The sequence below is a fragment of the Diadema antillarum genome, unplaced genomic scaffold (genome assembly GCF_040938485.1).
Source record: "Diadema antillarum isolate AM-2024a unplaced genomic scaffold, OU_Dant_1.0 seq00001921_RagTag, whole genome shotgun sequence".
In the NCBI taxonomy this organism is placed as follows: Eukaryota; Metazoa; Echinodermata; class Echinoidea; order Diadematoida; family Diadematidae; genus Diadema; species Diadema antillarum.
This window is the reverse complement of record NW_027272584.1, coordinates 175,279-247,367: the sequence shown is the minus strand read 5'-3', so window position 1 is coordinate 247,367 and position 72,089 is coordinate 175,279. Positions and strand designations below refer to the sequence as shown.

At 37.6% G+C, this 72,089-nt stretch overlaps 4 protein-coding genes across 4 annotated transcripts; 1 reads left to right on the top strand and 3 right to left on the bottom strand.

Moving 5' to 3' along the window:
* Positions 1–26,511: 26,511 nt before the first annotated feature.
* Positions 26,512–27,564, bottom strand: LOC139713186 (uncharacterized). The gene has a single exon (XM_071624933.1). It carries the CDS (start codon positions 27,562–27,564, stop codon positions 26,512–26,514), a length of 1,053 nt encoding a protein of 350 aa, XP_071481034.1.
* Positions 27,565–34,672: 7,108 nt separating this feature from the next.
* LOC139713185 (proton-coupled folate transporter-like) lies at positions 34,673–39,480 on the top strand. Its single transcript, XM_071624932.1, has 5 exons — positions 34,673–35,741; positions 36,130–36,261; positions 36,986–37,069; positions 38,432–38,588; positions 39,373–39,480. The coding sequence occupies exons 1-5, from the start codon at positions 34,673–34,675 to the stop codon at positions 39,443–39,445; spliced, it is 1,515 nt and encodes a 504-aa protein (XP_071481033.1). The 3' UTR covers positions 39,446–39,480.
* Positions 39,481–49,710: 10,230 nt separating this feature from the next.
* Positions 49,711–50,499, bottom strand: LOC139713184 (uncharacterized). The gene has a single exon (XM_071624931.1). It carries the CDS (start codon positions 50,497–50,499, stop codon positions 49,711–49,713), a length of 789 nt encoding a protein of 262 aa, XP_071481032.1.
* A 169-nt stretch (positions 50,500–50,668) lies between these two features.
* Positions 50,669–61,252, bottom strand: LOC139713183 (histone-lysine N-methyltransferase PRDM9-like). Its single transcript, XM_071624930.1, has 9 exons — positions 61,117–61,252; positions 58,458–58,589; positions 56,816–56,889; positions 56,054–56,327; positions 55,038–55,151; positions 53,954–54,219; positions 52,893–53,145; positions 50,875–51,092; positions 50,669–50,704 (listed from the first exon to the last, which is right to left on the bottom strand). The coding sequence occupies exons 1-9, from the start codon at positions 61,250–61,252 to the stop codon at positions 50,669–50,671; spliced, it is 1,503 nt and encodes a 500-aa protein (XP_071481031.1).
* Positions 61,253–72,089: the final 10,837 nt, after the last annotated feature.

Below are 72,089 nucleotides of genomic sequence, written 5' to 3'. Positions count from 1 at the left end.
GTCAGTGACGACTGATGTGGGATAGTTTGAACAGTGCCATCGACACACGACTATGGCCGTCTTACAGCATTGATTCCTGTAAACAACATCCAACAGATATTCAAATGAGATGACGTCGTTCCCTTGCCAGTTATAAAATTGACAAGGAAAAAAATGAAAGAAATGATTATGAACAATACTATTTGCACTAGTTGAATAAACGCAACATATAGGCCCTTTCCTGGAACAAATTATTGAGGAATTCGTTATAAACATGACAGATGTCAGATCTTCCGGCAGACCTCCCAACCATTTTGAATTTCGAGAAAAGAATCTGAATTTTGACCATTTCCCGCTCTTGTTTCAACAGGACTTACCTTATTTTTTTTTTCTTGAGAATATTCTATTACACACTTATATGGGAAGTTTACACATTTATATGGGAAGTGCTCTTTCTTTCCTATTTCCTAGCCAAAACGTCGACTGATTTTTTTTCACTCAGGAAGGTTTGCAGGTCTGTTACTGCATTACATTGTAAGTAATTCATTCAAAATGCAATAAGGAATCCGGTTTAAGAGCTGTCATAATAAAGGCACTGTACAGTACTCTGTTGAGGTGGGGATTCATGTTCCTAAGTGAGATAATGAGAAACCTCTTATGAAATTAAAGATCATGTAATTTTCAGAAGGATTCAACGTTTATCTGATGGAAATTGGTTTTCAAATGCCTGAGATATCCAAAAAAAGTGATAATAATAAAAGGCGACAGGCCATGCCTTTTATTAGGATCTCTTTTTTTCACCTTGTTTTTTGGATATCTCAGCCATTTCAAAACCGATTTTCATCAAATAAACTTTTGATACCCCTTAGAATTGCATGCTCTTTGACATCTCATAGAGTGGTTTCTGAATATCTTGCAAAACGTTAAAAGCTAAATCCTCACCTCAACCTGAACTGTACACACCCTGCATTTATAGCAGCAACTGCCCCCCCCCCCCCACACACACACACACACTATAGACGAAACTCTAGGAGAGTGATGTTTTTTTTTTCTTTGTCTTTTTAGTTTCTTCTGAAGAGTCAAGAGTGAGTGTGTTGGAGGCTACCCTGGGCCATTCCCCGATTTCGTGGTCTTAGTTCTGCCTCTTTTTTTTCTAGGTGCTATAATTTGCCAATTGCGATGGATCAAGAGAGGGCGCAAATTTTCTGACTGCCATAATCTTGAGACGGCACGCCGAACGAAAAGTAAGTTTTCCCCCGTATCGCAGTCCTCGGAGTATCGCAATTCTTTGGTGTCGCGCCCTCCTACGGCTTGTCGTGTACCATGAATCACCGCTATACGAGTAAAAAGATTCCAGAAGCTTGTTCGAGCGGAACTGTGTTCATTGATAAAGTTGTTTATCAACTGAAAAACGCAGTTTATCAAAGGAAGAACAACTAAGTTTATAGCGATAAACAAATAAATAATCAACAGTGTTTTGGTGATAAACTCAGATAACCGCAATAAACTACAATGAACTAAGTTTTTCGTTCGATAGACTTAGTTTATCGCCTGATAAACTGAGTTTTTCGGCGATAAATTCAGATTATCGCGATAAACTAGGTTTTCCGCTCGATAAAGACTGTTTCTCTCCAAAAACTTGGTTTTCCACTCGATAAGCTCCGTTTCTCTCGAAAAACTACGTTTTCCGCTCTAAGAACAGTTTCTCTAGAAAAACTAGGTTTTGCGCTCGATACGCAAGTTTCTCTCGAAAAACTACGTTTTCCGCTTTATACGCACAGTTTCTCCTAAAAAACAAACTGGGCTTTGCGGCTCGATAAGCATTAAAAAAATCTGTTTATCGAGCGAAAAACCTAGGGTTTTTACGGCGTTAAATTCAGATTATCGGAATTATGGGCAAAATGGGGGGGCATATCCACGGCCCTTGCATAGAGCGACTTGTGAGAAAATGACGTCATCACTACTGCCAAAGGCCTACTTGGTTATTAATAGTCCTCCGGTTAAGTGCATGGTCGTTAGTAATACAAAGGGGGAGTCCTACTTACCAACCCTTTGTGGTTAATCCTTGATGAGTAAATGGTACAGTAAGCAGTTGATGCCAACCATATGTCATTTCGCAAGGCGTGTTCGTGTGATTTGTCGTCATTACCCTTAAAGGACAAGTCCACCTTCATGTACATGTGGATTTCAAAAGTTATGAATTATTAAAGTTTCTGTGAAGTCACTGCTGGACAAGAAGAGTACTGCAGTTTGTTGTCACTTGCGTAGAGTGATATGAGAATTCCACAAAATTTCTTCGTTAAAAAGAAAATACACGTGGCCTCAACTGTCACCGAAATGTGTTAAAGGTAATATTACTCTCCCTGCCTTCTGAAAGAGGCAAGTCATGTACTTTTTTGTGTATGTGTGCTGGAAAAGTAGAATTATGTTGAATTTTCTCTATAGGCCTAATTTTCTTTATATTGTTCTACACATATGACATCACAAGCTTTACATCCAGCGATCGCGGAATTGAAATTTCGAAAATTCATAACTCTTGAAAGGATTGTCTAATTTTACTCAAACACTCATTAATGTGTTCTACTAATATTGCTACATTCTCGCAGTCCACATGCTTATGAAGGTGGACTTGTACTTTAAGTCGTATATAATTGCCTTTACCTTCGTAGTTTTCACACAATACGTCAGGCAAACATTTTCTACATAATCTATTGACGCACGTTTCATATAAATTTTTGTGTATGTTGTACAAAGTACACCAAAGATTCAGAGTTTGTAGTAAAATTTCATATCTATTAGTAGACTTATTTTACTCTAATTCTGAAATTTGCAAAGATCTGGTTCTGTTCAACTGCGCTCAGATTTCCTTTAAAAAAGATCTGCAGGTTTTTTTCTTTTCTTTTCCCTGCTCAAACATTTTCAAACGTCTCTAAATCTACGCTAACATACAGTAAAACAAAACATTAGTTCTCTAAATGTAAAAGACATCGTGTTTAACCTCCGAATGAAATGGGTTTTGTAGAGGAATTCATTCTCATCATCCACACCAAATTAGTTTTTAACAAGTTTGTTTGCCAAAAAAGGGGAAGAGAAAAATGTGTAAATCCCCATTTATTTTTTTCATCTAACGTTGAGGAAAAAGTGGTAAATATCGGACTGGTCCACTGTAGATAAAGGTGTGAGACCTTGACGTGAATTTGTTGTCTGTTTTTTCCCTCCGTCTCTGTCATACAGTATGTCCCCCCCCAAAAAAAAAAAAAAAATACAATCGGATTTTTGCATTGATAACACCCAATTTTATTACACCCTCTACATGCTCTAAATGCTACTTCAGGGTCTTAAAATATAACATCTTAGCTTTATTTTGCAGAAAACCCCATTCAATTTGGTTAAGCGGTCACATAGAAATGTGGAGTTTTGAAGATGAATGTCTAACAAAATACGAAACACAATGATCCATTAGTATTTTGAATTGTTTTGTCCCACCACCATAGCGTACGCTACATTGTTTACCTACCAATTTTGACATCAGTAATTCAGATAAGCGATGAAACGAAATAACATTTATTTTCAGCTTCTATACTTTCACTGCAAAAAGTCCGGTGTTAAATAGTGAACACCGAGCTGGTGCTAAATTTTCGGTGCTAATTTATGGTGTTAAATTAACACCTCCGAGTGTCATTTCCAAATTTTAAACTGTTTTTTGAAGAGAGTTTCTTAGTAACTGCACTTGGGATGATTCATCCCAACACAATGCACACCGCACTGCACCGCACGTCCTTCGCACAATTACTTCCCACTCAGTGAGTGGCAAGATTTTCTTTATGTATCTCTTTACCTGGGGCCATCTTCCTCGTCAAGCTTAGCTTATGATGATGGTCCCCTGCATTTCATTTTTATCATTTCCTATTGCTTCCTTTCATATAAGATATTCGTTCTTGAAAAAAAGAAAATGTATGTAAGATCCAAACGTTACGAATATTAGCTGTGTAAATGACTATGTAAGTATTTTGTTGATTTGTTGATTTGTATTGATTCTGAAATGCAGAAATGAAAACTGAACTGAACTGAACTGAACTGAACTGAACTTCTTTTTTATTTTTAATTTAAACAAGACGATCAAGAATTTTACATTAGAATACTAGATTTTTGAAAAAATGTGAAAATAGATTTACACCACAGTAACACCAGCTGGTGTGGTCTCTTATTGAAGCTGGACGGGTGTTAAACCATTGATATTAACACCAACAAATATCAAATCAACACCATGTGGTGTCATTTTTGAATTAACACTAGTACAGTGTCAAAATAACACCACGAAGTGTCAGGTGAACACTTTTCAATACCATCACAGTGCATTTTTAACACCTGTGGCTGTGGTCCTTTATTGAAGTTTGATCGGTGTTAGATTTAACACCCGTGGTGTTAAATCTAACACCGATGTTTTTACAGTGTACTTTGTTTTCTTGTTTACACAGTCTTTCATGAGAGACGCCGATTCGCATGTCACTCATTTATCTATTTTCCCCTTTCATGTGAGATTAAACGATGACTGAATGCCATATAATTTCATTGTGAAGTGCAGCTTGATTGTGTCATTTCTGTTCATGGATTCATGCATTTCACTCTTTTTTATACATTATTGGACCTGCTTTCCTAAGTTTATTATCAATTACCTCTTCTGCTTTATAGTCCTATCAGAATACGGATTGTTGTATTCGTAGGCGTTCTGATTGTAAACTGTCCTTCATTTTAGCCTCGCCCTTGACACATGTTTGAAGTGAAAAAAAAATGATCCAATTAAACACAAGTTATTCCATTGAAAGTGAAGACAATATTAAAGCACACAATTTTGGCTAAGGCGTTCTACAATGTGCGTGGTAATGATTTCTTGGCACTGCGACAAATGATAATATGATGGCGACACATGAATTGAGACTTTGGTGTCTTTAAAGGACAAGTCCACCTTCGTAGACATGTGGGTTTAGTTAATGCAGCAAAATTACTAGAACACATCAGTGAAAGTTTGGGGAAAATCGGACTATCCGTTAAAAAGTTATGATTTTTAAAGTACCTGTGCAGTCATTGCTGGTTGAGGAGACTAGTACAGTGCATGCATGATGTCACGTGCGTTTAACGATACAAGTTAAATATAAAGAGAATTTCACATTTTTACCCACGCCGATGAAAATCGGCAGGGGGTTATGTGAAGGGTTCCGTATGTTTGTTTGTTTGTTTGTTTGTTTGTTTGTAAGTTTGTTTGTTTGTTTGTTTGTTTGTTTGTTTGTTTGTGTACAAGATAACAAGAGAACGGGTAAACGGATTTGCACGAAATGTTATGGGGATGTTTGGATAATGGCAGGAAAGAATCGATTAGATTTTGGTGATAATCGGTTGACCCTTGCAAATTCTGTGTGACCTTGAAGTTTTGACCCCATGGTATAGTGACCACTCCGAAAATTTCCCGTTTCTCACTTTGCGATTTTCCGCTACCATACGAAAACATAAACTCCCAAACGATCCGACTTCGCTGCTGAAATGTTCGTAAGAATTCCGAAATTTACGTTTAGGCCTATTTGAGGGACTATGTCCTTCTAGATTTATGAAAGTTCGTTCTCCGTCATCACAAACTGGCCCGTATTTTGATGATTTTTCAAATTAACATTGATTGTTTTTTTCGTTGGAGGAGCATTTGCTCGGACGCAGTCACACTGCACGATATGCGCGCTCAATGTCAATGCGTGTGCAAGGCCGCTGAAAATGCATCGCGCTCTACACTGTTGGTGCAAAATTGCATCGGGGACGTTGCGGCGCTCGTAGGTGGCCGAATACTGGTGCAGTAGACATTTGCATTCAACCCTTGCATTGAATAATTCCCGTAGACACTAATCATAGGGGTAATTGCCTAGGGGGTACTGGTGTACGTAAATTTTGTTTTTCTCTTGCGCTTTTGTGGATACCATCAAAGATCGTACACTCATACGGCCTTTGATATCATCACACTCTCGGCTTGCTATAATCAAAATATCCCGCAAGAAAACGGCGTATTTCTCGATTTTTAGCGCTTTTTCGGCGACCCGTCGCGTAGACAATACTCTTAAAACTGGACTTAATTCGCGCGCGCTTGGAAAAGTTCCGATTCTGCACTTTTGACGGTGGAATTTGGGATTTTCGATGGATTTTTGGAGGAGACTTAAGGACTTTCCTGTACGTGAATGAGTGTTAATACCGTATGCGTAATGATGTGATTTGCGTGTGATGTGACTGTAGAACCAAAGATCGTACACTTCAGTGTACGATCTTTGGTAGAACTCACTGGCTGGTGATAAAGCACACTGGCAATTAAGTGGCCGAATTCTGGTAGATGACCGAATGCACATTATGTTTACCCCGACTTTGTACTTATAGGCGTGGGTCTGCCGCCTTTGACGGCCCCTCTCTAGTTTCTTAAAGTGCACATTTCCTCAACTTGTCACTGACGTTTGTTAAGGATAATATTATTCCCCCTGCCTTCTAAAAGTGGCAAGTCAAGCGTTCTTTTATTATGCGAGAAAAGTACAAAAAAAAAATTGAATTTTCGTTATAACCTTCTTTACATCGTTCTGCACAATGTGTCATCATACACTGTAGTGGTCTTCTCACACAACCATGGCAACGCAGCAACTGAGCAGAAACCTCAAAAATTCATAACTTTTGAACGGATTGTCCGATTTTCCTCAAAATCTCAATGATGTATTCTATAATTATTGCTGCATTCACTCAATCCACATGTCTATGAGGGCGGACTTGTTCTTTTTAACTACTTCGTAGTTAAAGGGGTGACGTAGTTAAAGGGTGGTATAGTTTTGGTCGAGATATGGAGATTCAGGTTAAACTTTTTTCAAGGTATATAGAAACCACTTATAGAGAGCGTACAATACTGTATTACAATCTTAAAAGGAATTAAAAGTTTATTTGCTAGGTTACAAAATCGGTTATGAAATGGATGGGATATCCAAGAGCAAGCAAAAAAAAAATAATGAAAATAAAGAGTGGTCCTATTAAACATTAAACTCTAAAAGTCAGGGGGTGCCACTTTGTTTATATCCTGCCGCCCTCTGCTTTCGTCAATCGCAATTTCAATTTCGCTCTTTTCAATTTTAATGTCGTTGGTGCTTAAAAAGAAACTTAAATAAATGAAAGATTTTTTATTTATTATTGACTAACCTTGAAAAATACCCTTCATCTCACCCCCTCCCTTCCCCATTTCCCGCCCCGAAAAGATACGCAGATGAAATAACACGGACATTCACACGTACCGAGATTGCTTAATTTGAAACAATATTGTAATCAAGCAAACTCAAATCAAGTTTGTAATTAAGCAAATTTGCCGTGTGAACGGAAACTGGAATTGCAGAGGGTGATTCAAATCACGGTCCGTAGGTGTTTTTCCATCACGTTTCACCAGAATTAAGCAACGAAACCAGCGTGTGAACGTGATTGACCTCCACAATTAAATTTTTGGGGCGGAGCTTACCTGACTCTTCAATCACTTCCGGAGAAAACCCACGCTATTACACAGGCTACAAGAGTGCTTGACGGGTACTTGGATAGAAGCCACGCCTCCCCTCCTCACTCTAATATTCAAAACCGCATCAATCCGCAAAGCTTCTTCCTGCGTGTGAACTGACGGTGATTTGAAACTTAATTGCAAACAAGTTTGTAATTAAGCAACTTGGTACGTGTTGAAAGGCCCATAGTTTATTACATTGGATTACTCGGATTCCAGAAAGTGATGATATAATTGGAACAGTTCGTGAGCTGCTGACTCAGTGAACACCAGAAGTATGCTAACTGATCATTAGTCTGTAAAATCACAATAATGTCAATAATGATTAACCAGCCTTTCATATCCCCCACCCAAGCCCCCGCCTCCCACCCACCCCCCCCCCCCAAAAAAAAGGATATATAAATAGATAAATAATGACAGGCTGCAATGAGCGGAAAAACTCGGATTATTTAGAATCCCAAAGCGACAGTAACGGAACAACGACACGCTGCTGACTCATCGCTATGTCGATTCTTCTTTTTCTCCCCGAAAAATACCTCTGTTAAATCTGACCTCACAACATTCAAGCGAAGACGTAAGTTTTCTCAAAATGTCGTTGATCACAAGAATGATTATCTCTTTAAAGAATAATTAATCCACCTCAAAAATAAATAAAGAGAAAAAAATTCTACAGAACGATACGAAAATGACCAAAATCTAATAAGAGATATGACAAATAATGACATTTTGACATTTCACATTTGATAGGAAAGCATTTTTGACCAGTCCGTATGAATATTCAGATCAGCAAATTGACAATGTCATGTTCTCACAATATCCTATTCATTTCATATACAGAAATGACAACAATCTCATATTTCAGCTTTTTCTACCATCCCCCCCCAAAAAAAAAAACCCAAACAAACAAAATGTTACCTCTGATTTATCTTAGTATGAGAACAAACTTACTTGTATGAGGTTACAAATAACAATTTCCAGAATTTCATATAAAACAACAGTCATTCATTTGAATATTCATAAGGACTGGTCAAGAAATGCTTTAAAAAACCTATGAAATTTCAAAATGTCATAATTCTTTCTTATTTCTTATCCGATTTTGACATTTTTTTAATCATCTCGAAGGGAATATTTTTCTCTTTCTTTTGAAGTTTATCAATTTTGGGGGTGGGTTTCTTCTTAAAAAAAAAAAAAAATGATAACCAACTGCTTCGAAGACACAATACCTCCAACCTGTCAGAGTCAGTCTTACAGGTCCAACGTGCACTCTGATAATTAAAGAGTAAAATCAACCAAACAGAATTTCGAACGATTCATTTGGAAGTTTCACTGAAATTGAAGGGGGAAAAAGTTGTGAACGTTCACAATTGAGAAGGTTTTTAAACAAATGATATCTGCAAAAAGATACCCCATCGGTCAATGCACGAACTTCTAGTTATCGTGGTTATCTTGTGTCTATTTTCTGGAACAGATAAAAAGAATATCATTGTATAATTTCTTGAATACGAGGTTATCGCAGAGGGAAGACAAAAACCAAACCTGGCAGCCATTTTGTAGGCCATATTATCACTGATCATGGTGATGTATATGGCTTAAAAAAAAGTAAATGTTCATGGTTTTTTTTTTTGTCTAGACTAATAATTGGATGATGGGACTTTGTGGGTCTTAGAAGACATCCCCATTGTATTTGATTATACTGTTGTAAGTGATCAACATCACTGCTATTACAGAAGAAGTTAAAGTTAAAAATTAAATTACTTTAATTATAGCTTTTGTTCGTTTCTAATGAACTTGCCGACAGTCTTATCTATTTCACCTCACAGGCCTCACTCTGTTCATGAAACGTAACTCGAACACGGAGAGAAATCACCCTGAGTTAAATTAGTCCTCGCAACCAGCTACCCTCCGCCTTCCCGACCCTCCTCCACCCCCACCCCCCCCCCCCTCTTGCCCCATTAGAATCAAGTTAACCCATTGCTTATAACGGAACCCGGTGTGTGTCATGTTTTAATCCTACGGGAAGTTACACTATCTCGTAGCAGGGAGGTCCCTGCTCATTTAGGTAGATATACTTAAATCCACCCCTCTTGATGCGTGAATAAGTGGGGCACTAGCATAGCCAGCTTTCCTTTGACTTCCTGACAATAATGTGCATTAATTTGAGCTCTTCCTAGTCGTCCAACGTCTCTCGAATTCGATTAACTCACTCATGTCCAGCGACAAAAGCCGCCATTGACATTATGAGTACCCGGGTTGTCAGTAGTCTCAATAGAATTAACAGTGGCAGCTTCATTGTATGGTATCCGTTAGCTACTAATATACGGTCGATCCGATAAGGTCTAGAATCAGGTCAAGTAAATAGTCGGCCATATATAGGGAAAAACATACCTATGAACATTGCTTGAAATGTAATTAAGCTCTCGTTTCGGTTCAGGAATTTGGAGTAAAATCTGACTTCAAATATGAGACTTTGAGGGAATCCAGTTTTTCTTTGGGGAGTTTATTTCTCGTGAGCCGTATTGAAGGACAACTCCGGACCAGTTAAAAGTTAGTCAACTCTGAATATAAAGATATAAATTTTATGGGAGCGACAATTTCCTTTTAATCGGATGTAAAAATGTAGATGTTATGGGATTGTGAAATTTTGCTAATTTTCGCTATTTATTTTTTACATGATGACGTCATGGTATTAATCGTCCCCTGGAAGTGTATACACTCCCAAGTTACCACAAGACCTCCTTGCCTGACATGAGAGGATATGGAAAAGGACAAAAAACAAAATGTTTATGCATATCAACCTAGATGACAGCAAAGACTCTGGTTTATAGTTGCACTATTACCACTGGATAATGATTTATATGATGCTCTTGTGTATAGGCCTATGAACACTAACACAGGGCTCGACAAAAGCGTGTTGTTTTTTTTTTTTTTTTTTTTTTTTTTACCTGGTGGCTGGTCGCCCGTTCGAGCCACCAAAAATACTTAAATCTCAAACATTGATGGTCCGAAAAAAAGCAAAAGCAACAATACATTTTGAATCTTTGTTGTCAGATCGGGCCACCAAAATATTAATGTGGTCACCCGACACCAATTTTTAATGGCCCCGGGGCATCAGGCCATCGCGTGTATCGAACCCTGACTACTGGCAGAATAAATGTTGATATACATATGACCGTATAGCTAATTGGAAAATATTTATTCATTTATCAACACTATAATATATAGGTGAAAACATATAGAATTTCATGAAATTTATCTTTCCTCTTTGAAATCTGTTCTTATGAACATCTATACTACTTTATTTTGCCCGATGTCTTATATTGCAAAGTTAGTATTTCCGATTTTGTGTGTGGGTATGTTTGAAATTGGAAGAACATTAAGAAAAGAAAAAAAGTATATAATCACACATATTTTCCCCATATTTATAGAGCAAAGATAACATGACCGAAAAATAGTACTTTAATTCTTCTTTCTGCAAAAAAAAAAAAACCCAACAAAACAAAACAACCCAACCAAACAAATCAGTTCAATCCATCAGTTGCCACGTGCTTGAATAGTTTCTATGGATTATAAAGGTTCCATGTTGTTTCATTCTCAGGTCTTGTTTATTGGAAGATGACTTCTAGCAAGTGATACGGTTGCCATGACAGCGGCTCTCGTATTGGTACGACATGACTCCTCCTTTTGATAGGAGCACAACTTTGAAGCATCATTTGCTTCAGAAGTGCCTGTACAAGAAAGGGAATAACATGACCATGTACGGAACCATGGATTCTTAGGTAACGGATTAGGCAGATGAATTTTGAATATATTTTTACCGGTCAATAGCATAAACTCTAAATGCGTTTACCGAATTTTACCTCACCACATCCAGCACACTGGTTTGTGCAAGGAAAAATAATGTCATCAGTATTACGTACATGTACTCAGCCAAGGTCAAAGGTTAAAGTCAAGTGAAAATATCTAATCAGGAGAAAAATGATTACGACCGTGGTGGAATATACGGTTTAGGCAAAACATAGACCCACGTTTTTGTACGTTGACATACATACACACACGCACACACACACGTATGTAACCTTGAAGATTTTTATACAATCATTTATTTAGACATAAAGATGCATTCATTTATATTGTTTAGAACTCTCATATAATCTGATACAATAATGACCGGTATAATGTAATATGCACACCGCATCTAACACAACGTTGACTCATAAAGATTAATATCTCTTTGATGTTTTTGTACTTTTGACAATGACATTAATTGATCTTGTGTTGTTGTATATATTTTGTGTGTCTATCATGTCTATGTATCTATGTTATACGTGTGATTTGTATGTATCGATGTAACTTGCACGCGTGCAAACAAAACAAATTTCCAGAAACGGACAATAAAAACGAATTGAATTGAATTGAATTGAATAATATCTAATTGACACAATATTTTTCCATTAAAAAACAAACAAGCAAACACTAGTGAGTTATTAAAGTTGATTTGATTAATCGATGTTATGTCAAGAAACAAAAGGAAGCGGATATTTAAGTGCAGGTCCATGGGAACAACGCGAGATGATCACACCATCGGCCCCTCCCCCCCCCCCCCTTTAATGGGTATGCCGTTTGACGTAATATCATTATCTCGCAAAATACGAGATTCTTCTCCCACACTGTTTGTCTATGAACATTGGAATGCTCTCTTATATAGAGCTATACCATCCACACATATGATAAACCAATAGACAATGCTCAAGCGTATCCGGGCAATTACTGCCAGAGGGCAATTACCCCCCCCCCCCCCCCCCCCGGTTAAATACTGGTTATAGATAGTGGTAAGGTTAGAGCATTGGACCTACAGGTCCATGGTTAGAGTAAAGATAAGGGTTAGGGTAAGGTTTAGGGTTAGGTTTAGGTTTAGGTTTAGGGTTAGGAGTTCGGGTTAGGGTTAGTATTAGGTTCAGGATTAGGATTAGGATTAGCGCCAGTGGAAAGGGTCCGCATTTATTGCCCAGGGGGTAATTGCGTTAGACCCAATGCTCAAGATATTAATGCACTGCACAAGGCAGCTGCACGAATATAATGCTCAGACAGGAACGGTCAAGATTGTAGGTGCGTGCTGTTGTCCGCAGGGCCACCATTATTAAACCAGTATTCTCAGATCAATTAAAATGCACGTGAAAATCTTTGCAAGGCGCGTAACTTTGAAGGGATGGTACAGTTTTGTTTGAGTGCTTAAGATTTCCAACGTTTTTCTTTTTATGATTAGTATATTGAGATAATGAGAAACCTCCTATTACTTATGAAAGAGCATATTATTATAATTCTAAGAGGAATTCAAAGTTTTTTGATAAAAATTGATTTTAACCTGGCTGAGATATCAAAAACCAAGGGATCCTATAAAAGGGGGACCCAGCTTTTATAAGTAGCACTTCGTTTACTTTGTTTTTGGATATCTCAGCCATTTCAAAACCGGATTTTGATCAAAAACTTGGAATTGCTCATAGAATTGCAGGCGTTTTAACATTGCATACAGTGTTCTCTAAGTATCTCACAAAAAGTTAAAAGCTGAATTCACACCTCAACCAAAACTATACAATAATTCTTTTAAAATTACGAAGAGAATGTGAAAAAAGTGAAAATCCCTGGGGGCAGGATGGTAATCTTTCTATTGACTCATGAAAAAGATTCGGTCAAGTTCGAATCGTACCGTATAATAAATCCTTGAAAAAGACTTTTTTAACCACTATTGGTATGCCTATATCCCTCTCAAACCAGGGAGCTGCCTCGGCCCACCCCGGGCTCAAACTAGGAGCGACTGTTGTCATGCTTGTTCACAATGTGCTTGTTTCGAGCAATGCATTGAGAGGTAACGAAAGCGATAATAGAGTGACTGGAAACAGAACACTTGGGTCGGGTAAGAATTTGTGATTACATAATGAAGTACAGCCAACATCGGCTATAAGTTGATCTCGCCTATTTAAAGTTGGGGAAAACTCCCCCAAAACATGCATCTATATACCTCCGTCGAAAGCCGAAAGTTGGAGTTCACATGTCATGTAAGTCAAAAGTTGGATTTTCTGATGAACTTTTGGATCAGACGTATATGTAATCAGAGGTTAATTGTTTTCAAACACTATTTTTCCTACCGTTATTGATGTTTATAGTATTAATATGATTATCTATATAATCAGCAGATAAATCTATCTCAAAGATAATGTTTTATGTTATTTTGGTCTGGAGGTGTGGAGCAGCTATACGCCTATCATACCCATTCTCATTCCCTCCCTAATTGGTGTAGACAAAAGTGATATTCAGACACATCCACTTACCCCGAAGCACCGGTACCCTCAAAAGCAGAACAGACAAGTTACCACTGCAAACGGTTCTCACCGATAATTGTCATTACGACTTTCGAACTTGTTGAGAGGCGGGGGAGGAAATGGGGAAATAGGCGGGGACAGGTGCAGTGAGAAACGTGACGAAAATGGCACGGTGTAATCCTCGATAGTACATCCATATGAGTACAACCCCGTCACCAAACGATTGGCTATAGGCATGGTTAATTTCGCGGTGAAGTTATGACTGAGGTGTACAATTACTGAACGCTACGCTATATGTCAGGATAGAAATCTTTAACACAATAATGGCCAAGCCATTTCCGGTATGAATAGATATTCGTGCCGAAGGTCAAAGCCGGGACAAATAAAAAGCAACAGCCAAGAATCTGATATACAACACGCGACATTATAATTGTTATCATTGCTGAACTTTACTTATCTGTACTTCCAGGGGGGGGGGGGGGTAGAGGGTGGGAAGGGGGAGGGGGAGGGGATGGATATAGTGGTTTGTTTTGCCCAAAATCTTACAAACAATTTGAAACAAAATTAACAATACTTTGCAGTAATAAGTGAGGCGAATAAGGGAAGGCATGTGCCTCGCCGGGAGAGATTATCTCTGTAATCAGCTATTTATGATTATTTTGGCTCCTTTCTGCTTTTACACTCAGCCTATCACACTCCACAATAACACTGAACGTTCGCCTGGGGAATAGCTCTTCACAGAACGCGTGCAACTGTTGGGCCCCTGAACATCATGAAGAGTAATACCATTTCAAGAGGGCTGTAATTGAAAGTATAAGTTTTAGCAAAGGAGGGAATGAAAGAAGATAAGCATCAAATTCTCCACACAGAAATGGGTTTTACACCATCAGAAAGAGCAGTTTGTCTATTTCTAGAAACCTTTTTCCGGATCGGGACTTATCGTATTGTGATAAAGTCTCAAATTTACCGTTAAAAAAAATGAAATTTTAGATCGATTCAAGTACATTGGCGCAAAACTTAATGCACAAGCCTAAGTTCGAGCGAAAACCAACGCCAAAATAACTATAGCGTTGTTGCAAAACTGCTGAAAAGGTTGATATTTGGCAATATCATCACTTTTCAATTCAGGAGCAGCCCAAAAACGTCCAGATGTATACATCCCATTAATTTCTATCTCCCAAAATGCAGCTAATGGGTTTGTTTGTGTTTTTTACGTGAATTTCATGTTTTATCACTATTGTACACGCGCGTACGTCAACCCTCGCTGCAGATGTCTCACCCTTTTTACTATGATGTCATAATACAATGTGAAGGATAGGTTTGCATGTATAATAGATACCAAATTTGTTCCGATTGTATACAGGGCATTGGGTCCCAAATTTAATCGTCATTGCTACTAAGCCAGGACATAATAGTTTCATCACAGGCACCTCACTGATAATGGTCATCGTAAAACGCGAGTTAATTGAATAATTGAGTGTGAATGTGAGACCGTAACGAAAACATTACGAGGATTGCTGTATAGGAGACACAATCGCTTCCCATGACGGCGTCTGTTGCGAAAAGCTGTGACGTTCGACTGTCAGGTTTCCAACCGTAAAATTCGAGTGAAAATATTCACTCTTGAAGGAGTGAATACAAATAAGAGTGAATTTCGAGTGAAACTGGATTGAAATTCGAGTGAAAATGTTCATTTTCACTCATTTTGGAGTGACCTCAGGGATCACTCGAAGATTTTGGAGTGATGGCGTCACTCTAAAACGAGTCAGAATGAACATTTTCACTCAAAGTTCACTCCAATTTCACTCTAAATTCACTCTTTTTTGTATTCACTCCTTCGAGAGTGAAAATTTTCACTCGAATTTTTTTAGAGTACTTCTCCGAAGTTGTGACGTCAGTAAAGAAAAAACAACCTTGTCGATATGATTTTGCGTGTAGTAGCTTTCGATATATTGTATATTATACTTTGAAGTTCTAGGGCAATTACCCCTGGACAATTGCCTCACAACCTTCCCCTGATCCTAAACCGAACCCAAATCCTAATCCTAACCGTTACCCAAACTCTAACCTTAAACCGTACTAACCAGTATCTAGCCGGGGGTAATTGTCCTTGGGGGGTAGTTGCCCCGATAAGACACTTAAAGAGGAAATCCAGTCCAAATATGAATTAGTCTGTTAAAAAAAGAGTAAAGTCTTGCGAGTTCGACAGTAAAAATTTGACTGAAATCGGACTGAAATCGGAATAGAAATAAGGAAGCGATGACATTTTGAAGTTTTGGTAATTTCTGCAAAACTGTTGTCGTAAATTGGATATGAATATGAAAATGAGTTAGCTGACTGTGTCATCAGGGATGACACACCCTCACAATTTTCCATTAATCGTGTAAAAAAAAAAGGATGAAATTCAATGTTTCTGTCATTGAAGTCTGAAACATATATGTTATTCCTGGTTGAATATAAACTTCCGTATATAGTTATCAGTTAGATAATATGCGAGGATTTGAGAATCGGACATAATAGGTTGCGTTTGAATGAAAAACTAGAAATTTCAAAACGTTATGTAAAAAGTTATGTGGTAAGTTGTGAAGGAATGACATGCTCACTTTTCTATTTGCGTATTCATATTGACTGTTCAAGAACTGTTCCCCCCCCCAAAAAAAAAAAAAATAAAAAAAAAATAGCGAAACTTCAAAATGTCATCGGAACTTCCTTATTTTTCATCCGATTTCGATCAAAATCATATCTTTTAACTCGTAGTATTTTGCTTTATCTTAACAGACTAACTTATTTTGGACTGGATTTCCCCTTTGAATACTGCTTTTGTTATCATTGCATATCCTTGTAAAGGTCGAATATAATGGGATATTGGTCTTTCATATGAGAGCCGTTCAATATACAACCTAATTCGTGGTCACCTCCTCTCATAAATTATAGCGGAGAATATGGCTGATACCTACTATGAAATGTGTCTTAGAATTTGGCGATCAATTTGCGATCAATGTTGGCTGATTGCCACATCACAATATAGTATTCTCTATTTTTTCCCGAAACGAAATGATTGTCTGCCTTCGTCTGCACTGTATAGTGTTTGTCCTATCCAAGCTTGGAGATGCTTCAATGATAGTGTTGGCTGTGCAGACAATATTCTTAGCGAGTCGTATATGTTATTCTTTTAGTGTTTAGCAGACGTCACGAAATTTTGCATGGTTGAAGTATAATGTCTCCCAACCTCGTGTATGAAAACTTACGGTAATACATTGCAGAGTTTTTATAATAAAAATGGAAAAAAAACTAACCCCCTCTCACTCGAGAATACGCTCCACTTTTGAATCAAGAATAAGGGTTGGTTTTTTTTTTCGGGGACGAATCAATTTAGTGGAAATCGAGGATGTTTTCCTCTCTGTCACAAAGAAGTTTTCAGTTTTATCATTATGAGGAAAGAGCGGAATTATACCAATCTCAACAATATACCTGCTTATGAAAGGAATCTACTTTTCGGGGTTGCAAAAGGACACGCAACTGCATTTGTTATACCCAAGGAAGACGCCCACTGAAGGACACAAACAACCAAGGAATAATGCCGCTTATATTATCATACCAGAATGTAAGAGTAAATTTCGGGAATAAAGTGAAAACAGACAAAATCATCCACCTTCGATTTTTACGAAACATAAAAGAAGGCCCCATTTCGAATTCTACAAGGTGTTTCAAGATTGTTGTATATAATCGCGTCCACATAGTCAAATAACCAGACGACTGGTTTGTAAATAATGTAAAGATCCTCTAAAGAATTGCTTCTGTCCTCTCAAAAGTCGTCCTTTCAAGGTTCTTTCAATGCTTTGTTTGATACGAAAGACGTAGCTTACTGTTCAGGGGCGGATCCAGGAATTCCGTAAGGGGGGGGGGGGGGAGGGCAAACAATATTTCCGGTGCTACTTCCGGGTTTCATCTCATTTTTTTTTTCTTTTCATTTATTTTGTTTTACAACAAATAAAGAGGGGGGCACTTGTCCCGGTGCGCCCCTCCTGGATCCGCCACTGCTGTTCATAGGTTTGGGGACAGTATACATGTACGGCGTAATGGGAGACATACCAGATATTATAGTATTTCAACATTACTCTTTACTCTCACTCAATCATAATTCAAAATTTGCACTTTGTGCTTGCATCGAGTATCTCTGATCTGAGGAAACATCGGATACTTTAAATCCTTTTGCATGGTGTAGGCCTACACAGATACTTTACATTTCACTCGTCTTAATTTAACTCCGTTTAGGCAGACAATTTGAGAATGGAGTAAGCTGCTATCATTCTTCAAATCTAAGTCATATCTCCTTGACCTATAACAGATACTTGAGAAGCAGATGGTGCAAATCATTCTAAAGCTTTCAGCATGTAACCCAATGACACACAGACACCCAGATCTCTACCTTGTACGCGAGGTAATCTAGCACTATACACGCGATTTAATCGTTCTTTAGAGGAACACTTCGTTGATCTAATCCCATCTTCCTCCGCTTGTAACTGCTAGTCTTGCTTCGAGGCTTTAGTAGGCGTGGCTTCATCCGCCATGGGGTAACAATGGAAGTTGACGTACCTCTGAGTATGTCAAGCATTGATCCTTAACAATGCAGCAAAGACAAACATGTTGTTTCAATAATGTTCCCTACTCACTAGATTCTGTTCATGCCGTCGCTTTAACAGGGCAATCTTCCACGATTCCACGATTGTTTAAAAAAAGAAAAGAAAAGAAAAGAAAAAGCACAGTCACCGCCGATCAAGAAATGATTCACGGGTCTCGCACACTCCGCTCTGCAAGGTACAGCATGCCAGAACGTCGGCAGGCCCCGGTGCCGCTAATCTCCTTACTGTCATTTTCACGTGACTCACAACCAGAAAGCTTCTTTTTTTTTTCCCCGCACAACGCTTGCTCAACCACGTGAGATGATAACAGTTTTGATTAAATCTCAATTTCGTATAAGCCGGGAAGTAAATTGCAGAAGTTATTGCTTCCGCATAAACATTTCCCTGGGAAACAAGTCTAAAGTTAATAGGTGCATAATCGGTCTCTAGTATGCAGAGATGCAAATGTTGATATCATTTCTGTTCCTTTTATCTTGCATCTACTCCGTTTTACCCGTCACAATTAACAAATGACGTGACACTGCTGTTTAGGTAGTGTCATCCATTACCTTGCTATGAGCGACAAAGCATTTGCAACAAACCATATTGTGTGTGTGTGTGTGTGTGTGTGTGTCTTTTTTTATAAATTAAATTTACCCCTTTAGGTCTGTTCAATGTTGGTTATTAACACTATCTTTGCCAATGAGTTAAACATATAGATACCAAGAAAACACTTATGAAATAATACAGAGCATACCATTTTAAGAGGAATACAAAGTTTATTTAATGAAAATCGGGTTTGAAATAGCTGAAACATCAAAAAAAACAAAGTAAAACAAAATGATCGTAATAGAATGTGGGTCCCACACTTTATTAGGATCATTCTGTTTTGGATATCTCAGCCATTACAAAATCAATTTTCATCAAATAAACGTTGAAATCCTCATGGAATTACATGCTCTTTCATATTTCATAAGAGGTTTCTCACTATCTCACCAAAAAATGATAAAAACCTAAAGTTAAGTCTCAACCAAAAACTATACGATCCCTTTAAGGACTATAACGATGCACATTATTGAAGAACACTTCTTAATAACTGAATTTTAATGCAGAACGTACGGGTACACATGAACAGGGGAGAGAACAAAAGGGAAGGAAGAAATAATACAGGTGCATCCATTTTTACTCACATTTCGATGACCATGGCTATGTCCAGTACTGCGGAACCTTCCACACGAAATCACCACAGTGTGCACTTCCCGGTATCCTGAGGGTATTTGAATATAATCTCCGATTTAAATGCACCGCAGCCGTAAACTATGCATTATTCCGGTGCGATGAGATCCGCCAAACGATTCGACACTAAAAACGAAGACAATTAAAGAAGGATCGCAGTGCGCGCCCCCTCGCTGCTTCACGAAGTCGAGCGGTGTGACAGCCCGAAGTGATGCGCCGATGTTAGGTCGATGGGAGTTCATAGTGTACGGGGCTTTAGCGTTGCGGTAATCCGCACTGTGTATAGGTAAATCGGCAAGCAAATCATTTGATTCATATCTATAATGGCAGGCCTACATAAAGGCCCCGTCACACTACAACGAATGCCCAACGAATGCCAAGCGAAAGCCCGATTCGAAAATGTGAAGACAGTTTGCATGTCTGACGTTCTTTGAATTCATTAGCTATTCGCAGGGATTCGCAGAGATACGCTGGAGATTTTGGACATGTTTAAAAAAAAAAAAAAATCGGCTCCAGCGTATCTCTGCGAATCCCGACGAATAGCTAATGAATACAAAGAACGCCAAGCATGTTACGAACTATTCTAGTATTAGCAATGGATGTGAACATATCTTCAAATTTTCAAATTTATTGGACATTCGTTGGGCATTCGTTGGGCATTCGCTGTAGTGTGACGGGGCCTTAAACCGAACCTTGCGATTCCTTAATCCCCTTTGAAGGTTGTATTCTTTTCAAAAGTTGTTGACACGCAACTGTGATAATCTCGTCTATCATCTCTGATACTATGGGATAAGAGAAATAGCCTTCCTGATTATCATTTCAGATTCAGATTCGTTTATTGTCCATTTAGGAAGTTCTTTTTGTTGGCATATAGGTGTGCACATAGGAATATCTCTATACATACATACAAACATACACACATACATACATACATATTCATGTACTTATACACATATATGAATACAATTTTAATATACACACAATTATACAAACATTTAGTAAGCACATGCTTTATTACAAGCTTGTGATTTGTTGTAATTCATTATATTTATCGATCAACAACAAAACAAAAAAGTTAAGAAAACGTGGAGTCCGTCATTTCCGAGGAAGTGCACCCTTAACATAACCTTTACAACCCCCCCCCCCCCCCCCCACGCACACACACATAATGACAGCGGTGTATCCAGGATCTTTTCTGGGGGGGGGGGGTCGTAATCGCAATTTTTTGACCTTTACGTTTGCGAGGGAGCGGAGCGAGCAAACGGGGGGAGGGTGTGGGAGGGGGGTGTCCCCCCTTCCACGGTGGGGAGTTTTTTAATTGTATATCTTAAAGGGACTGTACAGTACTGGTTGAGGTAGGGATTTATGTTTTGAACATTCCTAAATGAGATAATGAAAAGCCTCTGATGAAATATGAAAGAGCATGTAATTTTAAGAAGGATTCAACATTTATTTGATGAAAATTGGTTTTCAAATGGCTGAGATATCCAAAAAAGTGCTAATAATAAAAGGCGACATGCCCCAACTTTATTAGGATATCTTTGTTTCACCTTGTTTTTGGATATCTCAGCCATTTCAAAACCGATTTTCATCGAATAAACTTTTGATACCCCTTAGAACTGCATGCTCTTTGACATCTCATAGAGTAGTTTCTGAATATCTCGCAAAACGTTAAAAGCTAAATCTTCACCTCGACCAGAACTGTACACACACTTTAAAATGGGGCCATTTGGTGCATACAAAAGTGACTTTTTCGGCATACTTAGAAAAGAACCCATTTATGTTAAAACTGGTGATAAAACCCGAGTTGGTCCAGGGGTGTATCCAGGATTTTTTTCTTGGGGGTCGTAATCACAATTTTTGGACCTTTGCCTTTGCGAGGGAGCGGAGCGACCGAGCGGGGGAGGGTGTGGGAGGGGGGTGTCCCCCCTCCCACGGTGGGGAGTTTTTGAATTTTATATCTTAAAATGGGGCCATTTGATGCATACAAAAGTGACTTTTTCGTCATACTTAGAAAACTCATTTATGTTAAAACTGGTGATAAAACCTGAGTTTGTCACTTACAAGTTCGTGAATCGGTAAAGTGAAAACTGCATTTACAAAAAGTTGCTGACTAGCTGCACCTTCCTATTAAATCCTAGAGTATATAGTAAAAAGTTTTGCGGACCATTTAATACAAGTATTCCAGAGTTGACGATACTCCCAGAGCTAGTCAATCCTGCCTAACTTTGCCTCCGAATGTAGTAAGAAAGTAGAAATAGAATTTTATGCACTTCAATCTCAATCCAAAAGGACTGGAGTTGAAAACATGAGTATGAATTATAACATTCTCCTTACAGGACAATATAGGTTAGACCACAATTCAAAAGGCCACGGTTGTCATAGGGTAAGGCGCGAGTAATAAGGCCGGCTGTAAGTGTGTAGTCTAGGCAACCAGTTCGATGAGTTGCTGACGGGAGACAGGAAAATCAATAAACATGGCAGTGCAGCCTAAGCCTAAGAAATAAGGTATGGCAGATTAAAACTAAGTTACGAAATTTACGAGGTTTATGACAATTTGCTAGAACACCACCTGGTCACTCCCCCCCCCCCCCCCCCTGTTGTATACAGGGTAAAAAGCCCTCGAAAAAAAAAAATGTCTGTTACAAAAAGTGGACCTTTTGAAAATTGGGGGGGGGGGGGGTGGGGGTCGTACGACCCTCCCGACCCCCCCCCCCCCCCCCCCCCCCCCTTGCATACACATGATCATGACCATGACATCAAAGCAGTTATGGCAAAAACTCCTTTTTTTTTTTTTAAATTTTGTTTTGTGTTTATGCGCCTTGAGCACTCTACAGAGTGAATTTGGTGCAGCATTATCATTATTATTATTATTATTGTTATTATTATTATTATTATCATCATCATTATTATTTTTATTATCATTATTATTATTATCATCATTATTATTATCATTATCATTACAATTATTATCATTATTATTATTATTACTATTATTATTATCATCATCATCATCATACATTGATAACTTTTGCAATTCCTCCGAAAGTATTGCCATTTTCCCTCTTCGCTGATTATTCCAGTAAACATTGGTTCCTGCCAAGTTCTTATCTACATCCTTTGATAAGGTGCTTTACCTATGATTGTCCCACTCTATCTAGGTGTTTAAAATAAAATGGGTACCTGGCAACGCTGGGGCGAATAAAAATGGTAGAGACCTGTGGTAGAGTGTAGCTCAAAACACTGAAGAGGCTTACATGGGTTGAGAAGACCATAATAAACACTGCCACTATTACTACTTTCTTTTGTCCTCATCAAAATCACGAATACGAATTTCTTGTAGACACTTTGAATGCTGAGCCGATTACTGTGGCTGACTGGATTAAAGACAACTAATAAATTGTCATTGAATCCTGTCAAAACAAATTTTATAATGCCCTTTAGTCATGCATGATAGTAATGCTGTTGAAACTTTCCCAGTTAAATTACATTCGATAATGTACCACTTAGATAGTAAATTAAAGCAATTTTCTTGGTTTAATGATTACAGACTATTTTACTTTGAAACCATGATAATTGGCTTATATGCGTTGTCCCCAGGAATAATGAAGTTTCAAAGAATCTTTTTTTTTTTTTTTGGAAAACCGTTTGTATAACTCATGTGATGTGTTTGTCACTCCCATTTGAATTAAAGTGTTCAAACTAATGACGATATGAACAAGTAGGCCTATATTAGACAGAATAATATTACTGTTTAGATCTTTAAAAAAATCAAAATAACTATTTTTTGAGCTCACACAAATGGTTCTTTTCCCTGAAAGAACAAAAATTCGTAATATTTTCTTTAACTGTTTCGAGATAGGATCCCCATGTTTACATTAAATAATCATGAATTACTTTAACTTTGATTCGATACATAAAGAAAAAACACTATCACAATTGCCAAACAATAACCTCATTATTGATATACATATCTATATATATATACATATATATATATATATATATACAGTATATATATATATATATAAATGTATATATAAAACATATTTATATACACATATATACAGTATATATATGTATAGATATACAATGTATATATCTTTATAAATATATAAATATTTACATATACTATACATATATAAGGGTTAAGACAACGCTACAAACACTTGACAAATGTCAAGATGAGTGCACGTCTTTTTGTTTGTTTATGTCATTTTTTTTTTCAATTTTTGCTAGAAAAACAGAGGGGGTTGCAAGCGAGGAAAGTTTCATCTGATAACCCCTTTCCGTGCAAGGGACTTTGTTCCGTGCATATAGTAAACAGTGGATGGGGCTTGCTGTTCCAGTCGGCATTCCAGCGCACAAAGGGTTAATATTGTGGGCCATAGTGGCAAATGTCTTTCCTTTTTAAAGATCTGAAGCATGGAGATTATAATTATCAAGTCTCCAGGGTTACAAATTTTTCATTTCATTTCATTTCATTTCAATTTATTTTCATATTTCTCACATATATCACAATATAAAATAAATTGATACGAAATCTATACAGAACATAATTCAAAATAGAAATGTTCAAAAGTTTGTCTTGGTATACACAAGGTCTGTATACATGCGAGTTAAACTGAGATCATAATGCGAAAAAAATATGATGGGGCCTGCGTAAAAGCAAGCTTGTATAGAGCCGCAGGTCCCGTGGTAAAATCAGATTAGGGGAAGCATAAGTACAGATATTTTTAGACCATACTATAATTGGGGGATCCGATTAAAACGAACAAGATCAAATCAAATGTTGCTATATGAAATACAGAATAAAACACTGAAAGGTCACATGTTGCAACTATAACCTACTACATATTTTGTGTTTATTCATAAAAATTAGCAGTCACACCAGCTCGATCGAGTTTCAAGCAAGGAACGATAGGTGTATGTGTATGTGTATGTGTATGTGTATGTGTATGTGTGTGTGTGTGTATGTGTATGTGTATATGTATGTGTGTGTTTGTGTTTGTGTTTGCTTTTGTGCTTGTTTTTTGTTTCGATTGATTTGGTATTGATTTTTTTTCTTTATGAATCCAATTTATGGACGGGCTAACATCCCTGCAAGTTTGTCATTTACGGAGCCTCCCTTTTCCAATACATTTAAGTATAGCAATTATTTTGAAGAGAGTTAATAGTTTCATTTGAATTATGTACTTTCTCATTTTTGTTTTTCACTTTTAAAAGTATCCTTACTAATTACATTGATTTGTTGAATTGAATCTTATTGATCCCGCTACTGCTTTATTTGATTGTCTCTTTGGAGAGTATGGTTAGTTACACAGGATTATATACAAACATGCAAGGCGCGACACCAACTATACTGATGGATACTATATAATAATATTGGAGAATGAAGCGTGGCCAGAGAAGACTCGTACTTTTTCAAGAACAGTTGTGCAAACTCTGACGGTAGGTGGCGTACTACCGATTGTTTGTATCCCGAGTAATGACGTAAATATTTTTATCTTTACGTAATTCAAGGAAAAAGGTGAACAGTTTCATTCCGTGAACACGGAACGTTTCCTTAACCCTTTCATACCCGAGGAACAAGATTATCACGTATCTTAACCAGGGGACGTTAGATCAATTGTCCTGAAACTGTTAATTTTGGTGGTCGTGGTGGTGGTGAGCTCTAACTAGCTCAACAGGATCCAGGGGGCCCGTTTTAAACTGCTCCTTAATTATATGCATGTGTTTGGGGGATCTGTCCGAGGAAGATACCTTCCATGGAGAGTATTTTTTGTTCATCTACTTTTCACGAGTTTTACAAACACGCTTTATATTATATCCTTTGTCATTTAGTCGTTGTGTATACCCAGAGCTGTGGATTATACATGAATACTACGTAGTTCTTCGTTATTTCATGGTGTTTAAATTTCCTCCATGACCGATGAATGGCGGTAACATACTGGTCCATCTCTAAGTTTTTGTCAGGACCAATTTGTTTTTGGATATCTCAGCCATTTCAAGACCGATTATGATCAAATAAACTTTGAATTCCTCTTACGATTGTATGCTCTCTCATATTTCATAAGCAGTTTTTCTATATCTCAGAAAAAAAAGTAGACAGCCCCATCTCAATCAAAACTATACCATCCCTTTAATCCAGAGTGTTACAGTTCTTCAAGGGTATGAATATCGCAGTGCTGTAATGCATGAAACTAATTTTGGGTTTAGTCGTTGCTTTCTCATACATACTGGTACGATGTTTTGTACAGAACTACTGTGTTGAAATGCTAAATCCATCCAAGGCTATCACTCAATCTTTTCAAAACGTAAAGGCTGATTCCTAAATATCGATTACTCCTTGTTCCTAGAATTCTATACAATGTTTATGATTAATCGTTTTACTGAAATAAACGTACAAAAAATGAAAAGAATCTCAAAAGTTAAATACACAATCGCAAGAATATGGCAGATAAAGTATACATGTAATGTAAAACTATTAACAATTGAAAAATAGCAAAGTCGGTGAAGTGCTATTCGGTGATTTAATGACACTTTCCACATAACAAAATATTATCTATGTATTCATTTATTTACTTATACATTCATTCACTGATATTATTCATTTGTTTATTAGAGACACACTTAGCAAATTTACTACAAAGCTATGAATTACAAAATTTTGACTTCCGACTAACACCGTCAGCCCCGTCACGTATCATATTAACCAAACATGCCTCCGCTTTTTTCTTATAAAATGTGGAATTGAAAAAAGAGTCACCATTGTCATTTTTAGTTTCTTCCTTGAGAACCACAAGATTCAGTCGAAGAAACCAACACGTGGACCAGGAGAAAATGTTAAATCTAGTGTAGATTTTGTCGACAGTCTCGACATATTTGACTGCCGAGGGCCCTCGAGCGTATCGTCGTCATCACTGTCCGATTCATCGTCCGTATCGCGATTTTCAAGTTCGATATCGTTGTTGGCAAGTGTAGCTATTCTCTCTTCGGATCGAAGTTTCGGTGCGTTGCGCGCCTGCGCGTGTTTATCGTTGACCGCGCGCACGGTATCAATTTCATCCTTCGCGTCACGTACTAGACTCTTCTCAAGTCGCAGAAAGCGATCGTCGTGGTCGATTTTCATTTCGCGCATCTTTTGCTGAAGGTTTCTCACATACCGCTTTTCCCTCTCCTCTCTGGCAGCTTCCGCCTCAGGTCCGTACAGTGGCAAGTTATTCCCGCAAAGCCTACCGCTTCCTGAGACAGATTCTCTCCTGTTTGAGCCGAGAGAAAGACTGGGTCCAGTTTTGCTTTTTCGCGTCTTGCGCAAGTCAATTCCATGTAAGTGTGTGAAGCTTTCCTTTTCCTCGTTTCCTGAGTCTTTATGAAAATGAGTATCTTTTGAATTTCCTGGGTCAGGTTGTGAAAATGTTCCTTTCCGTTGACCGCGAGATGACACTGATACGGAAAATTCGGGCAAGGTTAGACTCCTTCGGGCCGTTATGACAGGAAGTGAATACCGCTTCTCGAAGAATGTCAATTCCTCGATCATATGGGACGCGGAGCGTCGAACTTTGCCGAACGGTCGCCTGGCACGCACGGCTGGTTCGGTCACCTTCATCGTCACCTCAGGTAAGAATGAGGTGTGATTCACGCCCATCTCACGCAATTCTGTCTCTTTGATCGCCTGGTTTAAAACAAACGACTGGTGTTGCCAGTCTAGGAGATTTTTCGCTCGTCTCCGATCAACGCCGACTTGCTTGAGCCGGTCCTCCAGGAGGATGTCAGCGAAACGGTTATCCTTCAGGAGTACGTTTTGAATGGCACTAACAGGAACGGGTCCCTTCCAGCGTTTCTTTTTCACACCACTCATATTGAATCACAAGACAGCTTCGCTGCTGGTTTTTCTCGTTGGGGAACTGAATTCTCGGAGTTAGAACCAAACGTGTAGACTTTTCAACGATGATCCTGCGCAGCAAAAATAAACAAGTGACGACACAGTAGGGTTAGATGGATCAAACACCATTATCGATAAACACCATATTGCACGACGGCATTCTGTGGCGGAAAAGGGTGAAAAAAAAAAAATCTGTCGTGAAGATAAGGTATTTAAAAAGATGTTTCTCTTTGAGTCGTGGTTAACATTAGGTCAATTCAATATGATTATATTCAGTGGAATGCTCAGAATTATCGCATGTAAAAGAAGCCCATTTTATGGGGCGTTTGGGAACTGAAGTCAACACATTCTCATTTTTCTTGTATAATGAATTAAAGAGCAGTTGGTTATGATTCTTCTTTCAGAAAGCAGGGGGAATGTTACAAAATAGCCACGTGAGTAACAAGTAAAATTAATGTGCACATCTCGTGAAAGTGTTTTTGTATTTTCTTTAATTATCGTCCTGCAGCGACGTCAAGAACCGTTGTATAGTCTTCTCATGCAGCTATGGTTGCTCTGAAACTTAAAATATTCAAAACAGTTGAACATATCGTCTGATTATCCCAAAACTTCACTAATACGTTCTACTAATTCTAATACATTCACTCAATTTCCATGAATAATAGTTGGAATTAATTCATTCCCCTTAAACAACAACAAAAAAGGATGAAAACAAAACCGTTGAACCTCCCTCGTCATGATTCATACACACTTGACGCACACCAAAGAACGCACACGCGCATGCACACTGAACTCCCAAAGTAGATTTTCCAATCACGTTGATAGGGCGCCACCAGCAGACCGAGCAGCCTACTTAGCCGTACAATTGACAATCCAAATATTGACAGTGCATTTACGTCCTACTTGACAAGACCCCATGTCAAACCTGGACAATGGCACTTTTAAATACCGTCTCTTTCACGCTGAAACCTAAATTTAGACTTCATGAAAACTTCTTCCTTCTTTTCCTATTTATAGTTCTCTCGACAGAGGGTACAAAAGAAGACTGCATTATTTTAGAGATACCTACATGTGATTTTGATGTGTCGCCTGAATTCAATGCGTAGTTTAATAACATTCATTTTTTTATCAAGTTTATTTGAACATTAATCAGAGGGAAAGTTATGTTCCCACCCCACCCCCAAGAAAAAATATCAAAATATTAAAAATCTGCCCATCCTGTGCAAAATTATAATGAAAAGTTTTCGTGTCTCAAAAGGTATAGTACCACGAACAACATTTATATCTAATCCTCGGGCTTCTGGTTCGAAACCCTTGGCAGCAAAGGCCATTTGCGTCCATAGTGGGCAAGACACTCTATCATCAGCATGATCAGTGCGTAATTCTTCGGGTAGAACTCAAAGCAGTACACACTTATAGTGGTAATTCATTTTTTATGAAATTAATTCAGCACAATGTAAATATACTCACAATGAAGTCTAAAGGGTATATGCCGCGATGTCCATGAAGTTTAACTGACTGAACTCCAGGCTTCGATGGGAGCAAATACATCTCATGGATTCTATACACTGCAAGAACACAATCCGTCTGCCCCCTTATAGTTGTTGGCTGGTCATGGATGAAATATCCTCAACAGATATACAGAGCGAGATGCTGCTGGAAAGTGATAAAAGATGGAGATGATATCGGTACCAGACGACTGGCTGGGGGAGCCTATAGTGGTCTATATACGATCGCAAATAATTGAAATTCACTTCAATTGCTGAGTATAAAGCATGCACCTGCCAGCAAAGATTGGCGCGCTGACAGAAAGGGAAAAGACGAAAGATGAGAATACTTTAAATAGATTGAACGTTTTGATATGTATCAAAGCAAAGCTCCGTTTGCTTCGAATAGTCTAAATTTTCCGAATATATTTCTGAAATGAGAGTCTCTCCTCTCGGTATTTCATATATTGCCTAAAAGCTCTGCATCATTACGATCTCTCTTTCTCAACTGTTTAACAGTCCAGAGAGGTTTTTTTTCTTTTTTTTCTTTCTTTTTCTTTTTTAATGTGATAAAACTGGCATTTATTTGGTTAGATCTAAACGCTTTTGATAGCTATCCAAAAGTTCAATACAGTGGACAGCCTTCGGGTAGCTTCAGAAGGACCTTGGGGTAAATTACTGTACCCTAGACCGTCCAGGGTCGATGTAACGTCTGGACTTTCTGGAGGACACCTAGGTGAGACGTTATAGTTATTTGGACACATATATATATATATATATATATATATATATATATATATATCTTTGTTATCTCTCTCCCTCTCTCCCTCGTTATATCACTCTCTTATGTATATCTCTCTTTCATTTTGTTCTCTGTTTATATCTCTCATTAATTACATATTTTCCTCTTTATTATATACCTCTCTTTTTAATTATCTGTCTCTCTTTATCATATCTCTTTTTCATTATATCAATCTCTTTTCATTATATATTTCTCTCATCATATCTTATATAATATCATATTATGTCTCTTTTTCTTTCTATTTCGCTTTCTCCATTCCTTCTCCTTCTGAATCTGTTGGTTTGTTGTATCAGGTGATTAAATTTGTAGTATTAGGAAACAGAATCCTACCACCGGGGCGATGAAAAGACGAATCTTTTCCCAATACTTATGCTTCTGCAAATTTTCATTTTCGCCATTATTTTATATTGCTTGGAACACACACACAGACACACACACACAGACACACACACACACGTACACACATGACCACATGCACGTTTAGTATAATTATAACAGACCATCTCGCCTATCGAAGTTAAATCCAAAGAGATCGGAGAATTTACTTAATTTTGGCACGATAGAATAACACCTGTAACCTATCTCCAATTCAATTCAAATCAATTCAAATTAGGTTACAGAGGTTACAAATTCATCCAAACGTAGAACTTTCTTTCGATTTAGCAAAATTTTTCGGCTCTTGCGGGATCAACTCAGGAGATCGGTTAACTTTGTGTTCATATAAGTAAATCATTTTTTCCTTGTCTTTTGACATGTCTTCATATAATATTTTTTCGATGCGCCTTACTTATTCTCTCTCTCTCTCGCTCTCTCTCTTGCTTGTTTCGATACACACAGTTTAAGTTAAAAAAGCGTAAGAGACTACCAGCACCTCCAACGTTTCTCTATATGTAGTTATTGTTTATATTTTTTTCTACCCAATGAGAATATCTATCGACTTCGGCTGACGAGCTTGGCACGTGGAGGTGACTGTGTATTGAACGCCTTGTGCGGTAGGCATGTCTTTCCGCCACCTCACCGCTCACTGTTCCACAGTGGGTTTATGCAGTATAGACCAACCAAGTCGGATGCAGCCAAGGCCGGTATTTTGAATGATTCATTCAGCGGTCGCAGAGTATTTCTCCTCCCATTACTGGCCGGGGGCTGATGACGGCAGATGGAGCCTTTAGTCTTGCGACTGAATAGTGACAATTAATCTAGCCGGTATTGGCAGGTGGACAGGGAGTTTCGCAAAGTGATTATAGAAGCCCTTCTTTTTTTCGGGAAAATAAAAAGAGATTTTTCCCATGGGAAGTCATTAGAAAAGATCTTTCTTCATCTTCTCCCTCTTTTTATGTTTGCATCTTATACACACAGACACACACACATACGCAATCACACATACCTATCCTCTTCTTCGTACTCACTCGAAATGTTTATTTGTACTCGTACCAAAAGATAAATGGAATTGTCCGTTAGTTTCTGTATAGTCAGCCAAGTGTATAGCGGAAATGTTAACGGAAACCAAACCTAAAGAGAAATGTGGATTGAGTGAAAGCAGCAACATTGGTAGAACACATCAGCGAAAGTTTGAGGAAAATCAGACAATCAATGGAAAAGTTATGAGTTGTTAAAGTTTTGGTGTTGGAACCTCTCAGAGGAGACTATTAGGGGTTATGAGGTCATTGTGTGGACAATAATATAAAGATAATGAAGGAATTAAAAAAAAATCCACTTGTATAGCATAATGAAAGAGCACTTGAATAACCGCTTTCAGAAAGAAGGGCAATGAAGGGGGAATTATTGCTACCCTTAACATACGTCAGTTTATATCAAGTTGATGGATGTGTAATTTTCTTGAAAAATGATTTCTTTTTTTCCGGAAAGAAGCAACTATTAAATGTTGCTGCGTTCACTGAATCCATATTTCTCTTTGGATTTTGTCTCCTTGAATGGGTGGAATAAAAATCAGAGGTCTTTGGCAATCATTCAGAGCATCTCTTCGACTTTCCTTCCAAAGTGTAAAATGCATACACGTAAGGGATGTACTGGAGTTCGTAGACCTCTCTCGGTCGCATTATACAGCAATTTGTAAAAAGTTGCAATTGCCGCATATCTTTAGTACTGCATGTTTCAATGTACATCATCATTTTCTTCTGTGCACAGCAAACGGAGTGAGAGAGAGAGAAAATCTCCCTTTTTTGTTTAGTTCATAAGTTGTGGTGTAAACTGTGCTAAGAAAATTTAGGTTTCATAAATTGAAATAGCATCTAAATTGTTATATTGCCTCATCTCTGATGTTATTTCAAAAGAGAGAGAGAGAATATTGTTTATTCATAATAAAATGCCAATACAATGAAGAGAAAGTGCGATTTAAAGAGAGGTTCGATTATTCTGCGTGAAAGGAGAAATACTAACAGATGTGTACAAATAAGAATCATAAAACAAAATGTACGCTCTCGAATACAGAGGCAAAAACACACTAACACTTAAAAATCAAGTTAAAACACCTTAAAAGCACACACACACACACACACACACACACATGAACAGATGAATAACACAATATTTCAGTTATCAAAATGACATTTTGCTAAATGTTTAATATCTACCCTTTTTTTCAGCAAAGGAGAATAGCAAAAATTCAATTATACTGAAACTGGAACATAATCCAACTTGACTAAGGAGGGATGGAGTTAAAAGCTTACCATGGCTGAACGAATCGATTGTAAGGTGGATCCAAGTCCAAGAAAACTGGATGGTACGATATACCAGCTACTTTTCAGCGGATTTGTCTCAAGAGATACGGCGACAATAGGCGATCAGGCATCAGTGACAATTCCTTTTGTATGTTTTAGGGAAAAATCCAGTGTCTTGTCTATCCCTTCAGGTGTTTGGCAGATGAATGGATGTATAACGATACTAGATATAGAGCAAGCACAAGATAACTCGTATCTGGTATTGTAACGGTCTCGCATTCACGACGCACCATTTGCCTGTAACCCCGGGTGATGCAGCTTTACACACCACGGGTGTCTGCAGCGCTTACACTCACCCCCCCCCCCCAAACTCCACATACACACACACACCTCCACATACACACACACACACACACACACACACACACACACACACACACACACACACACACACACAAACACATAGAGACACACACACACACTCATTCTTTCGATGACTGTTCATGCTCTAGAGATAGAAAGACAACATCGCTTAGGGAGATTTGCTTTTGCCAACTATTTTCTTTGTCCCTTAACATACCAACCGGGTGCTTTGGTAAATATTATCACAGGCCTACTTCTGTCTCTCGTTTGTGTTTCGGATCGTGCGGTCAATATTTGAGCATTAGTAAGAGAGTGGAAACATGATTCTTACAGGCTTGCGAAAAAAGAGCAAAAGAAAAAAAACAATAAAAAACATGAGTTCGTCCTGTCAGGGTTTCTACAATGAGGAATTGGTTCGGGGAACCTACTCCTATAAGCATCTGCTTCTATGTAGGTTCCCTCCACACACAATTTTATATATCCGTGATGAATGTACCCTTGAAAATAATTTCAATTGATTTGGCGCTATGTATAATGCTTTTTTTGTATTATAACTATGTGGCACTTTACATTGTCATTGATGGATGTTGTAAACACAACACTGTGTGATTTGTGTGGAAACCTAATTAAATGAAATGAAAAATGAAATGAAATAAAGAGACCATGAAGGAAAAAACACTCACGATTTATTTATGTCCAAGGTCGTACTAGTCCCATACATAAAGTGAAGTTAAAGCTAATCTTTTAGTTTTTGCAGTTTCTGATGCCTTTCTTCAATACAATATTTTTCAGTCAATTGTACCGAAAATGATGTATTACGGGGAGAAACACAATGTACTTTCCACGGTGACACAGCAGATTTTGCTCCGCTCTTATTTTCTCCAAGGAATTAGAGTTAGGGTTTCATGGGAGCAATTGCCACAGGAACAAAGTGTGTCATGGAACCACTTTCCATGGGTTTTACACAGCCTTATCTGTCACTGTTTCCTCCATTTCCTTGTTAGGCTTACGTCGAGTGCCGATAGAATTGAAAAAAAAAATGTACTGGTAGAACAGGCATCGGAGTATCATGAGTACCAGTAATCATTTTATTAGCAAAAATATACTGGTAGTATCTCGCGTTACATGAGGACAGTTTTAGTTTGATGCACCGCGTACACATGCTGTTGTACACAGGTCAAATTGCTACCCATTTACATCCTTACATCCCGCAATTCAGTCACTCACTATTGCTTTACTGGTCGGTTTTTTGATACAACAGAAATGGCAGAGGGGCGTGTAAGTCATGCTCCGGTTTGAAAGTTTCACCACAAACGCCAACACTTAAATCTTATGGAAGGCGACTTGTGCTCTTGATTGATTCCGATACTTCTATCTTTGCAGCGACACATTCACTAGATCTTTCGTTGTGCTGTTCGGACTGACAGGTTGGTGTCATTCCACCATGATTTGTGGATCTTGTTCTATGACGGAGCGCTCATGGGTGCTGGGTGTGTGCTGTCCTATCCTGGCCTGAGGCTTCGACGAAAAACACTCATGGATTATCTAGGGATTTTTCGTCAGTTGCATGATGGGTAAGCGACGGTACAGCCGGATTTTTCTGCGTAAGGGGTTCGTGTTGACGATTTAGAGGAGCTTCATATAATTTTTTAGATTCTTTACAAATACGAGGTAAGGAAAATAAGCGTCTCCCGTCATTCTTGTCATTTGAACTTGAAAGCTTTGCTGTTTTTTTTTTTTCAATCAAACCTACAATGGGAGGAAACAGGTTTAATTTCACCATGATCTCGGATGAGGACGATGTCTTCGATGACAACTATCCTCTGATCAGCGCCTCGGAGAGCGATGAGGAAGACGAAGACGTCAACGACGAGGAAAATCGTGCCAAGAAACGATTTCCCTGCATCACCGTAGAGCCCGTCATTCTCTTGTTCTTCCTCGCCTACAGCATCATTGCGACTCTCCGCGCGGAGTACATCTCCCTCAGAATCCGCGGGGACTTCGGGATACGCGAAAACGCGCAGCGTGACGTGACATTGTGGACGGACAATTGCAACGAGATGAGAAACGCCACCAACGGTGCGATACGTCACCTTGAGGCCGCGCAGGCAGAGGCATCCTATTGGCTGTTGATATACAACTTGGTGGAAATTCTCCCGGCGCTATTCGTGTCGCCTCTGATCGGAGCGTGGAGTGATCGCATCGGCAGGAAGAAGGCGATGCTCCTACCCACAGTTGGATACCTGATCGGTGCGACGATGTGGGTCATTATTGTGTCTTTGGACGCGTCGAAATCGTATCTCACCATCGCGCATTTTGTGATCGGTGTCTTCGGGGATTTCCCAACACTTGTTGCTATCTGCAATGCATACTTGTGCGACATCTCGCGACCCCAGTCACAGACGTGTCGAATGATCATCCTAGGTATAACAATCGAATTCTCCACTGGACTGGCGCAAATCGGGGTCGGATACTGGGTATACTTCTACGGTTTTCGGCCTCCGTTTTGGTTCATCTTCGCCACCATACTGGCGGCATTGTTCTACATAATTTTCGTACTGGATGAATCCCACCAAGGAAGCAGCGAAAAGACTAGCCTGTGCTCAGCGAAACAATTCGATGACGTAGTGGCGCTCTTTGCCAACGCGGATTCGGACAAGCGTACCCACATGGTCTCCTACCTAGTCGTTCTTGGAGTACACATGATGCTCCTCCATTCAGCCTACCTGTTGGTTCTATTGTATGTTTTGAGCTATCCGCTGTGCTGGACGTCTATTACTATCGGTATCTTTGTTGCCTGTTCTCTTCTTATAGGGTCAATTGGTGAGTCTTATCTGTTTGTTTGTTTAATTGTTTAATTGTTTGAACATAATATCATTGATAGATTGGCCTTTCAGTAAAATCAGATTATCCGTTAAAAAGTTATAATTGTGATTTCTTTTTAAAGTTTTGTTGTTGCCATCTCTAGATGAAAAAGACTACATGTACAAGATTTTGTGACGTCACGTAAGGAAAAAAGACGTCACATACGGAAATCGAACACGGTTTGTCCGATTTTCCTAAAACTTTCACTCAGTATCATTATGTTAACTCCAGTAATTTTGCACTTACTCAGTTCACATTTATAATTGGGTTCTATAAGTATCGACATAGGAGTGTACACATCATTCAGTCAGCGCCTTTTTCTATTATTGCTGTTGTTATCAACAAGGTACCTTGGTTGGCGGCAGACTCTTCGAGAGCTACACAGACGATCTCACCATCAGCCAGGTGGGAATATGGTCCAGTCTCACAGCGCTCACCTTTATCGCTTTCAGTCATACGAAGGTCGCCCTCTTTGTTTGTGAGTAGTAAGGTGATCATTGTCTGGTTGTGCTTTCGTGAATGAAGCAAGCTACAAATAAAGTAAAGGCAAGAAAATCAGTGGAAAAACATGACCGAAATAATTTATTCAGTAAAATTAAAGATAGACACTGCTTCACTTCTGTCTTTGTTTGTTTGTTTATTTATTTGTTTGTTTTTAATAACCTTTATTGGGTTGTCGAGTTTACTTCGGTGCTTTCTTTTAAATTAGATTTCTCTATATGAGTATTTTTCTATTTCGAGGACTGACCAACAGATTTATAAGTCACACCTGAAAATTCCTAATCATTATTGTTCTGTCAGATCCTTGATAAGACATCATTAGCAATTATTTCCCGACAGTTTTGTTGTTGTTGTTGTTGTTGTATTTCTTGGTTTTATTTGATGAGAACAAAACATTATATTTTTTCATAAGTCATCTCGGACATAATATTTATTACTTATGGAAAGATCGGCCAAATTTCAATCGGTGGTGCATTATGCTCTTAACGAATAGCCTGATTTGGCTTTCACAAGATATTGGTTATTCAGATTTAGCTAAAAATCGTGGATACCTTGTTTGTTTTTGTTGCTCTTATTTTTTTTTTTGGTCTTTTTTGTGCCTAATATATTTGTGAGTAATTTTACATGTTTTACATTTTAAAGATGGATTGCCGTGTCTATTACTTTGTTATTAACTTTTGTTCCTTTCTCATCTTCCGCAGCCGCCATCTTGGGTTCGTTTCGGTTTCTCACGTCACCAGCAATGAGATCCCGGATGTCAAAATTGGCGCAAAAACACGAGCATGGTGCGTATGGCTCATCTTTTTTTCTTTATCTTTTCCTTCGTCTGTTGGGTGCAAATTAGAGTGTTCAGCCATCCCCCTATATTTCTGTGTTGTGAACCTTATCAACGTTTGTACAATCAACCACAGTATCTAAAATTTCTTTTGGTCAGTTCTTAGATACCAGGACTACAATGACAAGGGAGATAACAAGTTAATCTTAATATACGTGTGGACTAAGTGAATGCAGCAATATCAGTATAATACATCAGCAATTTTAAAGAAAATCGGACAATCCGTTTAAGAGCTATTAATTCTTAAATGCTCTACGCAGTCACTGTTTGATGAGAAGAATACTACAATGTATGATGTCACACTCGTAGAACGTTATTATACTAATGATGCACAGGATAGAGTGTGTTAGTGAAGGTGCGGCGCGCTCGAGAGTATTGACAATGGTGCGACATGCACGAGGCGCACTCCTGTGCATCATTAGTTTTATAAAATGGGTCGAAAACTAACAGCATTATTCACGTACCTTTGTGGGTCAATACCAGTCAGCTACATGTAGCACTCGCTCAAAAGTCAAGATGTCCGAAGATGTTCGTCCCAAACATTTACGCACGTCGCACTCGGAAATCCCGCACACTATAAGTACTGTACGTACGTATAAGAGTATGCGTACGCCACGTACTGTTATGCACAAGAAAGGCCGCCGGCTGTTGTGGCAGCCCGCGGCCCGAACTAAGTTACAGGATTGACAGCGCGTATAGTAGCGCGTGACGCACTTGTAACAACTGATTGAGTGCGCACTGCTAGTGTAAAACATTGTGACGTACGTCAGGCCAGGGAGGTGGAAGAGAGACTCTTCTTAGTGCTTACCTGAAGAAAATAATGCACGCACACGTGACTCATTTCAGCGCTTCCAATTGGCTACATTCTTGAACCCATTTTATAAAAGGAAATATGAAGAGAGTTTTTTTTTTTTTTGGGGGGGGGGGGGAGTACACATTCACTCACATTATTTATTCACGCATGTTATTCCCCTTTCTCCTGAAAGGAACAAATCAAGTGGTCTTTTATTATGCGAGAAATATGAAAATATGATGAAATTTCTTCATGTGATAGGCCTATCAAAAGCTGTAGTCTTCTCATCCAGCAATGGCAGCATTGAAACTTCAAAAATTCATAACTTTTGAACGGATTGTCCAATTTTTTTTTCTGACATTATTGACTGATGTCTTCTACTAAATAATTGTTGTATTCTGTCAATGTATATTAAGGTAAACTTGTCCTTTAAACTATATTGATTTGTTACGTCTAGAATCTTCATTAATCTTTTTTTTTATCCCATGTCTCCCTCATCACCCTTATGTGACGTCACAGGTGTGATGATGGCATGCGCCAGCAGCGTTGAGAGTCTAGGCAACCTGATTGGTCCATCGCTGTTCAACCTTATTTACAGTCTCACTATAGATGAATACAGCGGGCTGGTGTTCGCACTGATGGCAGCTCTGTATGTGCCTGTGTCCGCTCTCGTCACGTAAGTATTAGGGAAACGACTGTTTCAAGCGTCTAGCTCATGTCGAGGATTGAACCCTAAAGTTATCATGGTATAGATTGAGCGAATCTACCAATAATAGTTGAATATAATTATATCGACGAAGTGTGAGGTAAACTGGACAATCCGTTTAAAGCTATAAATATTTTGTTTGTTTGTTATTGTCGTTTTTGTTGTTGTTGATTTTATTTTTTTTTTGATGGGGGTGGTGCCGCCATTGATGGATGAGAAAAACTATTAGTTTGAGACTTTACTGCATTACAAATCCATAGCTTTTGAACGGAAGTCTAATATTTTCCTCAACTCAAAGTTTATGTGATATTATCACTATCTCAACATTTCACTCAATTAACATGATTAGGACATAGTTCGGTTTTCTTTCCCCTTCAATCCCTAAGGCTAATGGAATGACAATAGCATAAGTTCAAAACGTTACAATGTCTTGAATGTACAATAATATTTTAGCACGAAGAAGGCGAGATCAAAAGTAGTACATGGTATACGTGCTAAGTTCTTCGTTTCAAATGATTATTTTGTTAACCTTCTTACGTAAGGGTAAAAGTGATTTTTTTTTTCGTCACCACTAAATATTTACTTGGAAGAAGATTTAGCTCTTTATAACACCTTTCAGCATATCCAAACGGAAAGGCGGAGAAGTACGTCTACCAGACTTAATCTTTTCTCCCCATCGGCACGACAGGCTTTCCCCAAATGTTTTCCCATTATACCCATGATATCACGGACTTTTTCGTTTGCTTTTGAATAGGTACTTTCAGTGGATCGACGTGAAAAGAAAAGCGCCATCCACCGACGCATCCTTTGAAATGGGGATTCCCTAGTTTGAGATGTTGGACGAGCAAAAGATATTTCCGATATTCTGTCTGGGTTAAGGTTCTATCAGAAGTTTGAAGTTACTCCACAGTATCCAGAATGATCAGTTTGCAGGAAATCAGAAAAATCCCTTTTCGAGCCATTTACACTGATTTAGTGTGAGACAAAGGAATGGAGCAGATAGTGAGATCTTGTTACGAAATCGAGGGCGAGCTGCAGCTGCCAAGACTTATCTAGATTAATTACACTTTGTGCAGTAAGATTGTTGTCTCCTTTATGACCATTATGAAGTGAAACGGAGATTTTCAGTTTTCTTCCACAAAAGATAAGTTATGAAGTTAGAGTTATATGTGCTATTTTGCTTTCGCCTATTTTTACTGTTTATTGAGAAGATCCCACTTCTCTCTCATATTGACATATACATTTTGTCTTCTTAAAGGGACATTCCAGACGATTTTCATAGTTTCACATCATGTAGTACATAAATTGATAACTCCACGTATAGATTTGCGGAATTTATTGTGGCTCTTTAGCAGAGAAACAATACTTTGAAAAACCATAAACAAAGTACACTGAACAAGGATGATGACATAGGAGGTTCACTTATTTCAGAAATGTAGCAGTGTAATTCCATTATAATAACGCTTGCTTGCAAGTTCACCTGTGTATAATCTATGCATGCTTTCTTCTTTTGTTGTGCTTCCTTGAGCCCCAACTCATGCATTCTTATGATGACTCTGCCATGTCATCATCCTTGTTCACTGCAATTTGTTCTAAATGTTGAAAATATTCTTATTCTTCATCCCAATTATCACAAATTCTGAAACTCTATCCTCAGTATAACTAATTTATAGTTGTTCAAATATAAAAATCTGAAAATCATCCAGAGGTCTCCTTTAATTGACATGCTGTTGAATTGTATTTGTTGTGTTTTGTGTAGATGTTATGGGATGAAGTGAACCAACTAGATCTTATCAGGGAGGTGTAAGAAAAGGAGAGACAACTCGTTCGTAATTCATGCAAACACATGTTTGTTTTGAAAGCGTTACAATGGGATGTCTAGCATTCCACTATACGCTTTGAAGTCATGCTCTGCACCGCTCTAGTTGCAAGGCGAAGTTCGGAGACGAAGAACGCATTTCACCTTTCGTTGAATTACAAGCTTTATTTCCCCGTAAAATATTAAATGAAATACTCAAATTGATTAAGAGTAGTTTAGGAAAGAATTCAATATTATAAACATGTATTTCTAGTTTCTTCGTAATGCGTAAATCGAAATGAAATGAAAATTGGGCCCTCTTAAAAACCTAATATTTTTCTATAATGCGCACATTTCCGCATGTTAGTTTTCTATCCTTTAATCTGGGATATTTTGATCTTTCAAATAAAGTACTCCGCTAAAGCGTGCACCAGCGTGCTTTTAAACTATTTGCTGTTAAAATTGTCAGTTTTACACTGCATTTTGATTCGCTGCTCCAATTCAAGGTACACAAATTCATTGTTGCCATCACATTGAAAGAGAGAGCGAAATGCAGTAGGGGCAAGTATTTCTAAATGTGAGAGAGCTAGTCCCAATTATATGCTCTCTTTTGTCAAAGCACCTGATTTCCACACGTAGTTAAGCGCATACTAACTTCTCGGCGGTGCCGCGCATCCTTCAAAGGAGAGCAGGAGTTGTCTCTCCTTTTCTTACACCTCCCTGATCTTACCGTACTGTTCTTCAAAATCGCGGATACTGAAGTTCAGAGGCGCCAATTCATAGTGATGATGAGATGAAACTATTTCTGCCGCACTATCTAAGTAATTTGATGGGTTTGTTAAAGCCCTATTATACGTGGAACTAATAATGTTTCTTCACCCGTTTATCTTTCACATGTGATTTCTGTTAGATCGATCCTTTGAGCTGAGTCTATGCTGATAATAAACTAGAAGCTAAGAGGCAAATAAGGCAGCTGAATCCTTTATGTTTATATTTCGCTCTTGGTATGTCTGTTACTGTATTGTTTCGTTTGTGTGGTTTTTTTTTCAATAAAAATGTACAATGAATACGTATATTTAAGTTCAGATTACTCACAAGCATGGTGACTGAGATTTTTTCTGAACTTCAAAGAGTGACCATTTTGCCTTTAAGGCGTGCTCACTGAAGCGTGACCCGACGGTATACACTGAATTTCACCTGACAGGTAGCTTGGAATTACAGCTACTTGCCCTGTCTTTAGATTTCCTCAAAGGTTCCTGATACAGAAATTACAGCGATTTATTTTAGGGGGTACTTACTTTTTGTTTAGTGTTTATATGCGTTTATTAATTTTACTAAAGATTAACTTAATATGTCCAAGGTCCTAGTAGTCTCATACATAAAGTTAAGTTAAAGCTAATCTTTTAGTTTCTGCACTTTCTATTGCCTTCATTCAATAGAACATTATTTTTGTACCGAACAAGTGCCGAAGGCTATCAAAAGTAAACATTACTGCCTAATAATTCCAAACATGATTTAAGAAAATGTGGTTCATGACACGAACATTGCAAAATTACAGAAATGACGCACTACAGACACACACACACACACACACACACTATATATATATATATATATATATATATATATATATATATATATACATGATATATATAATTATATATATGCACTCAGCAAAAAAAGAAAGTAAACACTTTTTCGAGATTATATTTGTTATAAAAGATTTTGATAAAAATCAATGTATTATATACCATATTAAAGGTAATTTGATTTGCTATAAAGTTAGTAGGTTGATACAAAAGGAAATTTTACGCATGAGTGAACACATTCATTTTTGCCCGCCAAGACACAAAAGTAAAAATTGCAAAGTTTGACAAGTTGTCTTTCGTTTGGTAATGTCCTTCAAGATAACAATGAAAACAAAAAGCAATTTTAAAACAATGAGAAACATGAATGAAATAGCATAAACAAGTTTTTGTTCTGTTTATCTCTTTATAACCTCAAACAGAAACAAAATGTTAAACTAAAGGAGGAAAATGAGAATTTCTTGTCAGCTTAAATTTCAAACGACATTGGGAGTAATGGCATAAAGATGGTTGAATAAACAGAATTTCTTCATTTTACTCTTTTTAGTCAGTAAGTCAAAGATTCATGAGATAAATTAAAGAACCAAATATCATTTACAATTCTCCTAATTTGAAAACAAATTGAAATTTCTACCATTTGTATTAATATTCCATTTGAATTTTGGCTTGACCCAAGATTCTTCATTTGAAGAGTTTGTTTGCAAAAACCGATAAGTCCATATTTGCCAAATGGAGATATTTGCGATTAAAGGTCAAGAAAATAAAGAGAATAATAAGAAAATTTTTGCTTCTTTTGACCATAACTTGAAAAATATACCTTTTTATGGAGTGAACAATATATCATTTAAAAGGTATTAATTTGTACGTTATGACAGAGATCGTACTTCAAAATCTTCAAAAATGGACTTATCGGTTTTTGCAAACAAACCCTTCATTTTTCTCCCTTATTTTTTTGCCTATATTGATATCCTGGCTTCAAAGATACTCATTTTGGAGTGACGTCAGGAATCACTCGAAGATTTTGGAGTGATCCCTGACGTCACTCCAAAATGAGTGAAAATGAACATTTTCACTCAAAATTCACTCCAATTTCACTCGAAATTCACTCTTTTCTGTATTCACTCTTTTAAGAGTGAATATTTTCACTCGATTTTTTTAGAGAGTATTCTAGAGATCAAAGGTTTATTTTTGCAACTCAATTCATGTGTCTAATTGTCTTAAATTTGTCTTGTGTTCTTATTGTCTATCTTATATGTCTATCTTATATGGAGGAGCACTTGCGCATGAATGACAACTCGTTCAATTTTGCAATTTTTGAAACGATTTCCCTTCATCACCGTATATAAGAACCCGTTATTCTCTTGTTCTTCCTCGCCTATAGAGTCATCGCGACTCTTCGGGATACGTGAAAACGCGCAGGGTGACATGACAGTGGCGGATTCAGATGGGGGCGCAAGAGGCGCACACCCTCCCCCCCCCCTTTATATATTGTTAAAAACAAAAGAAATAAATAGAAAAAAATCAAATGAAACCCGGAAGTGGCACCAGAAATATTAGTTGCGCACCCCCCCCCCCCCCATCTACAGAATTCCTGAATCCGCCCCTGTGGATGGACGATTTTTGCGGGGGTTTCTGTGGCTTCACAATGCAAGTTTGTTGTCTGAATCAGTGTTGCCCAAACTCCTTTTCCTTTGGCGTAATACAAGAGACCAGATTTCTTTGCTTGTTTGTGATTTACGTGTATGTGAATCGAAGACAGGGAGAGTGACAGCGAGACATAATTTGAGAGGTGGAATGAAAGAAAAGGGCTTTTTACACTTGTAAATTTTTGCTTAGTCCCGTACCAACGGTGGGGCTAAGGGGGAGCCCCCCCCCCCCCCTTAGCCCCACCGTTGGTACGGGACTACATACGAGTATCCTTAGCCCACTTTCTGATTACACTCGTTTTTACCAAAGTGGGCTAGCCCCACCGATAGTCCGGTACTATCTGGCCCTGCAGGGTTAGCACCGCAATTGCTGAAAAATTGGTACGGGACTAACGATAGTCCTGGGTCAGAGAAAGTCCGGGGTTAAGAAACACAAGTGTAAAAATGGCTAAAGATACCTCATTTCAGCCAATGCTTTCTGTAATGAAAACTATTCCTTTTCATAAACGTTTTGAATAGTTATTTGCTCTATATATATACTGCAGCGTAGGATGCAAAATACCATTTTTCCACCTAAAACCACACCCTTTCAGTCCTTTACTGCAATGTTGATCACAAGGCTGACATTTTTGCCTTTGAGGAATGTTAAATCATATACAAATATAAACATATATATATATATAATATATATATATACATATATATATATATATGTATATATATATATATATATATATATATATATATATATATAATGTATATATATATATATATAAAACAATGTATATAATTGAATGCCTGTGTTTTGGCACCCATGGCGGCGGTTTCACGCTGTGGCGATCTTCAGTCTGCCCGAAGATTGCCAAAACGTGAAACCGCCGAGAGCATACAAGACGCCAAAACGCAGGTACGCCTAAAAATTATGCTCTGCTTTACAGCATCGAGTACTTTTCATCCGTCCTCTACAAACCATACATTGATTCCCGACAGATATATTATACTAAACGGATATATCTATCTATCTTTATACCTACCTACCTATCTATCTATCCATCTATCTACCTATCTATCTATGCATCTACCTATATAAAGATATATCTATCTATATACCTATCTACATATATATATATATATATATATATATATATATATATATATATGTATATGTACCAAACATTGTAGTTGTTCCGCGTATTGGCAGTACTAGAAATAGCAATAATAAAGTCACAACAGAGGAATGCAGGGAATGCATTAATAGCCAATCTTGATTTGATGAATAATCCGAATTTTCGAGGATCCTTCCTCTTCTTCAGGGATGACAGTGCGAATGACAGTGCTCACTGTCATCCCTGAAGAAGAGGAAGGATCCTCGAAAATTCGGATTATTCATTAAATCAAGATTGGCTATTAATGCATTCCCTGCATTCCTCTGTTGTGACTTTATTATTGTTATATATATATATATATATATATATATATATATATGTTGATAAGGTAGTCCACGTGTTGGCAAGATAAAAAGATAAGTAACAAAGCTGCAACAAAGTTCATGCTGTATTCACCAACGGTTTAAGAAATAAAGAAATAAACCGTTGGTGAATACAGCATGAACTTTGTTGCAGCTTTGTTACTTATATATATATATATATATATATACATACATATTGCGAGAGAGAGTTCCCTCCCCAAACGTACGCGGTGCCTTATTGTGGGTAACATAAGCAATCATGAGAGAAAATCACCTGGGCATCAATTACAAGGTTATGATATAATATTAAGACTTTACTGAAAGATGATTGTGAGTAAATTTATTTTCAAGTTGACCAATCGGTAGTTGGTCAATCAGCACGTATGCTCAGAGAAAGGGAAATCAAATAAAGACTTAGATTTTAATGCATGTAGGTGCCTAGTACGTTATATTTTACATCACGAAAATAAGCAATGAAAGGCGTATGAATTCAACCATACCAATTACATTATTAAAGCAAATAAGAATAAACAAGGTTTTATCTGGCTTTGTTTTTAGTTTGTTGATCGCAATTGTACCAGGTGCAGTTCATTTTGTAGATTGACATGTTTTTCTGTTTCTCTGTTTTCTGTTATATTACTAAGTAGTCGAACAAATTTATTATTGATAACGGTCTCTTCTGTTTGTTCGTGTATAAACACGTAATATGATAATTATTATTTGCATTACTCATTTATGTATTCTGATGTGACACAGTGTTGATTCTGTCATCCTGATTTCGTTTGTACAAGTGGAGAAATAAATCAAAGTGAAACTAAATTACTTGTCCATGTAACCATTCTTGCATTTTTTTCAAAGTTTGTCACGTACAAAGTATTGTGACCCGTGATTATCAACGCGTACTGTAATTGAGATACATCTAGGATGGCGTTTCAGATTACGGGGTCTTCGATTTCCGAACTAATTTTCCGCTAAAATACTATCTTATTTCATTTACTTCTATCATCTCAGAAAGCGTGATAACTCGAATAAAGACAAGTACTGTATACGTTGTGAAGTTAAGAACATGCATTTTTATCAGTTTAAATGATTTCAAGGCTCAAAATGCGTGTGTGTGTGTGTGTGTTTGTTCTGGAGGTTTTCTTGATATAAGAGGCAAATAAAAGACACTTTAATTCTGCTTGATTTAGTTGTTCTAGACCGCATATTATATCATGTTCATACACCCATAATAATGGTATGACGGTTCAGATTTTAGAATTTCAAAAATGTAATTCTTATTACAAGGTTTGGAATGATTCCAAATGGGAGGCTAGACAAATAAAATAAAATAAAAACAAGAAGCCTCGTAACAACACTCATTAGTTTCTGCTCATGAGGGTCAGTTTTCAGCTTACAATGACGTCTAACTAATACAATGCACAGTGTATGGACGTATACAAATACGGACACTTTTCTCCTTTCCATTTCTTTCTCTTTCTTTCTTTTTTTTTGTTTTTCTCTCTCCTCTCCCACTCTTTCGTTTATCACCTCTGTCTCTCTCTCTCTCTCTCCATCTCTCTTTCCCATTCCTACCCGCGGAACTACACACACACACAAACACATTCACGAACTCTCATGACGTTAAACGTCAAAAAAAAAAACAAAAACAAAAGCCATTAATCCACGATTCATCCAAAACAACACAATTAGGTTCTTCATGTTAATATCTTTTTAACAGACAAAACGATGCTGTGCTTATACAGTTACTATGCCCGCAAAAGCATGCATACATACCATATTAATGTGTACCATAATAAATCCAAACTAACATCCGTCAAGATCAGGAATACCAACCTTGTGAACATCATTGCCGTATCTTTTTTTTTTTTGTCATTATTTTTTATTTTAGGTGGCAAAATGGTACATGTATTTTCCATCCTAAGCGAAGTATGTAAAGCAAATAAAAACACAAAACACTGCTGAAAAAAAGTAATACACTCGTAGTTGGCATTACAGAAGGGATTTTGGATGAAATCAGAATAATCTTTCTTTCATGCAGTCTTCCGCTCACTTTTTCTGTATTCGATTTACATACACGTAAATTACAAAAACGTAAAGACGTGTGGTCTTTTGTTGTACAGTATTACGTCCTAAAATTAATGAGTTCTGCCAACAATCAGTGCAAACAATACACTTGTTTTAATTCATAAAATTGAGAGATTTCCAGATGAGACACAAAATCTCCATCAAACGCTGAAAACATAAACATTCTTTACACACAAAAAAACAAGATGGAAACGTCAACACTTTGATTTCATTATATAGCAACAATCAGAACACTTTGAACATTTTGAATCCATGAATTTAGATAAGTAACAACAATCTCTACTTTATTAAACAGTTCGTCAAATAACTATTTTCTCCATGCCAATAATCTATATCCATTACACAATCGAGCTGCAACATTTGACGAAACGTACGAATGAAAATGCTGTTGAAATTGTACCGTTCTATACAGTCCTTTTTTTTTTTCAAAAGGCGACATGTTCATGTTAGCGGCATGAAACTCCGAAGGTATTAAAGTACCGATACTGAACTAAACATGTGAATGAAGCAAGCGCAATGCTTTGAATATCGAATTCAAGCCGTATAAAATGTTTTATCAGACCTATAATATAAACATCTATTTACAACATTGAAAATATTCTCTCAAACAAGCATGGGCCCGCCTAGTTGAAATTCACCAGATTTAAAACGGACATGAACACTCGATGAACTGATTTTCTAACCATTTTAAAGTTTTGAATAGTATTTCTGAAAGTTGTACACTGTATGAATATGTACACATACAGTATGAAAAATTCAAATGAAAAATTTGTGTCCACAAAGTGTACACTATTTACAGTCGTACAATATATAAACTATGCCATTTGCTCAACAGATCAAGTGGAAAATAATTCATCGATATCCGAGTATTTACATTGGGAGGGGACAGAAAACAATCTACGTTATATGTTCTAAACAAAGCCAGTTAAAGAAAAAAATATTTACATACACTTTGTATATACGCATCATATGACAAGCACTTGTACTTCAAACGTTAACAATATCGGGAAGATCGCACAGAACTTATCATACTATACATACAAGTTCATTGTGTCTATATTACAAACAAACAAACAAACAAACAAACAAACAGGTGGTTTCAACATCAAGTGTTGAATTTCTCTTCGGGTTTTCTAGTCTGTACATCATATCACAAGCGTAATTTCTTTTTCGAATCCAAGCAGTCCAAAAACCAATGCCGGGCTCTTTTGTTCGAGCAGAGAATGGAAGAACTGAATTGACACTGTAGATCAGACACATAACTGAGATTATCATTGGACACTGCATATGATGCAAACACTAAACTCCCCTGCCATACTCATTTACCCGCTCATAAAACTACTCATAGATGTATTGATAATGGCAAATAATTATGTTTATTCAAATCATAAACATTTTAGCTGGAGTGAATTAAAGAGAGATTTTTGCAAGCAATTTGATGAAGAAAACAAGAACAAGAATGCCATTAAGTTTGATAACCTACAATACTTCCCTGGTGGTGCTTTGTGTGTGTGCTTTGTGTGTGTGCTTTGTGTGTGTGTACATGTGTGTTTCGAAACCAATGATTTTTCTGGCCTTTTACTCAAAGATGAGCACGTTCTTGAGTATGCTTCTTTTGGTTTTTCTTTTGCTCAGTTTGATTAATCGCTTTACATTATCAGGCAGCTATAACTCTGTGACGTTAATACTATTACGCACCTCCCTCCTCGGATTGACAACAAGAGGTCTATTGCCACAACTGTCCAGCACATGCCCAGAACGTTCTCCTTGTTATATTTCTTTCTTTTTTGTTTTCTTTTATCTGTTTTGCCTGATAGAAGTGTCGCAGATTTAAAGCTAAAGCAATTCGATTTTAAATTTAGATTTTTCATTTAAAGCAATTCGATCGACCAATCAGGCCCCGGAAAGCCACCTGTTCAGCAACAGCTCTGGCTGGCATTAGCAATCATTGTCAATCATTGTTAGGAGCTGCACCTGTTTAGAACAATGGGCAATGGAATGTAGACCACACAAAACTTGTTTACATGCAATGGTACCTCAGATGTCAATATCATCAAGCCAAGACATATGTTAACTATGGGCTGCTGTAGGCCTACTGAATAGTATATCAAGTTTATACAGTAAATCCTTGAAGTTATTGCTGACGTGAGATTGTACGGTGATATCAAATTTCCCTTCTTTTCTCACTGGTTTATGCATTGGTATGATACACAGGGTACATTTCTGATCACACTCCTTAGGACTCTAAATATTCATATTTGTAAAGCATCCAGCATTTGATAATTGGACATTGGGATTGTACAATTGTCTAAATTAGTTTCTTCAAATTCTATTTTATGCTGGCTTCATTTCATGAAATTGTAATAAATAGTACTCTTGAGTAATGAGTGATACAATACAAAAGAGGCAATGTTCAATCATTCAATGCAAATGTATATCATGCAGGGATATGTATACATATTTAAGTACTTGTAAAACAATAAAATTCTCATGCATTTATCAAATTCTAGTCCTCTTTTTCTGCAATAGGTAACACAGTGTTTTTGACCTGTGAATTCATTTTGTTTTCTGCAGACCTGCTGCAAGAAGCCTTCTCTGGAATATTGCACTTACTTCTATGTGTCCTGAGATGAGCTGATCGTCTGAATGCCTTTTGACACACATCACACACAAATGGTTTCTCACCACTGTGAATACGCTGATGTGACCTGAAATTACCTAAATCACTGAATGCCTTTTGACACACATCACACACAAATGGTTTCTCACCACTGTGAATACGCTGGTGTTTCCTGAGAGTAGCTGATTGACTGAATGCCTTTTGACACACATCACACACAAATGGTTTCTCACCACTGTGAATACGCTGGTGTTTCCTGAGAGTAGCTAATTGACTGAATGCCTTTTGACACACATCACACACAAATGGTTTCTCACCACTGTGAATACGCTGGTGTGTCCTGAGTACAGATGATGTATCGAATGCCTTTTTACACACATCACACACAAATGGTTTCTCACCACTGTGCATACGCTGGTGTGTCCTGAGATGAGGTAATTGACTGAATGCCTTTTGACACACATCACACACAAATGGTTTCTCACCACTGTGAATACGCTGGTGTCTAATGAGATTACCTAATTGACTGAATGTCTTTTTACACACATCACACACAAATGGTTTCTCACCACTGTGAATACGCTGGTGTATCCTGAGATTAGATGATGTATTGAATGCCTTTTTACAAACATCACACGCAAATGGTTTTTCACAACCCTGAATGATTCCACACATTTTTGACTGCTCATCGTGCTTCCGAAATTTCGTATTTGAGGTTATGCTTTTCTTTGAACAAGAAGAAATTTGCTTACTGATTCCATTTGCCTGATGAAGTTTTATATTTGATGGACTAGAGATATTTTGGTCTGTTTTAAGAAATGTGCTGATATCATCACAAGCGGACTCATTTCCTGTGGTTCGCTGGCTTTCCTCCGATAATCTGGCAGATTGTGCAAACAGCCCCATATCTTCGCGTCCCTTCGACGCATCTTGCTCATACACTTTGGACTTCAGACTACACAATTCCTCAGGGTGATTTGTCAAGTGCTGTGTGAATAGTGTTAAAGACTGGAACATTTGACCACACTTCTTGCACGCTGGGTATCTGACATGGCTCTGCTTAGATGATACGTCTGAACGTCTGCCATTGCTTCCTTGCACAGGCCACTGCTGCTGTTGACGATTGATAAAGGCCAAGAAGGCTGCATCGGGAGCATCTTGGTCTGGTAATAACCCAACGTGACCATGGCTGTACTTGAGATGTCCGGCTAGATACCTGGGTCGTGAGAACACTCTCCCGCATACCTCACATGTGTAGAGTCCAGGGTCTACAAAAAGTAAAACATTTTGAAACCTTAGGGAGATATGAACTTGTCACTCCTGTGTAACAAAATAGTACAGTGTACTATAAATATAGTACTATACGAGGTATAGTACTATACTACCATACGAGGTAAAATATCTCGTAGGCCCTATTACCTAGAAAATATCTTATCAACATACGAATTATAAATTTTTATTGCTAATGTTGTTGTTGCTAGATAACAGGACGGCTACAAATTGTGATGTCACTGTACAAGTAAGGATAATGCTATGAAGAAAATGCGGGAAAGAAGTCTATAAAATAACAAGATTTTTTGCATCAATGAAAAGCGCACATTTCTCCAACTAAAAAGATAAATTTTAAGGGTAACATATTAACCAGGGTAACATTTTTAGCGTTTCTTCATTATGAGAGGAAATGAAAATGATGTGAAATGTATTGTTACCCTACTGTGAAATCACAAATTACTGAAGTTTTCTGATCTATAAAGCGACGACACTACATGAGAATAAATGTAAAAGTTCTTAGCCTTCGAAGGGCTTGTCCAATTTTCCTCAAACTTCACTGATGTTATAACTACTAGCAGTTCTGCATTTACTGAATTCATCTTATTTCACATTTGGGCAAAATCCACATTAATTATCGATAAGCTGCTATCCTTCGTAATGGTTACTATCAATTTATATTCGGAGCTAAAGATTTTTGTTCAAGACTTACTTTCAAACCACATGAAAATTACATATGATTTTGGGCTTTGACACAACACCAACATTGTATTCATGCAAATGATTATAAATGTATCTATGTTCTGTTTATCACTTAGCCATAATATCATCAGTGGAAATTTCAAATTTAAAAGTAATACCTCCACACTCAGTTATTTTTTTTTCCTCCGGAGGAGGCATAAATAACAAAGAACCCGGTAATTTGTTCGCAATAGATGACTCAATACCCAGTACGTGTAAGTCATTACTCAAACAAAGCCAAGACACCAGTGTTGAAATCCGATGGACATTTATGTTTATACACTGTAGTTGATTCGCTAATTGCCGTAAGAAAAATTAGTTTATTTCACGCAAAACAAAGCAAGATCGAAAACGAACAACATTCAGCAAGTAAATTTAGAAGTAATCAAAGATACATATTATATCATGTGAAACGAGATCAAGGATATTTCGCCTGGTTTACGTTTTGCGTGCGATTTTGTTCGTGTTTCCCTTCTTTCTTTCATTTTGATGTTTTCATACCGTTTCGTTGATAAGAATTATAAGTGGTAGTTTCCCGAAAACTCAAATCAAGTAAAGGAATTATTATGTCCACATAAAGGTTCATATATCGCTGCATGGTACGAACCTAACTTCTTATAACATGTGTAAGCCAGTTCGGAGATAGCTCACGTGCACATGGGTACAAATATGACCTTTCATTTTTCTCAGTTGGTTAGGCACTTCACTCAATTCAAAGCGACATAATGCAGCTGCTTGCCCGACATAGCATTTTATGGAACTCGTATTCTATCAAAGAATGAACCCGTGTAGATGAAGTGACCAGAATGGTTCGTCAATCAACACTTTGGGAAGCATCTATTTCATTGTGCTGTTTTGAACACATTAACAAACTTTTTCTGTTAACACTGCCAAATACCAGGCTTGCTGTCAGGTGGATGTACTGGCAGGCACTAGTTATAAGGATCCATTAATAATCATAGCATTACAAATGCCTATCTCAGTGAAATTAAAAACCAACCTGCTCAAACTGAAACCCCAAACTGGCTTATTAGCATAGCTTCTATAATTAAGATTACCTGTGCAGGTTTTAAGTTTGTTGCGGTGCAGCTGTATTCCAAGTTCCTTTGCATACTGGTCGCCATAGAAGACCAACAGTTCAGTGCCAGGGCAGATTGGTTTGAAGGTGCGGTAGTAGATCTGTCCAAGGTACTGGAAAGACACGAGGTTCTGCTCTGCCTCGTTTCGGGCACAGTTGATATACCTCATCCAGTTGCCCGTTTCCTCGCTTCTACTGTCAACGTAGTGATGCGGCTTGCCATCTAGACACACCTACATTTGAAAAAGGAAATTATGTTAACAACAAGGAGAATTTTACAAATCTTGCATGTTACAAATGATATTTGACATTTTGGTATTAGGCAATAAGAATAAAACCTATGCAATTTCTAAATGAGCTTTAAGTTTTTCGGCTTTGTTTTTAGTTTGACTTGTGATTTTGAGAGGGCCTAAAAATGGCTGAAATCTATATAATACATGCAATATCTACAAAACACTTGTTGCTCGCATGTCATCGAAGCCTTTTACCAGTGATGCAGGAGTAATTTCTGAAAACGAATTGAACATGCACACTCAGCCAGGCGCAACACACACACATCCACACACACTCACACACACATGTATTCTTTTTTAAGGAGTGTCTATCCTAACGTTATATAATAAGATACAGTAACTGACGTTCATTAAAACCCCGAGACTCGTAAAGTAAGGGAAACGCATTTCGATTTACTCTTTTCTCAGTCATAAAGGTGTAGTCTTGCTCTATGAAATCATCCATTGCATTATTCCAATAGAGCTGTTTGTAAAGCTAGAAAAAAATTCCTGGAATTTGTTTTATTCTTAAATCTTCACAAAAGCGAGTGTGCCTTGAGAACATAATTTACACCTCGTTTCATTTCTGCTGTGCTAGTTTTTGCTGGATTTTCTGAGGAGAAATAAAGCACGAGAGGTCATTCTCTCATTGACGGTCACTTTCAAACAGGGGCCATAATTTTGTTATCTAACTTAACAACATGTTTATTTAACATGGCTAAAAAGAGGTACTTAACCTGAAAAGAAAAAAAAAATGAACTTGACTTACTTCCCACGCATATCCGCTGTCGAAGCCGGTCTCTGCGTCCACTATATCACCTTCATAAGGTCCGAACCGATGGCCCTTGGGTATGTGCTCAGTAGCTTTGACCCCTAGTCCAGCTCCAGGAATAGAAGACTGTCCGATCACCAGGCCTCCTGGGAGAGTGTTCCTCGCTCTGTTTTTGCAACCCTTTGGTACGGTTGTGTCTCGGATGATTACCAGTGGATGTTTCATGCACTCACCTTCGTATATCTCATTACATTCTTCACAAACTGACAATAGGGGAGGAAAGCAACTACTAGCATTTTGTATTGGTAACTCTCAGTGAGATCTCTGTAAACCTAGATCATCTTAAATGCTCATCTTTTTAAATCACATGTGATTAATATTGTTCTCGTCATCGGGAATTGACAGAATATAATGAACTTATATATTATAACATGTTGCTATTCCATGACTGATGGCATAATCAACTTTAAATTGTAGGTTATGCCATGATGGCTGTTATATTTCTTGATCAAATGTGACTCTTGTTTGATCCGCAGGTTTTGCCGATATTTTTTTTGTCAAAGAAAAACCCACAGCATTTCGCAAGGATATAGTTTCTTCAATTTCTACTGATAAGTATTTTATGGAAAATAATGTTGTTTTTAGCCCTTTGAAGGATCACTATATGGGGATTTTCATAGATTGCTGCCATAATTATATTATTTCTGGACAAGTTGATATTGTCGAAGTTATCAACCCATCAAGAGCAAATACAAAGCGATGTCAATATTGCACTGCAGCCTCAGACTTTACTTGATGTGAATCAAAAATACCAGAGAACGAGTCTGGCTACCGTTTACAAGAATCTTTTTAACATCTATAAAGAGTGAAACTGCTTTCGTTTATCTACAATGCAGAATGATTCAAGAGAAATCCCAAAAGCCCCGATTCCAAAATCAATGTGTATGCTACTAATCATTCACTGTTCATGTGTTCCTTCTTTCTTGTATTCTAGAGATTCTTGCTATATTTGCAACAAGTTATTAACAAAACGTAACAAAAAGTGACAGTATCTTCGTCTAAACTAGAATAGCCTACTCACATATGTAGTGATCCTCATCTGGTACGTCGTCTTCCTTGTAGCATTTCTTGGATACTGCTCTTCTGGGATAACGAGATGTTGGAGCTGGTGCCGTCGAAGTTTCGCGTCGTTTCTCTAAGAATTAAAAATGGAGAGCCGTTTGTTTACTGCTCGTGAATCTATGGTTTGCACGTGCGGTTCTCTGAAATGGTATGGTGGTCCTCTTAGCGATCATTTCGCAAGGCAGGTCCTGGACACATTTCAGGAAATAGAGTCTTGAGCGGTCTGTATTCATTGCAGTTTTGATTTTGTATCCACTTGGCTCCAATGTATACTTGCTTTAGTCTTTGATGAGCCACACATCATTAACAATTTTATGTATTTCATGTATTCCTGTTTTTGTTGTTGTTTCAGGCTTTTTCAGACACGGGCTCGCGCTGTCTTCACAAAAGTTTAAAAATGTTTCTTATCTTAAAGTCATGCTGATCTTCAATATGTTATTGTTATGTTCTTCTCTTTTATATACATTTCGCTCTAATGATTGTTGATACGGAGTTGTGAAATATACAAACCAAGTTGGCTTGTGTGATTTACTTTCTTAAGCATAATTTCATGAATACATCAAAATTATTTTCAGCAATATCACCGAAAATATAAGTACACTGATAACAATGTCCATGATTCGGAGAAATGGAGTGTAAATGTCTACATTAATTCCATTATCAAAATGTATACTTTGGTATTGTATTACCAAATTTGCAACTAATGAATATTTAGGAAAGGAGTTACGACTATAAGCACTTTTTTCTTCTTACCGTGGCAGCCCTGAAGACCTTGTTGAAGGATCATAGATGACCATTTGACAGGAATCAAAACCCATAACGCAGCGCGTCATTTCATGGCTTCATTATACTAATTTGAATACACTAAGGCACTCTATATTTACATAATTTAATAAATGCCTGCTACTGATAAAGTTCATAGGGATTTTCTTTGTTTGTTTGTTTGTTTTTTGACAACGTAATTATCAATTTTACCTAATGGTCGCCCTGCTTTCCGCCCCACTTGCATTGGTCCAGGTGGTTTGAATGGAGCAGGACTGGCAGTTGTATCTTCTGTGGTTGATTTCGCTGGACCACCAGTCCCGTCACCTGCAGGCGCGCTTGACCGAGAGTCAACGTTGGATTCCACCTGCCTGTCCCCGCAATCCTTCCAGTCCAAAAGATCTGATATCTGTCCATCCCTAGTTTTGTCCCCATCGCCCAGAGGATCTCCAAGGTTCCCAGTGGGTGATCTAGCGGAGTCTGCCTTCTAAATTTCCAACGAAAGGAAGTTACATTGAACTTGAATTTCCCCCGAGTCTTTGTAACATTTTCATAGATCTTGCTTTAACCCCTTGCTATCACCTTAATATTCAGTCATTAACACCGTGATGCACTAGATTACTTATCCAAGGTGATCTTTCTGTTGTCTCTGCACAAAGAAAAATGTCTCGTTCCTTCTTTTCATGAAACCAACCGCTATTACTGTAGGACTTACCGGTAAACCTAGTAGAATTCAAATCCATTAGTATCAAATCTATTTTTTTTTCACTTTTCTCCTTGACCCGTTACATCCCCCCTGTCATATTGTACATCATTGCTATCATCAGATTATTTTCCATTTTTTTTCAAAATACAGATTTTATAACTAATTCATTAGCTCATCTTCAGCTTGAGAATGTTGAGAATAAAATGTCTCATCGAAGTACAGTGACCGTTTCGTGGTTTGGTAAAACAATTTCATTAATTTTTACTCACTTTTGAAGCATTTCCACAAGAGCTTTTCTTCTTTTCCTTCCTAGGCGATGCTTTAAAGGGTGTCTTAAACGATGCTGTGGATTAAACACAAAGTCATTTGAGAAAGACGAAAAAATGAACACGCTAGCCATAACATGTATTTTGGGGTTTACTTACACCTCGGTCAATAAACAATAACGATAACATTTACATTAGAATGAGAGAAACGATTGCTGGAACAGTTCCCAGAGTAATATTAAGTGACAATATATGGCACATTTATTTCGATGTAAAGATATTATGTTTATTCGCCAGTAAATTTACTTATATAGTTTTTCAATCACATTGAAGCTAGAAGGGACCGTAAGCGCTGTATATGACAAAAAAAAAAAATCATGTCGACAAGTTCTGCATGACTTCCTGTCCTTACATTCAACTGAACTGTTAGTAGTCTTTGGAAATTCTTGACAGAGACTTTCTTGAACAACACCAAATATAATTAACAGAAACCAATTCTTAATTGGCATGATTGAACAGAGACTTGATAATTCCATAGCCTCTACTGATTTTAGCAGTGTGTGACCTTTGCGCTTTTAAATAAATATAAGATTTCTGTGAAAAAAAAATATCTGTATAAAATCATATTTAGGCAATGTTAATCATAATCATTAACAAACAGAACAGCCTCGTACTCAATTGAAACGCTCTCCCCGTTTATTTACCTTGATATGATGTTTCATTGACGAATGCCCACAGGAAATGTACCAATGACAGAGGTGATTTAAACGGTTGTGTAACAAACTTATTCACTCCCGAGCAAATTCATTGAACTTTTTACCCTTTTCCTTTGCCTTGTCATGTCATACGCTCTTCAAAGAAGAAAAAAAGACTCTGGCAGAGTAGTCAAAAAATCATGTCTACACTTCACGTTTTATTGACATTTCGGCCTTGTTGAACAATGTTGAATATCGACCTTTATTTTCTTGCTGTCTTACGTCAAGCAGGTGATATACAGTGTATCATGATAATACGAGTACACCATCTTTCTGCGTGCTTTTGCTTCTCGTGACCTTTCACTCATCCCCTTTATTCTGCAATGTAGAAGGCCGATATCCCTCAGTACCGAAGATCTTAAATCTTACCCACTTTTTGGGTGCTGTTCGTTATTCCGAAGATTCGTTAAATCTGAAACACACAAATTCCTTATGGGTCTAACTAGAGGTTCGTTAAATCCGAAATGAAAAAAAAAAGGTTCGTTAATCCAAATATTTGTGGCGTTATTAAGAAAGTTCGTTATTCCGAAAGTTCGTTGATCCGACAATAAAACAAGGTCCGTAACGAACCTTCGGAATAACGAACCTTATTTCATTTTCGGATTAATGAACCTTCGGAATAACAAACCTTATCACATTTTCGGATTAACGACTCTTCGGAATAATGACTCTTCGGAATAACGAACTTCGGACTAAAGAACCTTTGGAATAACGAACCTTCGGAATAATGAACTGCAACCTTATTTCATTACAGTAGTTATCACGTGCAGTCAGAGAAGTAGAAATAATGGCTGGCCAGAACAAGGAACAATGCTACACGTACTTTATGCTCTGGCATGTTAAGAGAAGAAACATTACAGCCTGTAAACAAGAACAGCCGAGACGTTAACCTCTTGGTTTGGTGTATTTCTTCTTCCAGCCTCCAGGCGTCCATTCCTCGTCTTCACTGTCACTCTCTCTTTTTCTTGATTTCTTCCTCTTTCGACTACTCTGCATGAAGTCTGGAGCTGGAACATTCAGTCCTGTTTAAAACGAAACGGGATTTTAAACATGGATGCGAAACAAGACCCTGAACACAAATTCCCTGTATTCATTCATTCACTCATCCATTTTTTTATTTCCAACAGAAATATATAAATATATTACTGACATTGAATACAAGTACTGGTACATAGATTTCATAATAAAGAATAAATGATAAGTTTAGAAAATTGTAAGCATACGAAAATGCTGAAAATGGGGAGGAATGCTAAAAAGCTGGGCTTGTAGGGTGCATTCCCCCACACATAATACAAGAAATTGTATGATCGATTGACTGATATACTTTGAAAATGGATGAAACAAAGAAACTGAGACAAAAAGACCTACATTGTATAACTAACAAAACTAATCCGAAACAAAAACCCTTAACAAATCCCTTTACACTATACCTATCCCTATATAACAAATCCCTATACACTGTATGATAATGTAGCGGTGATCCTTCGGTCCTGATATTTCATTGATGAACGACCAATGTACGCTCACAAACGGTATTTGATTTTGATTTGATTTATTGATTCCTGTATTATCATTGTACATGAACATACATACACCCATACATACATTGTGCGAGCCAGAGTAGCCTACATGCGAATACATAATCACACTTGTTACCAGAATATTTTTTCATTGCCTTTACGCAATGTACAGCAGAAACGTATCAGTAATATAAGCGTACAATGAAAAATACAGCAGGGCTAACGTTACAGCTTAAGATTCTCTTGATTTGCATGCAGCCCTCGTACATAATACTAGTAACTTTGATACACATGAAAAAAAAAGAAGGGAGGGATGATTTTATTTCATTTCTCTAAACCTATCCATAAAACGGTATGCCAACAATATAAATCTACTGCAACTGTTTCAATGCAAACAGAATATGATGGACTAATATAATTGTGATAGTTTTGACCCATAACAGTCTTGTCCCAAACCCAACACCCACAAGGGAGCACACATATAGCCTAGGACCTACTCTTCTATAACTTCTATTCTTGCGTCCATATTCAAGAGCTGGCATGGAATAAACATACAAATCCGTACGAAATTCTGTCACATGATTTAAATGAATACATAATACCGTGACATGAGTGTATTCTTACATGAATTTTATTTTGATGATAACACATGGCTCGAGATCTAACAACAATTATAATTACAGAAATAAAAAAAAAAAATCTAAATCTAGACTCCAATGTTCATGTCATGCTTTTGTCTGAACTATAGGCCCTACCTAGGCCCTAGATATACTAGGTGTTTCAAAAAACATTTCCCACTTTTGATTCTTAATAATTCATAAACTATATATCAGATAACACTGTCAATGATATGAGTAATAGCTGAATAGTGTACAATTTGGTTGGAGGTGGTTTAAATATGAAAACATAAATCAGTTTCATGAAATCCATGATTAATTTCACAGTTAGGTTCCAGATTTTGCTCTATTTTCAACCCTCTGTACAAAATTTCACTTTGCACAGGGGTCAATGGGTGTGTATGGAGTGTGTGGTTAACACCCTGACAATGGTCCTAAACAATGGTTAGGGTTTGAATGCTTCATTATTTATTCATGAGAAATTCCACTATCACAACTAGTCTTTATTCAGCCTCTGGCAGTATCTGTGTAAAGTCAAACGCCTGCCGATACTGTCGTTGGGTCTCGACAGTGCTCTCCCTACTTCTGAAAAACGAAATTACAATGAATACCTTCTGTTCTATCGTAAACACGGTGACAGGAAGCAAAGAAAATCAATTAGAGTATACACTTGTGTAAATGGAGCCTTAAATAAATCTACTGTGAAACATATCGCCCCAATGATAAATGCTGCTGAACTCTTTACCAAAAATTATTTCTTTTTATCAAAAAGCGAAAAATTTGTCAGACTATTTAATTAGTAGACAGTTGCATTAAAATGAGGAACTTTAGATCACTTATGCTTATCTATATCCCAAATTTAGTGATATATGAAGCAAAAATTGAAAATGATTGCCAGCTGGAATGGAATGTGGTGTTTGCAAGCACATGGAAACGTGTGCTTCCTTTTTCCATGTGCATGCAGTTTACCCTTTACCGTGCATGAATCCAGACTAGCAGTGCCCAGGGCAATCCACATGAATTATTGATTAAGTATTCATGTGCCTGGGAGCAAGAGACTGACGCCTAGTTAACGGGTGGTTCAGGCATGTCCATTGTTCAGGGCCATTGTCAGCACACACTCACATACACATCATTGGTTCCTGGGCAAGGTTCAATTTTTGTACAGAGGGTTAAAATTTGACCAAAATCTGAAACCTTACTTCAAAATCAATCTTAGATTTAATGAAACTGATTTATGCTGTCACATTCAAATTACCTTCAACCAAATTGTACACTATTCAGCTATTGTTTATATCAATGACAGTTTTATCGGATGAATAGTTTTTGAGCTATTAATGATCAAAAGTGGGAAATGTTTTTTGAAACACCTAGTATTTCACTTCCATAACTTATCACTCTTTGCTTCTTACCAACTTCTCGCATCATCTCATAGTTTTCTTTGATGTTCTTCAACCTCATCTTCTCATAGTCGTTCATGTCCGCCCATTCTTTAGTTGAGAAGTACGCCTTCACCTGAGAAAAGTCATTCTTGGCCCGAAGAGCCATGCCGGAACTGTTTTGTTAGTTCTTCACCAATGGATTTTGCTGCAAAATTAAAAGAGTTAAAACTCGATAACAACAACAAAAAACGTTTAAATCTATCTGAAACAATATTCTTGTAGGTCCTACCGCAAAGAAAGCAAATATTAAGGGCAGAGGCAAAAACATAGATCCAGTGAAGTGTCTTATTATAAAGAGTGCCCAAAACAAATACCTACATACTTTGTAACACGTTTAGGTCTATAGCTTTGACAGAGACTCCAACCCCAAGCACCTTCTGATCTGGAGATTTTCCCGCCTATAAACCCTAAAGGTAGGCCTAGAGTCAGGGAACCAGTTTGCTGCAGGGGTCAAGTTTGCGGCACCCCTAGGAATATCTAACCATATCTTCAAAAGTAGGCCCTTGAAGGTTTATTTTTTCCTAATTTACTAAAATTGTTTTATTTGAAGAGCAACGGAAGAGCCTTCTTTTGATACCAGAATCATGAAATAACTCGGATGATGGCCTTCATAATTCTAATTTAAACCGTATGTGTCACGCTGTTTTTTAAAAAGCATGATTTTCTTAACAAAGCGACAGTTAAGATTTTGTTCTGTTGCTAGGCAACCACCATCATCCCTTGTTTGTATCTTTATACAACATCTTACTATCAAAAGAAGCTTGGCATGGTAAGGAATCCTCGTGTAACTGTGTTAAACATTCTAAAATTCATTTCCTTTGTCAGTTTTGAGGAATGCAACAGTGACCAAAATGTCAGGATGGGTCTGGTTTGCGGCACCCCTATGGAATACTAGTAACACACATAGCGCTATTTTACATGTCAAAATGGATGGAAATTGATGAAGTAGACCCTACGTGCGATTTTGAAAAACTATGAAATCGTGAAGGATCGAGATAATGAATCTAATTAAGTGTTCTAACAAGCTGAAAACTGTCTAACGAGTTAGTTCTAGTTGGACCATCAAAAAAATATTTTGTTTTTGCAAAATTTTAACGTTTGAAGAAATTAGGGGACATTTTTGTGTGGGGTGCTGCAAACTGGACCCCCCTACCGCAAACCGGGTCCTCTTAATGGTTGGAAATTTTCTGCATAAAATTATTGATTATTAATATTATGACTAGAGTCTAGTAACGGTTTATACTATAGGGTAGTTGTCCACCATACACAATTGTGGTGCCCTGTCAAGAGGCCTCTGGTATCTCTTCAAGTAATTAAAAAAAAAAATCATTTATTTTTTGTTGCCCGTTTTACCAGAATACTAGGTCTAGGCCTACTAACTTGTTAAATAGAACACCTACCCTTGAAAAAGCCTTTAACCTGCCGCAAACTGGGTCCGCTACTCTAATGCAAATTGATGCAAACTATTTGTAGATTCTAGAGAGTCGAAATGCAAACTCAATGCAAACCGTCGAGTGGGAGGGATAACTATCTCCTTTCACTGTTAACGGTTACTGCTGCACTGTAGTCTAGCTCTTTTACAGTGATGAACGTTAACGTTAGGGCTTTAGGCCTAACTTTAATACGAGGCCTAGCGTTAACGCTAGATTCTATATCTACTATTTGTACTAAGAATAAGATTCTCTAACCGTAACAGGACTAGGCAATACTCAGTAGGTCTAGACCCTAGTTGGTAGATAAGCCTATGTAAAATAGACCCTCTACCTTACTGTATAATCTGACTGGTAGAATTTTTTTCTAGTGTTAACGTTAGACTGTTGTTCAGTGTTTTAGTCCCACGACTAACGGATTAACGTTACAACTCAATAAGATTACGAGGGGACGAGTCAATTCCGGTATGACTATGATTGAACGCCCAAAGCAACGGAACGTCTTAACGGTTTAATAGGCCTACGGGCTACGGCTATGACTATGCGGATGAGTCTAACTTGTTTGACATCTAACGTTGGTAGTTGATAAAGTTATTTTAGGCTATCATTATGTACATTGGATTCTAAGTCAGTATTCGTGTGGTATTTCTCTAGAAAACCCTTCTGATATATAGTCTATGTCATGTTCAAATATCTTCTTACCTTTGAAAATTACCCAGCTTTTGCCTCTACCGTTTTAGTCGTCGTAGGTCGTCGCTAATATACTAGTAAAGGCTCCCTAATAATAGCAGCAGCAGATTATGCATGCTTAGCTAGCTAGCTAGCTAGCTTAGTATAGTGTAGTAGGCCGACGATCTTTGTGCGCAATAATTGAGTACTAAGTATGCAACGCAGCGGCAGGATAGGCAGGATAGGCGCCTATCCTGCATGCCGAGCGCGTTGGTCGAGCGCGAGCTAGCATGCACGTACTAGTATCTATGTAGTAGCATACATTGCCCAGCCGCTGCGGCGCTGCATACTCAGTTATTGCGCACAAAGATCGTCGCACAGTACAGCTAGCTACCACGGCTACGGCTGCGCTGCGCATTGAGCGTGCAAGATCAAGTCCAAAGATAAAAAAACTGTCGGTTCCTGCAGTCGATCGATACAGGGATTACAGCGCCGATCACAGATGGACGGCAAGCGCAACCCCAGTACAGTCGAAATCATGCCCGATTTACTTTTACGAATACGATCATTGTTGAGTTATCGATCACTCCCGTGGATCGTAACCCGTTTTTGTGTGATTAATCATAGTACGGTATACGTGTACGGTACTTTTCTTTCACTAATTGGGGGTTGCAGTTTTATTTCCTTTCTGTCAGAAACACATTTTGAGTTTGATGTTGATTACTATTCCTAACCGATTTAAACGAAAAGCAGGGCCGGCGGAACTGGGGGGCCGGAAGGGCGTAAGTGGCACTCAAAAGAAGGCTTTAACAGAGGACTCCAACTCTCCCGTTTTCGACGGGAGATCTCCCGCCGAAAACCAATTTTTGCAAAATCTCCCGTTCTCCCGTTTGAGATTTAATTTCTCCCGCCCTGGCTCTGTGTCTCCCGTTGGAAAGGATTTCTTACTTATTGCTTTTGTATGCTGAAAAAAAAAAAGCCTTTAATAGCACCAGAGAGCATCAAGAACCTATAGGAACTTCGCGCTTCGCACACATCATCTTGGAGTCTCCCGTTTGCTAGGGGTTTCAGGCGGGAGAATCTCCAGATCAGAAGGTGCATTTGGTTGGAGTCTCTGCTTTAATATGCTTTTTTTTTTTTTTTTTTTGCTTGCTTGCCAGATGCAGGAAGCTCGGAGTGGCACCATAGGCCTACAGAAGTGCAGAAAATGGCACTGAAGACCCTTTTTTTGTGTTAATTATTATTTGTTATGCATTATCATTATTTTATTTTTTGCTTGTTAGCTATTAAATGAAACCGTGAAGTGGCACTCGGCCCTGATTTTAATATGAAGAGTTGAAATTGATTATAAAGTTGATGGCAGCCTGTGTGTTGAAATTTAAAATCGATTATATCTTTTGATAACATGGCCAAGAAGTTTGAGGTGCCCCCCCCCCCCCCCCCCCCCCAATTGATACCCGGCGCCGGCCATTAAAAGTACGTTTTCTCTCTTCAATTGAATAATTCCCGTCTTACTATAATTCATGTTGAGACTTGTCTTTCACAACATTGAAAAGTACATCTCTTTCATAAGCTTTTTTGTTATAGGGGTAAAATAGGTAATTTAGGCCCTTCCTCAGAAAATAAAGATTGAAAACAGCTTTATGGTGGAGAGGAGTAAATACTTTAGATTTCCAGAGAATGTCTTTAGACCCCAAGAAAAAAAAAATCTAACCGTTACTATAAGTACAAAAGAGGAGCATAATCATTCTAGAATGACCTTCGGGTAGTTTTTCAATTTTTCCCTATCAATTGGCGTATGATAGGCCTATTAGTTTCGTACACGATGCTATTATTCTTCAAACATGCAAAATTTTGTAAAGCTTGCAAAAAGGGAAATCGTCATATATGACGTTCGGAAAAAAATACCAAGCATATCACATTACGGGTTGTTATGAATTACGGTTTCAGCATTATTTCGTTACGAGTAATGTGAAGGATGTGTAATAAATTGAAGATTTAAACAAAATGTACTCAAAATCATCCAAAAGGTACCAATGCTCGTTTGTGAGCCAGCTTATGCTATCCAGTTGAAATCGATATTTTGTGTTTAAAAAAATATAATTGTGAGAACATGGTGATTATGAATAATTCGATAGGGGTCTTAATTGCACTCTTTGTTCTTTCTGAACCCTTTCTCTTTTTCTCTCAACTCGACCTTCCTTTTTCCTCTCAGTGTTGTTGTTGTTTTTTTTTAAATATGATGTGCCAAACTATCATAAGGGAGAGTGGGGTGCAAGAACTGGGAATCTTTCAGGGGGGCATTTCATGAAGCATTTTGGTCGGATATTTTTCTGACAAACTGTTACAAGCTACTAAAATCCGACAACTTTGTCGGACAAAATGCTTCATGAAATGCCCCCCAGGTCGTATCCCCTATCATATGGCTATTTGGCATAGGCATCAGAGTGTTTACATGCAATCACATGCATGGTAACAGCTCGGCAATGCCATGTGACGGAAAGTTTCATTTTGAATTCTTTTTCATGACATATTTTTTCTTTTTCTTTTTTTTTCTCTTTTTGCATTCAGTATAAAGTGCCTTCTGAATTCATTGCTATACGGCTTCAAGAGGGCACCTAATTATAGCCTGCTCAGTTGATAATCATAAAGGTCATAATGAGTAAGCGAATTTGCCATATGAATTTTGCAAAAGTGGAAAATTGTGACGTTAGCAGTCATTTTGATTTTGTTGGGGTGCTGGAGTTGAATTAGACATCACTGTCCTACCCCTTTATTCATCTGATAAAGATATCACATAATTATTTTCTGATTATTTTCTTTCAATTTCAGGCTCTCTTAGTTGTGATTTTCTTTGATGGACCATGTGGAATGTATTATAACATTTTGCGATGAAACGCGCACATGCACACACACACACGCGCACACACACACACACACATGCTTGTAATATTACTCTCTACAAAATCGAGTGAAAATATTCACTCCTAAAAGAGTGAATACAAAAAAGAGTGAATTTAGAGTGAAATTGGAGTGAATTTTGAGTGAAAAAGTTCATTCTCACTCGTTTTAGAGTGACGTCAGAGATCACTCCAAAATCTTCGAGTGATCCCTGAGGTCATTCCAAAATGAGTGAAAATGAACATTTTCACTCAAGATTCACTCCAATTTCACTCTAAATTCACTCTTTTTTGTATTCACTCTTTAAAGAGTGAATATTTTCACTCGATTTTTTTCAGAGAGTATTGTCAATAGCCTACTGGTTGTCACTCTTCTCCCTATTGCATGCCCTATGTCCCACTTTTCCCACGGGATGGTCAATTCACCCCATTCAGAAGCTCCCCTTTATTTTTTTTTTCTTTTGTTAAATCATTGAGGGGCCTGTGAATAACACATTGTAATTATCGGGGAATATGAAGTAAAGGCATCATGTAGCTTTGATGCAACTTTCGGGTCCGAGACATGAGTGCCCTATATATTTTGAATGTCAGAAAAGTATACAAAAAATTCATCAAATCACAATTCATTTTCTCACTTCAGCCCAGTCTTCCCTGTATTTAAGACAACACGTCCAATGAAGTTTGACAATTCTATCGTCAATGCCCACACAAAACACGTTATGCGCTGGAAAAAAAAAAAGTATGCTGGGATTAACTGCGGGTTGAGAGGATATAAGAGCCCTTCAAATGGCACTGATAAATATCAAATCCTTTATCTACTTCTCCCCCCCCCCCCCACACACACACTCACACAATTTCCTTCTCTTTGTTTCTAATGGGCGTCACGGGGGGGGGGGGTGGGGTGTGTGCGCTGGGTGCGAACGTATACCCCCCTTCAGACCCTGAAAAAAAAATACCACTTTAATCTGCATCGAGCGAACTCAACGCTGCATGGACGACAAATAGTTATTCTTTTTTTTCTTTATTTTTCTTTATTTTATCTTTCTTTCTTTTTTTGCACCACGTGACCAGGGACAAAAAACAAACAAACAAACAAATCGCACCCGGGCTCTAGCAGCACTGATTTTATACACATTTTACAATGTTTTAAAAAAAAGTTCCTCAATAAAATATTGCAAGGGTAAGCATGATCCTTTATCCCCCTCCCCACTATAAATTCCAGAGATGAGATGATTTTCTTGCTACTTTGACAGAAATCTGTCCAAATTATTTCACCCAAAGTGTGCACCAGGTTGCTGAATTTCAATTCTAAAAATGCAAAGTCTCTCTCGTGTGGGAGGGAGATACCCCTTCCAAACCCTCTCCCGTCATTGTTAGTCTATTTTCCATGGACTTGATACGCCTTTTGATATTGACAGATTTCATTTCATTTTATTTCGTTTTATTGTTTGTGTATGGTATACAGATTTTTATCGAAAGTGTGCACCAGATCAGTCACTTCACTTTTAAAAAAAAAATGCAAAAGCTCCGTCGAGTGGGAGGGGATAATATCTCCTTTCAGTTAACGCTTTCTTTGTTTGGTTTCCCTTCATTAGTATCATTAGTACACTAAAAAGTCTCGTGGGATTGAGCACTTCCTCAATTCCAAATGTCTTTATGAGTTATTTGCCATTCTTGAGTTGAATTCTAAAATAGTGCAACAGCTTCCTACTTTGCAGGAGCATCAATCCCGCGAAAGAAAAGGGGACAAACATCATTTTGTTCCCCTTTAATTCTCAAAATAAGAAAAATTTTCTTCCTTTTTTTTAATAGAAAACTGTCCAAATACAGTATTTCACTCATTGTGCAACAGATTGTTGAATTTCAATTCTGAAAATGCAAAATATCCTTCGCGTGGGAGGGGGATACCCCTCCCACAAACCCTCCTCCGTTAGATCTCGAACCATATTATACACTAAGCAAACTTGGGGGATTGACAAACTTCAGAATATTTCATGAAAAAAAGCATGTTTGATATCTGCCACTTGCATTCAAATATATTCAAAAAATCCCTCATCCTCACTAAATTTATGTTTCCCCGCTCGGTTCGTATATCCACAGATTAAGACTCGGCACATTAGGGGACTGACAATTTTTTTGAGTATTTCATAAAAGTGTGCATCAGATTTTTCCATTTCAATTCTAAAAATGCAAAAGCTCCACCACAGCCTCCCCCTGTCAACTTCCATGTATGACTATTCCTACACAGTGGTGTTGCACACATGGAAAAAAGGGCCGAGATGCCGCGAGTTAATCAAGCAATCTGTTTCCCTTTTTTATAGGAAAAAAAAAACAGATTTCACCAGAAGTGTGCTCTAGAACGTTGAATTTCAGGGCCCCGTCTTATAAAGCCTTCAAATCGATCACAAGTCCCCAAATCAATCGCAACTTGCATTGCAACACACACAAAACTTGTGATTGATTTCTATCACAAGTCTTTATAAGACAGGCCCCAGGTCTGAAAATGCAAAATCTCCCTGGCGTGCACAAGTTGGGGGGGGGGGGGGGGGGTAACCTCTCCCACATCCTCCCCCGCTCGGTCGTTCCGCTCCCTCTTACATTATGCTATGTTCCACCTTCAAGTAAGATGCAATTTGTTATCTTTACGTTTATATTAAGGAAATGATATATTCATATACATATATGTATATATATATATATATATATATATATATATATATATATATATAAGATAAGTAACAAAGCTGCAACAAAGTTCATGCTGTATTCACCAACGGTTTATTTCTTCACACAAATTTTCGGGCGTCTCGCCGCCCTTTCTCAAGTGTTGATACATATTAGTTGATACATATTAGAATTATATATATATATATATATATATATATATATATATATATATATAATTCATATATTTAGATGGGTAAGAAGCATGAGAATATTTCTTGTATTGTTCATCCCAAGAAAGTTTACTTTAAACCTCAACTAATTTGCCAGAAATAAAAAAGATAATAAAATTATTATTACTGTCATGTATACGACCTACTTGGGCTTAACGTAAATAGAAAGAGAACGAGCAAAAAGTAAGAGAGAGTGAGAGGGGGGTCATGTGGTGATGGTGAGAGGGGGTAACAGGAGAAGCGTGATATATGGAAACTTTGAGAAGGATCATTGGATATCTGATGTCTGTGTTATGATGTATCATTTAGTATCATGCATGCATAGTGGGAACTCTAATACAAAGAGATCTGATGAAAGCAAGAGCCTGACAGATAACAAACTTATTTTTCATTTCAGTCCCACTGAATTTTCCCTTTGGTTTTTTTTCTTGACTACTGATAAAACAAAACATCTGATATAAAGAAGAATCTGTTATGGCCCAAGGATCTCGTGACAGCAACTGAGTTTTCATCATGATTATGCACTATCCGATATAGAATACCTGAATATAAGAAAGGTCAAAGTCATTAGATGTATAGTTAAAAGAAGATAACGAAAACAACTAATAACTGCAAAATAATTAATTGTCAATTATGATTTATATGGGAATGCAGCAAACAAACTATAGATATAAAACTGATGTCACATTCTTGATTATCTCCATTTTCATTGCTTCGCGGGGTGTCTCCAACGATGGTAGCCAAATCGACTTGAATCGCTTTTACAGTCAAGTATTCATGTAACATTATAGGCCTACATACAGACATCATGTATGTATCATGTATGTTAAGATACACTAATGTACATTTGTGTCTTCGTTAATGTGTTTGCTTTGACAATAAGCCCGTTCGTATAGTTCCAAGTGTGCGCATGAGCGGAGAAAAGAAAGGTCATTATGTTTCACCAGGGCCCCATTTCATAAAAGATGTTAGGATGGCAACTCTTGCTGGAATGGCAACTTCCAATAGCAACAGCCAATCAGGAAGCTGGATTCTTGTCGTTACTATGACAATTGCCATTCCAGAAAGAGTTGCTATCATATCAACTTTTTATGAAATGGGGCCCAGGTATGACCGTTTTTTAATTTACTGAGATAAGCATCCTCTGTGATGCAATGGTTATTCATGTTATCCGTATAAATATATAACGATATACATGTAGTCAAAATTAATGGTGCCAGCTCATCCACCTTGGCTTGATTTGATAATGGTTTATTAGAACAAACATGCAAAGTAGTAGCCCGAAGGCTAAATTATAATGCGTCACATTAAAAAACATAAAAATTACATCAATACACATCATACATTGTATGAACATTTTAACAGTAACAAATACCAATTACATTAACATAACAAATACACAGCATCATATCATATAAAACTTACATTTCCCTGTAATTAATTCAATACAATATAGAAATCAATAGATGTATTATTATACATATCTTAAATCTGTAAAAAATTCCATTGACCATTAACACTTTGGTGCTCAGATGACTGTGTCTGCATAAAACTGGACTTGATGACACCGATTTCCCAAATAAATATACTCGTATCAATAATTGCAGGAAGCAAAGCAAAAGATACTTTATGATACAAATACACGGGCTGATGAGTTATTTCGTATTTCACAAACGCCATATAATATGAATTCGTGAGGATGAGTATACCTGACAGCAAGGCAGGTATTTTGGCAAGGTTAAGATATAAAAAAGAAAGGTAATACAAAGCAAAGAAATGAATACTTCCCGAAGTTGACGGACCAATCCGGTCACCTGGTCTACGCAAGCTCATTCTTTGTTTTGGTAATTATTGTGATGAATTGCCATATTCTGGAGGAGGAACCACTGTAGTGACGAATATCTCTGATCATCTCTTGTTGGTAATCTTCGAAATGATAAGGCTGCCCTCTATAGTGATACTTCTATTATCTTTCTGAAATCCGTTACACACACAGACTTTGCTCACAGATAACGGCTGCAGTCTTGTTTGCTGTTCACCAAAATAGTATTGTAGGAAATAACCAGTTTAGAGCCGGTGTGAAATCAATGGGCAGTGATTTATCTCCCTCCCCCTTGCTTAACCCTATAAAGCCCAAGGGGGGGGGGGGCGCATTGTGCCCCCTACCAGATTTTTATTCGCCACTCCTTCGCTCTTCATTCAATTTTAACCAAATTTGGTGACTTTTCCAAAAATCTTATTCTGAACATTTTGATATATAATTTAGCTATATTTGATATTGTTGGTTGCCATGGCAACCATAAACTGACAACCATGTCAGTCAGATTTTGCATATTTTTCTGTTCCAATTTCAGTTAACCATAAAATTGGCGTTTCTTGGCTGAAATTTGCTGAAGAAGCAAAATGTGAAGTAATTATGGCCCTTAAATTTTTTTTAATATTATTTCCTTTGTTTTTCTGTGAAAATGCCATAAAACAATAGATATAATAGAGATACTTGAAAATAAGAGTATTTTCCAAAGATTGCCGTTCTATTTTGTGTCGATTTTCATTCCTTCATCCAAGTTATACCTCTAATATCGTTTGTTTATCACATCATCAATCTGCAAAACTTCAAATTCCGATATTATGGGAATATGAAATATGATAACTATGCATGTAGCTATCCCAAACAATACATCACAGGTCTCATAATGTATTTCTTTATTCTAAAGATTGTTATGAATAGGGCCCCCATTTGGTGACCTTGAGAAATTTCAACCATAAAAAATAATAATCTTTGACTTGCATATCATTTGTGGCAAAATATAAAATAATATTGCTCTATGATAAGACATACAAATGCTGGGGATAAAGAAATTATACAGAAAATCATGCTTTCAGCATATTTCCTATGTATTTCTTTATACTTTGGTTAATAGCGCCCTCTATAGGTGACCTTGAAAAAATCAGGTATGCGGTCATGTAGAGTATGAGTTGCTGCATACCCATGTGCTAAATATGACGATGAAACATCAAACAATAACAAAGTTATAAAGGGGGGACAA

Bases quoted from the DNA above. Each gene is read 5' to 3' on its own strand.
- LOC139713186 (XM_071624933.1), bottom strand. From the start codon at position 27,564: ATGAGTGGTGTGAAAAAGAAACGCTGGAAGGGACCCGTTCCTGTTAGT.
- LOC139713185 (XM_071624932.1), top strand. From the start codon at position 34,673: ATGGGAGGAAACAGGTTTAATTTCACCATGATCTCGGATGAGGACGAT. The intron at 35,742-36,129 runs GTGAGTCTTATC...GTTATCAACAAG, and splicing joins TCTTCTTATAGGGTCAATTG to GTACCTTGGTTGGCGGCAGA. The intron at 37,070-38,431 runs GTGCGTATGGCT...GTGACGTCACAG, and splicing joins GGCGCAAAAACACGAGCATG to GTGTGATGATGGCATGCGCC.
- LOC139713184 (XM_071624931.1), bottom strand. From the start codon at position 50,499: ATGTGTGGAATCATTCAGGGTTGTGAAAAACCATTTGCGTGTGATGTT.
- LOC139713183 (XM_071624930.1), bottom strand. From the start codon at position 61,252: ATGGCTCTTCGGGCCAAGAATGACTTTTCTCAGGTGAAGGCGTACTTC. The intron at 56,328-56,815 runs GTGAGTAAAAAT...TTGGAAATTTAG, and splicing joins CTTGTGGAAATGCTTCAAAA to AAGGCAGACTCCGCTAGATC. The intron at 51,093-52,892 runs GTAATCTTAATT...TACTTTTTGTAG, and splicing joins CAAACTTAAAACCTGCACAG to ACCCTGGACTCTACACATGT.